The sequence below is a fragment of the Macrosteles quadrilineatus genome, unplaced genomic scaffold, assembly GCF_028750875.1.
Source record: "Macrosteles quadrilineatus isolate MER2022 unplaced genomic scaffold, UCM_ALF_1.0 Scaffold_193__1_contigs__length_202579, whole genome shotgun sequence".
Classification (NCBI taxonomy): domain Eukaryota; kingdom Metazoa; phylum Arthropoda; class Insecta; order Hemiptera; family Cicadellidae; genus Macrosteles; species Macrosteles quadrilineatus.
Window position 1 is genome coordinate 66,108 of NW_026542786.1, and position 63,306 is coordinate 129,413.

Sequence of the window (63,306 nt, forward strand, 5' to 3'; positions counted from 1 at the left end):
TCCAGTTTGTCTATAAATAATATTATATAAAATAACTGGTCATAAAAAATTTATTATAGATAATAATAGCTTACAAACTCTAAGTTTCCAAACCCAGTAACATCGTTAAAACCTTGTATTTGTGCTTAAACGTTGACATTTACTTTTAGTGATGCAAAAATATCTGATATAATTTATCGGATAACTTAAAATGTTGGTAACCGTTTGGACATGTAAAATACTGTGTAGGTAAACCATAATAATCCGAATTTCAATAGTTAAAAATCTATAGAAAAAATCTGTTCATACATATTAAGAATTCTGAGTAGGCCTACTGGTGTGCAGTTTTTTGATACAACATTTAATTAGTGAAAAGTTATAAAAACAATAAAAAAATTTGTGGTATACTCATTGCCCCTAAATATATTCATAATTAATTCAATTAGTTAAAATTAGTGTAGTCGATTTTTTTATAGCATTCATAAACGTAATACTGTACAAATTGATAATGTGATACTTTTTCTTTTACTTTAAGTTTTTTTCTTTTACTTTAAGCAATATTTAAGGAATTCCTGTTTTGAAAGGTGGCAAGATCACACACACACACACACGCACACACACACACACAGACATCACTTCAAAAACCATTTTTTTGGGTCCAGGGGGACCCAAAACGAATATATCCACTCAAAACTCAAACTCGAAAATTTTGACGAAAACAATACTTTCTCCATATACCGTACTATGGTATAGGGGGAGAAAGTAAACAAATTGTAAATTTCAAATTCTAATGTTATTATTATGGAGAATATTGTAAAATGTTGTAGTTTGCCTGTTTAAGGATATATTTTTATCTATCAAATTTTTTTATACCAAGCTATTAATATTTTACTAAAAACCCACACTTTATTAGTTTTCTTGTAGCAGCAAACCTAGGTACTCGTCAAACCTAATGTTATTTTAATAGATTTGATTGATAACCAATTCGGACGAATGGAAATTCGCTTAGTCGGCAGGTTTGCTGTGGTGGGGGTATTTTCTCCTTTTTTATTTAATAAAATTATACAACATGTTTCGACTATATAATGTCATCTTCAAGTGTTAACCTAATTCAATTAAAAATATTATGTTATGTTTAAATACAGCTGTTAATTTTGTTTGCATGTGTTTGAATGTTTAGTTGTTGGTTTTTGTAACACTAATAATTTTATATAGGATTAGTGGTTTGTGTGTGTAATCTTGTCTCTATCTTATTAGTAGTGTGTATATATGTGGACACTTTATTTTATGTTCATTTTGGTCCCTTTGTTAATAATGTATATTATGTTAATGTTTTTGTTATAATTTTTTATATGTATGGTCTGTAGAAAGTATGTGTTCTACAAATGTAGAGTTTTGTGTTGTTCTGTTGTTTGATTTAATTGCTTGAATATGTTCTTTGTACCTGATTTGAAAATTTCGTCCTGTTTGGTCTGTATAGAATTAGACAAGGAACTGCAGTTTAATTTGTATATGCCAGATTTGTCTTTTATGTCTGATGTGTTATTGTTTGACTGTAAAAAATTGCTAATTAAGTCAAATGAACTGTTTCTTGTTCTGTATAATAATTTATCATTTTTTTGTTAAATGTTTTCCTATATGCTTCAAGTTTTAATAACACCTTTTACTGGAATTAGAGGAGAGCCTGCAACTGTTTAGGCCTCTGGGGGTTATAAGTACCATAATAAAACATCATGCACGGTGTTTATGTAACTTATATTTGTATATAACTTTTCAATACAGTTTTGGTGGAACTAACTGTAGCCTACTATTTAAAAATTATGTTTAAACGTTTTACACGTTTCCTAAGTTATACATCTGGAATAGTATTCTAGCAACAAACATGATTTTAAGATATTTTCAAAGTGATCAGTCCGATGATCCTGGTGGTTAATTCTTCCTTAGTTCCCTTCAGTAATCGTCCGTCACACATTAATAACCAATTTTGTTGAATAAATGAGTAGATTTAATACAAATTTGGCCTCTGAGAACATAAAATCGAAAAAGTTAACCTGTTTAGGGTTTAGGTTTTACCGTGCTACCTACGATAATAGCTTATCCCGAGTTATTATTTGCTTGAAATTAATTGTTGCATTTGTATGAGTAAACAACTACAGTACACTAACGATAACCAGACAGTAGAATAAAAAAACAGCAGTAGAGTTCAAAGGTCTATTTCTAACCTTTATACAGCACGGTGGATTCAGATCGGACCGACGAATTTGCTTGCGACGCACAAATATGAGGGAGCTTAAATTTCCCGTTCTCCCTGTGAGCTGCCACCCTGACCTGACAGCAGTCGTGGCTTACGGCCCCAGGATTAAAACCTTTTCGACCCTTCACTAATTGTCGTGGCTTTCGTTCCCCAGCTTATAGCCATAAACATTCGTGGCTTTCGAGACGCAGCCCATTTTTTAACTAGGGTAGGACAGGACTAGGCCGACTAGGGGCATCGTAAATAAGTAGGCCTACCGGACTGGGTAATTTTATTTGTATGAGTACAAACATTCAATGTTTACGTATGAGAAGGCCTTCGCCGAAGTCTACATTTTTAGATAACTACAATTACATCTATAGTCCATACGCTTGTGCTTGTGTGGTAGTGCGAGTGTGTTACATGAGTAACTGAGGCCTACCTCATCTGGAAAACATTATTTGTATATGTTCACTAAATTACTACTAGGCCTACCTAATTTTGTCTTTACACAAGTTGGTTATTACGATACGGTGTTGTTTCCGTCGCCGCCAGTTCCTAGTCCACCTTTGGATTTGAGCGTATTTAAGTTGGCCCGTGTTTTTTTTTGTGCGAAAATTAAAAAATATATATACTCAGTATAATAACACTGGTTTAAATAAAAAAACGTTATTTTTTAAAAATCTTTGTCAGGTTTATTTGTTTGGAAAAGGTTCGACGGTGGGTTAAAACTGGAAATTCGAAATTCAACTCTGGAGACAATCACATCAGTTAGACGACCTGTTGCGAACGTCAATGTGTGCGACACCCATCACTGACTGAGCTATAATAATAACTGAAACTGACACTTGCCAGTGTTGCTTCTTTTAGGTTAGTTTCCTTTTTTAGGGTAATTTAGTCTTAGGGTAACGTTTAGAGTAATGGTAGATTTAGGGTAAAACTAAAAGTTAGATAGCAAAACAATAGAAATTTAACTAGAAACATGAAAAACTTCAAAATTTGAGAAAAAATATACATTACATATCATAGCAAACCCGTGATATGCGACTCAACCGGTTTAAATCGATTTGCTATGATTTTCATAATCATTGATCTCATCGTTATCAAAACTGTATTGTGAATTATCTATTTTAGATTGTATTGTGTTCGATTCCATAACACGATATAATAAAATAAAATATTCATTACTTCTTTCTTGCTATTTAATTATGTGATTGAGTTGAATTACACACGAGGATTATTTTACCGATTGTGTCTAAAAATTACTGTATGTATAGATTAACGCTTTAATAGTTCCGTGCTGTATCATGAAGTGATTATCGTAAAAAGTAGTAATTGGTTAATACAATAATTAATAATTCATGGTTCGATATTTTTCATATACATAGAGCTGAATATGAACATTTTGTACTTTATTCGTGTAGTTTTTGAGAATCGAGTATATTAGCGAATTTCCCTATAGGGAAGTAGCTATTACCGTAGGTGGCACGGTAAGACCTAGACCCGGGACCGATTTACTTTTTCATTTTGATGTCCCCAGAGGCCAAAAACACCATTCGTTCAAATTTTTATATATGTATATACATATAGACTTATATATATATACGTCCGTGAACGCGATAACTTGAGTAATTTTTGTCCGATTTTGATGCAATTTGGTTTAAAGGTGTAAAGCGGGATAAACTTGAATGAGTTCGTGAACCAGCACGATCGGACCATGGGAACGGGGCTTTACGGGGGGTTTTATGGGGTAAAAACTGGGTTTTCTCACTTTTGACCGTCAAAACACAAAATTTCCCTATTTCTCTTTAGACCTTTTTAAAGAGCTTAAAAAAACAAATAATTTAGTATATAAAAGTATTTTTGTTCGATTATTAGTAACGGAGAAAATTAAAAAAGTTGTAAATTTAAAATTCCCATGTTATTCTTATGGAGAATATTGTCAAATGTTGTAGTTTGCTTGTTTATGGATATATTTTGATCAAACTTGGCAAATTTATTTATTTTGTACTAAGCTATCAATATTTTACTCAAAAACACACTTTATTAGTTTCCTTGTAGCAGCAAACCTAGGTACATCGTTAAACCTAATGTTATTAAAATATATTTAACTGGAAATCAATTCAGACAAATGGAAATTCGCTTAGTCGGCAGGTTTGCTGCGGCGGGGGTATTTAGGGTAGTTACCCTTTTCAGGGTAATTTACTAGTCTTAGGGTAAGTGCTAGTAAGTTTAGGGTAGGTAATGGTGGATTTAGTGTAAAACAAAAAGTTAGCATAAAAATGGAAATTGAACTACATACATGGAAAAAACTTCAAAATTTTGCAAAAAACATACGTTACATATCATGGCAAAACCGTAGAACTGGTTGAATCTATTGCTATTGCTATGATAAATTTTCCTTAATAATCGATCTTATCAATAGGGTTGAATTATCTGTTTTAGAAAATATTTATTCTCGACATAATTCAAAAAAATCTCAACAAAGATGCTGGATAAGGCGAACCCATGGACAATCTATCATTCTGTGAAAATTTGTCATCTTCATATTTAAAATAGTTCTTTTTAAGATCTGGTCAAAATAATCAGTTTATCAATTGTAGCATTAAGAGAAAAATTATTACACAGGTCATCTTTCAATATTTCTGTTTCATCAACTAGGATGTTTGTGTATAGATTCACCACATCAAAAGAAGCTAGCTAGTAATTGCCTTTTAACTGTGTATTGGCAATTTTATTGACTAAGTTGGAGCTGTTTACAAATTGATACCACGCATTTCTTGGAAATACTAAAAAAGCAGCCAAAAGTTGCGTACAAATATAGTTATTTGTGCAACTAGTGAGAAAAGTGAGCAATTGACTCACTCGAGAGAAATCCTTACTCACGAGCCGTAGGCGAGAATATGAGTGAGGCAATTGTACTTTGAACTCGAGTTGCACATTATACTTTTCCTACAGTTACCATAAAACAAATAAATTGGTGAAGAAACATAACCTATTTTTACACAGAAGTGAACTTTTAATATAACATTTAATGTGAAGTGACAAATACAACAGTACAACAGCTGACCAGCTGATTTACAGCCAGTGCTGCCAACGTATTTCGCGCGCATACGGCGTTGCCTGCATGTTACGTGCTCACTATTTCGTGCCTTCACGTTGAAAATCTGGAGTGAGACAAAGTAATTAGAGTGAGACAATGTTAACATTGTCTCACTGATGAGCGAATTGGCCACTTTGCTTTTTCAAATCAGTGAGAGAACAGAGAACATGTACATTGTTAGGTAACTGTAGGAAAAAAATTTGAAAAGCCCTGTTTTCAATCTATTTCTTATGGAACACATATATGTAGAAACGTAAAAACTTGGATAATGGTTATCAGCAAATCAATAATCTAAACTAGCACATTACATATACAGAGCTAAAGGGAAGAAAAATCAGATTAATACCGTTGAGTATAATTAAGTACAACATTAATAACCATTTAGGCGTATATGCACCATTAAAACTTAAGAGTCTGCAAATATGCATTCCAATTAAGTGAAACAAATATGCCATTGACTTTTGCTATGCAATGAAACATCTCGTTTATGTGAACCAGATCAGCATTGATACTGCAGGTAGACCTCCCGTTTGATGTATACCGGATACACCATTGCCTATGGATACTGCAAATAGACATCCCATTTATGTAAACCAAATAATGGACGATTGAGTTTAGGTACTACAAGTAGACTTCCCATTTTCGTAAAACCAATGTAAAACGGACTTTGGAAAAATATGTTTGCAGTCATAAGCAGACAACTGCATTGTACACCTAGTTTAAGCTGATTATTATAGCAAGGGTAAATCAAATCAAATCAAATCAAATCATTTATTCAGCCAGAATTAACAATATAAATGGTAAAAGATCTGTTTTTTTAACATATCCGGTCAAAAAGATATACTTTATGGGGAATTCAGGTATAAGAGAAAATTCATGTAAAATTTAACAGGAATTTTCATCATGCTAAGCGGTTTTGGTTAACGGAACATGGTGGATGGGATATTCAAATAAAAAAAACTATTCGTTATTCGATAGCAGCTAGAGTCATTTGAATATTTTTTTTGTTAGATTTTGATATTGGTTTAAAGAGTTTGTATACGTAAAGTACCTATCATTGTCAACTATTAGTGTGTTTTGTTCAAATATTTTTATTTAAACACTATTTTGAATTGATTTTAACGACAACTAGTTTAAAGAATTATTAAGTAAGCAAACTACCTATCTAACCCATCATCACAGCCAGCTATTTGTTTGTTTTGTTTGAATGAATTTTATTTAATCACTTCTTTGAACGGATTTTTCTTCTCGGTTTTTAAAAAAGATTCTGTAGGCATAAACTTAGACTGTCTGTAATTTATTTTTTAAATACATTCTTTGAATATACTTCATTAGTTATTTTGTTTTAATCAACTACAAGCCTGCAATTGCCTTGTTCTGTATTTAAAAATAAATAAATGTGATCATGTAAGAAATTCAGTTAGATTTTCATTCCGTAACACCATTGATAGGTACAATTCCTCTTAATATACAGTATTATTTTTATATTTAACCTTAGTGTAATAGTAACTTTTTTAGTGTATTTATTTCTATGAATATCAATTCTATTTTTTTTTAGTGTTGAAAATATTGGATACACAATAATCCTAGTAACATCATTAAAAGGAACCACTGCTAGAAGCCTAGCACGCGGGAATACTGTTATTAGGAACAGGGGAGAATAGGTTGTAGGGATTGCCTTCATTATTAAAGATTATAAGATATTATAAGCCAATCATCGACCTCAGGTAAGAGGCACGACTCTCGGCTTTACAAACAATATAAGTATCATCATTTGACGATACCAAAAAGTCATTCTAGTTGAAGATTTTCACTTTCTATTAGCCACAAACTACACCCTAACCCAGAAAGGTAATGAAAATCACGACGAGAATCATCTGATGTGCAGTTGGAATTCTTCTTACCAAGATGTAATTAAGGAAAACATTTATCAAATAAAAGTTATTCTATATTTCTTAGTTATAATTATGAAGTTATTCAGGATAATGATAATTAGAAATAACAATATAGTAAAATCTTTCATAATAATACAGCAAACTACAGTGGTGGCAAAGCGAACTGCTAGCGCTACGTAGCGGCAAATAAACAAACTAATAGGGCAGTTGTCTCTCATCGTCGCAGAAGCGCTAGCAGTTTCGTTCTTCTCCTGAGTTGAGATAAAGATAGACTACTGTACTACGATTTAGTAACAAGTAAAATTAATCTGATGAAATGATTTAATTAATAAACTAGCAGCCAGTGTCACTTCGTGACTTCAAAAACCGTAACATTTTTGAATTAATTTACAATAATTGTGTATTGAAAATCGTATCAAAACACAAAATCTAACGAAAGTAATTTTCTTCTTTAATACAAATACCCTTCCATAATTGTACTTGAATTCACTAAAACATCACCAAATGTAACGATAACCCCATTATTGTATGGATGTAAACCAAAATTAATTGTATCGTGACCATATGTTTTAATGTAAACAAAAACTTGAAAAAAAGTTTACACGATTGAAAACAGTATTCAGCCCAAACTGAAATTTTTAAAGCCTATGACGAAGAGCTTTCACGGGATATCATCCAAACCTACAAAAGGTACATTTTGAGGATAAGATCTTTAAATTGATATCCAATTTGAATATGAAAATAAATATTTAGAGGTAAAATAGCTGATGAACAAATATTAAAAAATAGATATTTTGCATAGAGTTGATTTCATAAAAAGAAAGTTTCTCAGAAACACTAGATTTTTAAGTAATCTCTAGAAATAATTCAATCACTAGGGAGTAAAGCCCTTAAGGAAATCGACTTTTTCGTTATCATTTGGAAGAGCGATGGATCTTAGCTAAGTATAGTATAAAGATCATATCGTGCTCATTTAGGTAACAACATAGGCCAAGAAAAATTCTTTTTGTCCATGATAACAATAAGAGCTACGTCAGCAACGTTCCGAAGACGTAATAAGACGTTGGAGTGAATATTCCTTTATTGTTCCAAGCATACAAAATTAGTTTATTGACCATAGAAACTGATTTGCCACATAATTAATGTAGGTACTTTATCCGTTAGCACTCAGTAATTTCAGTGAACATTGAACATTGTTTATTCAGAGGAGGGGCAAATCGTGGGGTTTCTCATTCTTGGACATTAAAACATAAAATTTCGCAATTTCTCACCAAACCATTTTAAAGAGTTTCAAACCAAAAATTAGTACTAAACCTCGTTTATCCGGTATTCTGTTTCCATGATTCTGGTTTATCTACTAGAGTTTAGAGAAAAATAATCAAAAATTTCACGATAAAAGCAAAAGTTTACACATGTAAAGAATTCATGAAATATGAAAGCCTTCGAAATAGTTGTGTAAGTTTAGGTCCATAGTTATATTGCACATTTAACGTAAGATTCTATAAAGCATAAGCAAATACTTCCGATGTAATAACCTCTCTCATTATGTAGATACTACACTTTACAAGTTGGCAATATGTAGACCGAAAAACCAAAATTTACCTTAGTAACATACAAAATTCCATCAAAATCACACAAATACAAATAAATGTCAAATAATCGTTTTTGGATTTCACTAACAATTTAAAAACTGTTTTCAATTAAGGGGTTTGTTTTGAAATCTGCCGTATTGGATATATCGTATTTGGATAGTAACATTTTTCTTAGACAACGATGGACTTTTGTATATCTTCAAAAAATCAAAATAAACGAGGTGTAGTGTAAAAGGGTTTATGAGGAAAGTAGGCAAAGCAATTGATTCATAACAGGGTGTCCACAAAAGATTAGTTGAATTTCATATCCAAGGTATATTGCTGGTTTTTACGTACGATGTTCTACCTGTGTTAGTTTCGGCCACACACCACAATTTCGTTTTACACGCAATCTTTGGCAAGTTTGCTCATCAATAGATATTGCGATCTTAAGGTTAAATTGTTAACTATCAATAAAATAGACGACGTTGGCAAACAAACTAACTTCCTTCATTTCCTGAAATAACCCCTTATAATAGGGTTAACCCTTACGTATGCTAAATAAGGGACATATTCTACGAGGCAAAACAACTTAGTTGATGAATTACGCAAGAAAATATTAAACACATTTCTCTCAAATTAAAACAAAATGCAAAAACTTGAGTTTAAATAGAAATGACGTTATTTGGAATCCTGGAGGGAAACATTCTTAATTTTCCCTCTAAGTTCGTTAACTGAGATGTTTTTGACAAGTAGGCAATGTCCTTTATTCGCTGAATAAGGTTAAATAATACCGAGTGATGAAAACTAGGAAGCCAGTATGTCAACCTCTTCCATTAAATCTGCTAGTTACCTATTATTTTATAATTATCCTATTTAATGCCCTAAGAATCGGTGTACCGAATTTAAGCCTCCTAGGTTAATAGGAAGTGGGAGAATTAGTGATGAGTGAGGGCTTTGCCTTTTATTTTTAAGTTATATTTTTGAAAATTAACTTAAGGCGATTACATAATCTCCCATCATCATGTACATTGAGCGTTTATAAGCCAATCGTCAACCTTCTACTCAGAGGTTCATCTTTCGGCTTTTCAAATAATGGTTAAAACCCTTTCAGAAATCAACAATACAACACATGGTGAAGTAAGGACCTTATATGTGCAAGCTACACAAAGACCACTGCGAGTGTCAATAAGTAAAACATCTTATTTATGGTACTACTACAGTTTTATACCAGAATGTTTTTAATTGGTATAAAATAAATAACTTTATTATTTGATTTAGATGAGGTCAAATTTGTTTAGTGTACTTAATACAATTTAAATTCTTGATAATATTACGCTACATTAAAAGAGCTTGTTTTAGTGACATCTAGCGGCATTTAGACGAACTGTTGCCGACGACGATGTATGTGCATCTAGCGGCGAATACACGAACTGTTTCAAACGTCGATCTAGAATAAAGGGGTTTTATTGGTAACTGTTTTATTTGTAAGCTGTATATAATTCTCTATATAATTCTCATATTTGCCCTTGTCGGATTTAATTTGAAACCCAAGCATAAACGGTCATTCACTGGTTCTCTCAACCTATACATCGCACAGCGAAATGTCTCTGTGTTTTGAAACTAGCTAGACGTATGAAGTTTGGACAGTTTTAATTAGCCTAAGTTATAAATACATTACCTATTGCAAATATTGTATTTTATTCAAAACTTAGCCAGCTTCGTATAAGCTCTATGTTTGTGCAGAGTAATCTTCATTTTAGTTTAGGTTTGTCTGTGATGCTGAAATAATACTTATAAACGGCATCAGTAATATTACAATACATTTCTCCCATAAGCTTGTCAACTACCTATTAGGCCTTAGGCAACGTAGGTATTTATCGTTTTATTACCTACCTTTCAAAAATTGCCAATGTAAATATTTCATGGGTAAGCAGTGGGAGTGTCATTATAATATAAGGTAAATTACAAAGGTTGCAATAACTTTTGAATATTTGCTTTTACACCAATTGGGCTGGGTTTGTCAAGTGTTAGTTTATAAAAGCAACCAAGATATTAAAAAATGAACTTAGCTTTTACATGTTTTGCGGAAATGGGGGTTGTACCATTACGGTTAAAATTTCACAACATACTATGTTTTAAACATGTCTAGCCTCTAGATCACGTTATTTACTCATAAAAGGATAAATACCTGCTGTGCCGTCGGTGTTCCGTTTGTTCAGTTTCAGGTTTTGAATAGAAAGCTTCATTCTCAAGCTAAAATGCCATGTAGTTGGAAAAAACCTCTTTTTGGTATTTTAGCTTGAGAATGAACCTCTATGTTCGAAACCTTGGTCGCAGACTGAAACACGAATCACCGACGGTAAATCAGGTATTTAACCTTATATTACTATACAAGGGTGGAACGAACTTACTTTACAAAACTTGTATATGTTAAACTACTTAGTATTCGTGACAAAATGGCATCAAGTTAGATTTACATACCCTCACAGGTAGGGAATGACAGACAAATAAAGATATGTTTCAAAATATTTGTATTTGTTTCTGTTTATATAAAACGGCCATAAGTGTTCTGAGCATTGTTTATATTTCGAATTTAGCGTCAATAGAACAGAGCCATTGATATAAAACATTTGTGTAAGTCCTTATTCTGCAATAGAAGTTTGAATTTGTGGCTTTTAAAAAAGATTTTTTAACATTTGCCAAAGTTTTTTTATACTAAACTGGGCTGTCAAATGCTACTAAAAAAGTTTCAGTTTTTATCCTCTAAAATTATGTATTAACACCTACTATGCCTATTTTCTTTTATTTGTTCTTAAATTTTAGAGTCTTTCTTAAAAATCACATAATGGCCATAATCGCATCCCCTTATAATATAACATAGTATTTGCTTTAATATAGCAAGAGCTGCTTTAAAAATTATGTTTGAATAGGATATATTGTAATTTTTAGAGTCCTAGTGAGATTTATTGAATATTAAGGATCTATGGTATAAACATGTAAACGTATGTTTTGTGATCAAAGTTTAAACTTGTGTTTTAATTTTTTAAATACATTGAATTTTGTGTAAGGTGTTAGTAATATGGCACATTTAACGTACGATTTTTTAAACCATAAGCAATACTTCCAATGGAATAAGCTCTTAGATGATGTAGATACTACATTTTAAAAGTTTGGCAATATGTAGACCGAAAACCAAAATAAACCTAAGTAAAGTTTACCAAGTGATTGTAATGCTTAAAAAACGCATGCTAATGGAAAATAGATCAGCCAAGCGATCTATCCTTACTAAAATAATTGTTAACCTATCAGAAATACTTAGTTTTAGTTATTTACACAAAAAATAAAAGTTAATTGCAAAACCCACAATACCAAACAAAAATTAAATAACATACCAAATTTCATCAAAATCACACACATAGAAAGACATTTCAAATTATCGTTTTTGGATTTCACAAACAATACCCCTTTTTCCAGTTAGGAGGTTTCTATCAAAAATTGCCGTATGTAGGCAAAGCAATGATTCATAACAGGGTGTCCAAAACAAAATATTACAGTAGCAGAATTTAATATCCAAGCTACATTGCTGTTTTTACGTACGATCTCAAGAGTAATAATTACGATACTTTACCTGTGTTAGTTTCGGCCACATACCATAATTTCGTTTTACACACAGTCTTTGCCATGTTTGATCATCAATAGAGATATTGTGATCTTAAATTAAAATTGTTGACTATAAACAAAATATACGACGTTGGCAAACAAACTAACTTCCTTCATTCCCTGAAATAATCCCTTATAATAGGGTTAACCCTTTTCGTAGGATAAATAAGGGACATATTTTACGAGACAAAACCACTCAGATGATGAATTAAGGAAGAAAATAATAAGAACATTTCTCTAAAATTAAAACAAAATGCAAAAACTTGATTTTAAATAGAAATTGCGTTATTTGTAATCACAACACATCAATACAATATATGCCTATATTTAACCATAAATTCATGATATCCGTTTAAATACATCTGCAGTAGGGTTTATTAAAACTGATCAAAACGTTTATACTACATTGAAATGACGAATATACAATTTAACGTACCGCATTTAATTACAAAATGTCAAGCAACGTCGGGCGTGGTCAGTGTTTGGATGGGTGACCGCCTGGCGACAGTCCCGTGTAGCGCTCTAGCGGGCGCCCACAGAACTAACACTTTCCACATACAGGGCACAAACGGGGAACGGGCTCGATTGATCAAAACGTTTATACTACACTGTAATAACGAATTTAAAATCAATTTTTAAGTAAAATTGTTGTTTATCTGCATTTAAACTTTATATTTAACTTGCAACACTTGAGTAATCTGATTATATGAACGTTAAATGACGGTTAGTAACTGTTGGTTCTCGCATCGGTTCGGTGACTGCTGTAATATGACTTGGAAGTTGAGTGCATTATGTCTGCACTATCTGGTGTTACGTATTTAACATTCATTTATTCTTTACAAAGCCGAGAGTTGTGCCTCTTACCTGAGGCCGATGATTGGCTTATAACTCTCACGAGACGTTCCCTTCCCTACCACGTTATAGCCACGTCGTTTAGCGCTAGTGTCACGTTTTTAATGACAGTGTACGTGGACGCTGAGGTACACTGGCACCGACCACGTGACGTGGTCCACGCCGCTTACCTCGAACGGGAGACGGACAGCGTCCCAGATCTTTGATTGGGTTAATCCCCTGAGTTATGGCCTGAGGGTAGTGGCATAGATTAAACATACTCCCTTAGGGAGTATGTTTAATCTATGGTAGTGGTCACCAGTAGAGGGGTGGGGAATCGAGAATTCTGAATCCCACCGGAGGTGTTAACTTTTTGTCAAAGATTTCGCTTAGAATGCGATTACTTCTTAACTGTACATCTTTTGTTTTAATTTATAACTTTATGACCAAAACTATTTTCGATTATTAACCATTATTCGATTTTTTTTATTATCAGCAAGTTTGGTTGGTTTGGTTAGGTTATGATATAAAGTACTTACCCCTTATGTTTTCCACAATTTTTTTATGGAGTGATTTTTAATTATGGGATTGGTTGCGTAATTACATACGCTTACTTTTGTAATAATTTCAAATTTGGGGGTTACCTTGGGTCTAAAAAGTAGGTGTCAACTTCAGAATTCCCTATGAGAAGCTAGTCATGCGACATTACAAATTAAACATATTTTCCATTTTAAAAACAGTGGTACAATTGAAATTCATAAGGGTTGTATGGTTTTCAAAATATACGTATCTCCGAGATATATTGCCAAATATTGTAATTAGAAGTGCATATTTATTTATTCTTCCAACAATACATGCCGAATTAATATATTTTTACTAGACCTATAAATATATTTAAAACAGTACAACCCAGTTGGATTTCGATCGCACCACTGTTTTTAAGATGGAAAGTAGGTGTTTTAACATGTTGCATGACTAGTATATTATTTAAACTTTTTAGTCAACTCACACATAAAATATACCACATAAAATATTAAAACTATACAACCTGTTTGAGTTTTGATCACAATCCTAAAACAGCCTCAGTAGCAATTTCTGGTCTATGTAAGTGATTGTTTCGTTGTCGTCTGTTTTTGTGTGCAACTTTTTTAAAATGTCAGTTGACATCAGTGAACTCAAATGTCACCAACATGATACACTGATCAAACAGACTTCAAACGAAACAATAAACTCATCTTGTTGTTTATTTTTGTTGTTTCATCTTGTGTGTTTTCGGTTTGCAGGTTTTCGGATTTGATGCCGAGGTATCATTTTTGTCTCTTTTTTACATTGTTTAAAACTACCTATCGTCATGGGAAGTGTTTCAATAACCTAATTAAGTTCTACAATATAATGAGTGATCCAATTTCAGAGTCCTATTTTGGCAATACTGACAATTTCACATTTACAAAATGGACCTATACAAACGAACGACACATACGAAAAATGTTTCAGTTGGAGTTCTGTTGATCACTTACTACCAGCAGTGTATCCATTCCACACGACCAAAACAAAAATCCCACTTTTCACGTCGAGAAAATCCCGTTTTATGCAACACGGATTTTGTAAAAATCTCAATCCTTCCTTTATTCTGTCGAGTAATCTTTTTTACGTATCAAGTTAAAATAATTCTTTAAACCTTGATACAATACTGCAATCATTCAATAAATTGGAGATAGTTTTATCTAAAAAACAATAGAAAATTATAGGTCAGATCTTTAATTCAGCTTATGGTGTGGAAGGAAGACCGGGTTTCGGTGTTTCGGATAAATAGCCGCGAATGGAAACACTACAAGTAGTGAGGTGCGGATGCGCAGTACTATTACTGTATTCACATTAATGATCATGTTTATAAGCCACTCGTCATTGTACACCTACTTACGAAGTGTACGACTCAAGGATTTTTAAATATTCTGCATATGTCAACGAAGAACGGGATATCAGTGAAATATAATATCGGGGAAGTCAAATAACAACTACTCTAAAATCACTGCGAGTGTCTGCAAGGAAAAACGACTTTTCAGTATACTAACACAGATTTAAATTGATAAATCGTACTTTGTTTTGAATCTATGCCGGGTTTTTTGTTTATGAAATGTTCAGTTTTTAATTTAAACGTATAGAATTAATAATATAGTTAAATAAATAAACTACGATGGGCTAAAACTGAAAGTTCAGCTCGAGAGACACCTAGCGGCGAATATACGAACTATTGCGGAGATGGACACCAAGCGCACCTAGCGGCAATTAGACGAACTGTTGCAAAATGTAGCTGTAATTAATTATTATTTAGGATTAAAATTTAAAAAAAATAATGACACTGGTTAGATTCCCACTAAAACATTTCCATTAACAAGACATATTTATTCCCCATTTAAATTACATAACATAGATAAGTACCAAGGTTAGCTTCTACGGGAAAGGTAAAAAGTGGGATTTTGACCAAATTGTAGTTGTGTAGTATGAAATAAGTAAAGTTGTCAAGTTCGATCAACATACTGTACATCCATAAGCTATCATAATACAACAGTTTTCTTTTTCTCTATAATGATAACATGGGAATCTTAAATGTCCTGTTTTTAGCGAATTTCCCATATAGGGAATAAGCTATTACCGTAGGTCTCATGGTAAGACCTGGACCCGGGACCGATTTACTTTTTCGTTTTGAGGTCCCCAGAGGCCAAAAACACCACCCGTTCAAGTATTTCCTGTAGCAGCAAACCTAAGCACTCGTTAAATATAATGTTATTGAAATTTGGAATAAATATGTCTTATTTATGGAAATATTTTAGAAAATATGTAATATATGTGTCCGTTAGCATGATAACTCGAACAAAAATCATCCGATTTTGATGAAATTTTGTATAAACGTGTAAACCTACATTTATTCGAATGAGTTCCCGAACCAGCATGATCGGGCCATGGGAACGAGGATTTATGGGGGGTTTTATGGGGTAAAAATGGAATTTTCCATTTTTGACCCAAAAAACATAACATTTTGGAATTCCATTCCCAACTATTTTGTACAGCTTAGTAAAGAAATAATTTAGTATATTGAAACATTGTTGTATGCTTAATGGTTACGGAGAAAATTAAAAAAAGTGCATATTTAAAATTTTCATGTTACTTATGGAGAAAATGAAAAGAGTTGTAATTTACTTGTTTACATGCTAGCGATTGTCATTTTGTTGTAGGCATATGTTGATCAAATTTGGCAAATCTATTTATTTCATCCTATACTATTGACATTTTGTCAAAAAACATTGTTTACCTTTCCCGTAACAGCAAACCTAAGCACTCGTTAAATATAATGTTATTTAAATTGGGAGAAAATATGTCTTATTTATGGAAATATTTTAGTAAATATGTAATCAGACAAGTTGAAATTCGCTTAGTCTGCAGGTTTGCTGCGGCGGGGGTATTTTTACATATTGATTGATATTTAAACCTTATTAAGTATAATAACAACCTTTTTGAAGATTTATATTATTTTAACAAGGTTATATAGCATTTAACACAACCATTTACATTAATGAGGGTAACTTTTGCCCCCTTTAGTGTATAAACGCCTCAACAACGAGGTGAAATCTCTACTAGAGGGTTGAGACTATTGATAATTATAAGCCAATCATCGGTCTCAGGTAAGAGACACGACTTTCGGCTTTTTAAAAATTGGTTTTTTAGTGTTTCCACATCACCAAAGAAATTCGATCAGGGTTGAAGCAAATTGGTAAGGTCATGTATCAGCTACTCTAAGTTCGCCGCGAGTGTCTGCAAGTAAAAACGCGTTTCCAGCATACTAACACTGGTTTAAATTGAAAAAAACGTGATTTTTTTAAATCTATGTTGGGTTTATTTGTTTGGGAAATGTTCAGTTTTTTATTGCCCCTTATAGAATTAATAATATAGATATATAAATTAAACGACGGTATGGTTTTAACTGGAAATTCAACTCCCGACACCTAGTGGCAATTAGACGAACTGTTGCGAACGTCAAAGCGAAAGCGCACCTAGTGGCGATGGCAGGCGACTGGGGACTGACTCTGCTGCTGTCTGCTCACTGCTGACTAGTTAGTACTATAACTAACTACTATACTATACTATAGTGCTGCTATACTATAGCAGTAGCAGCTAGTCTGGCTCTGGCTAGTTGAACTTTGAACTGTTACTGTTCAGTGTTCAACTTCAAACTTCAACTGACTGTTCCCTTGGCAATCGCAGTTCGCACTGTACTTCACCTTTCACCTCCACCCTAGCACTAACACAAACAAACACACTTTAACAGCACAGAGCGCACCTAACCTATTGGCGAAGGGTACATGAAAAAGGTTTTCGTTTTCAGTCATAAAAGTTCCTTTTTCATAGGCCTAGCCTACTTGTTGAATTAAGATGAACAAAGCATCTAAAGCATTGAGAAGGTAAGTTATGATTTAAAATAATCAAAAAATGGTTAAAAATTCTCGTAGGCCTAACTTTATTTAATTTTTTTCAATAGACCTAGTTAAGTTAATTGCTTAGAAAAATAACCTTTAACCTAAGTTAAGTTAACTTAGGCAATCCATCACTTAGTCACACCACAATCCGATTGCAAAGCATTCATAACTTTGGTTATTGCCTTAAACGAGAAGCCTACATTGTATAGGTAGGGTAAATTAGCCTATCAAATTCCAATTTTAGCTTAAGGTAAGTTAACTTACTTAGGCCTATTTAAAATTGTGCTGAGTTTAACGCTGAATGTGAATAGGCATAGGCCTATGTAATTATTTTTTCAATGCAATAAATTAAAAAATTAAGTTACTTAAGTTATTGTTACCGTAGCCTATAAGTTACTCTTCCTTGTACTAATTTTTTGTTTCCTCAGGAGCAGTGTACGTCTGAAATCATTAAGTTGTGGCCACAGTGAATTAAACTTGATTGTGTCAGATTTAAAAGAATTCCGATCAGCTGCAAAGCACTTTACTGATGCTCAAGAAACTGTTTGGAAAGATTTATTTAAATGGGCAAGTAGAGAAAGGAATGAGGCGATCAGAGAATCTTTTTCATATCTTTTTGAACTAAATCAACTATGGACTGAAATACAGTGTGATTTTGTGGGTAAGCAAGAATTTCAGTTGTTCTTTACGTTTTAAGAATTAGTAGGCCTACCTATGGTAACCCTCCGAGTGTCCATAGTTTAGGCCTTAATGTCAGCCTATTTTTGGCGCATTTGCAAGGTTTTATTAAAACGGATCTGAAAAGCTTAAAACAATGTTAATTCTACTGTTCTAAGTTATATACCGTTTTGTTTGGAAAATCGTGGGCTTCAATATCATACATAAAACCTAAGGAATATTTGTTTCAAAAAAATTTTTTTAGGTAAAAATAAAAATTATTTTGGAAAAATTGAAAAAAAAAATAAGTTCGCGCTCAATGAAATTGTATAAATTATAGGCCTATAAATATTTGAAAATAGCCACTTTGTTCTAGATTTTATGAGGATTACAAATATATAATAATATAAGGAAGTAGATTTGCAAATAAATAAGTTATGGGCAAAAAACAGATTTCAGTACATAGCGTTTAGCTAAGAATGCATAGCCTAACCATAGCTAGGAATCTGGCTGATAATTTACATCAATATCACTACCTACTTCTTCAGGATCATCAACCAGCCCTTCAAAATCACTTAAATCTTCTTATAATGCACCACGTGTATCACTACTTTTGATTTTTAACACTAAAACAATGATAAACATAATAAAACACATCAGTCATCGGTCCGAGGTTAACTAACCAGTTTACAAATACGCACGTCAGCTGTCTGCTACAATTACGATCGGCTCGGAGAACATAAAGCGCTTAGAGACAGACCTCTGGAGAAAGCTTAGAATATAATGAAAAGAACGATACCAAACTCGATCCAGTTCAATCCGATTTTGTCAGTCATAGAGCCTTCGCCGTAAACAGTGTTCATGAGTCGCTGCAGCGACGCATGACACTCGGAGGGTAAGCTATTTTTAAAACTAAGTTATTTGGTTTGTACAAGGGTTTTTCGTAAATTAAGGCCTCCAACAAAACTTGTGTTTGACGGAGGGAGTATTTAGTTCAAATCTAAGATCTCCCCATGTCGCAACACAAGTTTGTTGGTGAACCTAGTTTACTGACAACTAATTTACTCGGGGAAAAAGTTTAAACATTCGAGTTTAGAGCTCTACAGAAAAGTAATTAGGCCCTAGTATGGTTAGAAAAACACGGAGTAACAAGGGCGGTCCCCAAAATATTTTTTTGTATAGATAAAAAACTATTAAGTTATACTTACCAGGGGAACTTAAAAATGTTTATTGCAAATCGTTATACCAAATTCATTGTAGTCTTTACACTTGTGGCGAACGAAAGGTCTAATTACAAACTCTAACCTAAAACTTGGGATCGTTCGAGTCTGACTATTTTTTGTACTTACGTAATGAAAAGTAGGGAAGATTGGCAGACGACGGACGCTTTTAGCAACATACGGCAACGACAGCGTCCGATGCTGGCGTTCGACGTTCGGCCGCAATCTTCTTCTTTATTGAATTTTTCGGCATTTAATGTTATCATTCATTTTAACATTGATGATTGAAAACTTGAATTTAGGTACCGTATTGGGTAAAGAAGAAGTTGTATCAATAGTCAAAGCTTGAAAGGTAGTTGAATATTAATTTAAATCTGAGTTCAGTGTTAGGAATTCACAATTACAGTACACGGTAATGTAATTCAATGATAACCATTGCAAATTTTAAAACTTTCAATATTAAATAGAATACATATTTAGAGCACCTAATAATATCACATTTAAGAATAACCCATTTGGTGTGTTGCTAGCCACGAAAAACAACAAAATGTTAGTGTCTCAGACTTAGATGCGGAAGGGACGGATTTAATTCCCGGCACAGCCGCAAAAACGTTGCACATAAACTTTGTCCTCACGTTGACCCCTTGTGACTGCCACTGGCGTAGAAAAAAAATGAGAACACTGAGAACAATTCTTCAGACGGTAGCAGTGACGGGACCAGGCCCGTTTTTGACCCTGTTAGCGCCCTAGGCACAACTAATAGTAGCGCCCCTTTGCAATATATATATAAGGGTGTCCACCGACCGGGAAATCCGGGAATCATGCGGGAATTTTATGAACCGGGAATTATGTGTAAATTTTGTATTTCTACCTGGAGTGTTCAAATTACCGAGATCGCGCATGACAACAGTTTCCGTGACCGCGGGAGACGATAATAAGTTATGTCTACACTCGGCCGCGAGATATTCAGAATATTGCCACGATCACGGAAGACGATGATAATGTCCACACGACCGCGCGAAACAGCAAGAATTTTACCGCGATCGCGGAAGACGATGATGATCTCCACACAACTGCGGAACATGATTAACATTTTGTTGCAATCGCGGGAGACGATTACCATGTATACACGACCGTGGGTGACGGTTACGATGTCTACAGGACCGCGGGAGATACAATAATGATTTACTCGGCCGCGAGGGACGATCCACAGCCACCTCTAATACATGTATTAGAGGTGGCTGTGGATGATCGGAATTATGCCACGATCGCACAAGACAATGATAATGTCCACATGACCGCAGGAAAAAATCAGAATTTTGCCTCATTCACGAAAGACGATGATCTCCATATGTCCACAGTGGATGATTAAAATTTTTCCACAATCGCAGGAGACGATTGCGATGTCTACAGGACCGCGGGAGATACAATCATGATTTATACTCGGCCGCGAGGGATGATCAGAATATTGCCGCGATCACGGAAGACGATGATAATGGCCACACGACACGAAACACGATCGCGGGAAAAGTTCAGTACTTTGCCTAATTTGCGGAAGAGGATGATGATCTCCACAAGACCGAGGGAGATGATTACCATTTTGTCACAATCATGGGAGGCGATTAATATGTTCACACGACTACGGGGGACGATATAATGATGTCTTCACGGCCGCGAGGGGTGGTCAGTATTTGACCGCGATCGAGCAAGACGAAGATAATGTCCTTACGACCGCGGGAAAAGATCAGAATTTTGCCCTATTCGCGGTAGACGATGATAATCTCCTCACGACCGCGGGATATGCTCATATATTGCTTCGATCATGGAAGACGATAATTATGTCTAAACGACCTGACCGCTGAAAATAGTAAGAATCTCGCCGCAAACGCGGGAGACGATTACGATGTCTACACGGCCGCGAGGGATTATCAGAAGTTTACCGCAATCGCATGCAAACAACCACCATTTTTTTTATTTGCCAAACTTTTGGCGCCCCCCAAAAAAACCAATTGCCTCGCGCCCTAGGCACGTGCCTACCGTGCCTATTCGGTAAATCGGCCCTGGACGGGACGGCAACGGGTAACGTTAGTTGGGTAGTGTACTTAGGTAGGTTAACTGTTGCTTACTGGGCAGGTAAAATAGCCTACAGTCAGTCATTTTGGGTGCTAGTTCTTAAACGCTTCTTAGATAAAATAAGTTCTCTGGTTCAAAATCTTGGTCTGATTTTGGATATTTTCTGTTTAGCATGCATATCGGCACCAGTTGAAAGGGCATTTTCGTAAATCAATAATGCTTTAATGTGTTGTAATGCTGCGGTATTCCTTCGTTATTAAAACCACAAGTCTCAATAATGCAAAAACATTACCATTATACAGTACAAGTTTATTTTTAAACATTTCTTTGACCTTTAAATAAACTGGGCCTATTAGCCTATTACTAATGTTCAATATTTATTTGTTTCTCAATATAAAAAAATATATATATACGTCACCTATATTACAATCACTTTCAAACAAACACATTTACGTTTTATATTATTATATTTTACATATGAGGGCATCCCAAATCCTATAATAGACAGTTGTTCCCCCAAATTTAGTTTTTTATACAAATTACTGATACATAAGAGATAATCATAAATCTTTGAAAAGAACAGTAATCTTGTCATAGTTGTCTCAACGGTTGACTGAGCAGGTGACTGGGGCTAGGCCAATGCAATTTTTTAATAACTGTGATGATGACGGCGACGGCGACTTCCATTGTCTTGAGCTACATTCCACAGATCAATACATTAACTTTGTTAATTCTCATTTAAAGAGCCTGAAAATATTTCACAATAACATTCGTAGCTTTTCCAAAAATTTTGATGAGTTTTTAGTTTACTTAGATTCCTTTAATACCAGTCTAGACGTTATAATTTTTTCTGAGTGCTGGCTTGGCAGGGGAGAGGTGGGGGCGTACATCGACAGGTTTGACACTCACTCGGCTACCACTCAACGTAACCGCAATGATGGTATCATTGTGTTTACTAACAAACCTCTATCAGCGACTGCACGACAAATCACTCTGGGGGACGTTCATGGATTATTACTGGAGACTTTGTGTACTGCAACAAGAACTTCAATTTACTTGCACTTTACAGAACATTAGACAGCAATCCAGTACAATTCACTAGTGAACTTGAGACTTATTATCAGAACATAGATAAAAACAAAATGTGCATTTTTATGGGTGACATGAATTTAAATTTAAATCTTTTGAGTAAGGATATACTAATTGACCTCTACTTAAACAGTTTACTTGGCTCCGGCCTTGTACAGTGTGTGGACAGACCGACTAGAGTTACACAGGACACTGCCTCCTGCATTGATCACATATTTGTACGGTACTGTGACATGACTGCTGTGTGCGCTGCTGTACTGCACACTAGCCTCACCGACCACTATGCCACCGCCCTCACTATACATGACACTGCATACACTCACACACATACATTTAACATTCACACTGCAACCGGACCTTCTCAAACTTACCTTGATCACACCCTACTCACTCAAAATCTCTCTCAGACCGACTGGGGACCTGTCCTAAACTGTCTACATGTCAATCTGTGCTCCGAACTCTTTTACAAAAACCTTGAATTTGCGATAAAAAAAACCCCAATAACTACAAGATCATCTAGACGTAAGAGAATTAAACCGTGGATTACAGACAGTTTGGTCAAATCAATACGTACTAGAGACAAATTAAGTTAAGCTGCACGCCGTCAACCATTTAATGATAATCTACAAACTTATTACCGGAATTACAGACAAAACCTAAGCAGTCCATTAAAAAGAGCCAAAAGAGATTTTTACAGGGAAAGACTCAACCAGTAGGCCTACAGTCAAAATTCCAAATTATTTTGGGGACTGATCAATAATCTTGCTGGCAGATCATGTACCTAATAAAAACTCATTTCCAATTGAAAAGTTCATTCCTAACAAGTCTGATCATACGCAAGCCACAAAACATGTGAATGCAGATGATTTTAACAACTTCTTTGCTTCTGTTGGAGAAAATTGATCAAATCAGATAGATGCGGGCGGGACCCCTGTGGTTGTTGACTCTGACTACAGACTGGACTCTACTTTCACATTGAAAACTGTTTCTGCACAAGATGTACTACGACATATCTCTGGGCTGCGTGGTGGCTTAGCTCCCGGTCTGGACGAGGTCTCGGCTGATTTACTCAAACAAAACGCACTCATAATTTACATTCCGCTGCTACACCTTATCAATTTATCTCTACTGACTGGTATATTCCCGGCTCAATTTAAAACAGTAAAAGTTATTCCTTTATTCAAATCAGGTGATCCAAAAGATAAAAACAATTTGAGGCTAATCTCATTGTTAAGCTTATTTTCCAAGGTTTTGGAGCGTATTGTTAAGGAATATCTACTGGAGTACCTTCAAAGTAACAATATACTATCTAATTCACAATTTGGGTTCAGAAAAGATTAAAACATCTCTGATGCACTTTTTCAAGTTTGTAAATCTATAAATAATTCAATGATTAATAACAATCGATCTATCTTAATGTTTGTAGATCTAAAAAAAACATTTGACTCAATTGACATAAATTTATTGCTAACAAAATTGGAACAGATCGGTGTCAGAGGCACTGCTCTCACGTGGTTCAAAAACTATTCATCTGACAGACATCAAGTGGTTTCCATCAGTGGTGTGAATTGTGATGCAAATTCAATTGAGTATGGGGTTATTCAAGGAAGAACTCTGGGACCTATACTTTTTCTAATCCATATAAACAACATTTCTAAACTCAACCTAAATGGTGAACTGTTTTTATTTGCCGACGACACTTTAGTTTTGATTAAGGGTTGTTCATGGGAGGATGTCTGGTCTAAAGCTCTTGGTGACCTCTAAATTCTAAAGAAATGGTTAGATCAAAATGTGCTCTCACTTAATGTAACCAAGACTAAATTCCTTCCGATATCACTCAGTATCAGCACTGATTATAGTCTAGACAATTTGAAGGTTCATTGCTGCGGCAACCATAACAGTTTATCATGTAATTGTGAGTACATTGAAAGGGTAGATTATTATAAATATTTCGGTGTTTATTTTGACTACCGAATGAAATGGTACAGAGCATGTAGATTTCTTGAAGAAAAAGATTCGTAAATATATCCATGCTTTTAACCAATTTAGTGAAAATTTAGACGAGGATGACGTAAAGCGAGCTTATTTTGCTTATGTGCAATCCTTGATTTCATTTGGAATTATTTGCTGGGGATAGTGATGTGGGCCGGGTAAATACCCAGTGGGTAGGTAAATATAAATTGGGTATTTACCCGGGCCTGGGGTAAATACCCAAAAACTGGGTATTTATCATTTGTATTAAAATTAGAGAAGTGGTTGTGTTGCTAGCCTAGCGGTTAGCGTCTCGGACTTCGGTGCGGGAGGGACGGGTTCAATCCCCGGCATACCCACAAAACATTTATCTCGTAACTCTCACGTGAAATGCCACTGGCGTTAAAAAAAAGAAAAGAAGATTGAGGTGTTTTTTGCAATTATTACCCTGTATTAAAAGTTAAGAGAAGATCGAGATGTTTTTTTGCAATTATTACCCTGTAAGGATAGTAAAATGATAATAAAATGTGTTAAACAAAATTTCATATGGACACTACTAGCATTTTACTTCTCGGTATAATCACCATAAATACCCAGGTCTGAGCATAAAGCATAAATATCCTGGTTGCATGGTTGCACTGGTCCTGACTAGTGGCCTATGTGTAAACAACTTAAGAAAATAATTAAAATTCAATCTGTAGGATGGCAGGATTTAATAATATTTTTGTTCTAGATCTTTTGTTGGTATCAATGGTATAAAAAAAACTAATTTCATAAACTTGTGATACAAATTTTTGGGGACATCGGTTTAACCGGAAAACCCGTTATCCGGACTAGCCTCGGTCCCGAGGAGTACGGATGAGAGGGAGTCACAAGACGTAAGACATAAGACATTTTATTTACACAAAACGTTCTTAAAGTACATTTCATACATAAGAACAGGTGCTTCGTCATAGTGATGTATTTTATAGTAAAATTAATAGTTAAAATAATTAAAATAAACTCATGTAGGATATCAGAGAATTTTTATCTACATTATAGGGTTCTCCAAAAATTTGTCAAGTGAATAGTAGGCTTTCTCAATTATTTTATCTTTGAATTGAGTAGCATTTAAATTTTTTAGATACAGGGGTAATTCATTGTACAATCTAAGTCCCATATATTGAGGGCTGTTCCTAAAAGTCGTCAATTTGTGATGTGGTAATCTGAAATTATATTTATTCCTTGTATTATAATTATGTGTAAATTTGACTACATCTGACAAATTTTCCTTAGTGTTATGTATCCAATTTAGAATTTCATTTATGTATAATCCAAAAATGGTGTGAATTCTAAGATTTTTAAACAGGTTTTTACATGATTTTCTCCTTCTTGATTTGGTTAAGATTCTAATAATTTTTTTTCTGTAAAATTAGTAGGGATTTGACTTCTGTTGACACTCCCCACAGTATGATTCCATACCTCAAGATGGATTCAACGTATCCATAGTAAACTGTGATACATGTATCCTGGGGTACACAGTTTATCAGGTGGAAGAAAGCAAAAGAAATAGATCTTAGTTTGCCTTTCATCTTATCTATGCGAATCTTCCAATTATATGAGTATCAACCAGTACACCCAAAAATCTATGAGGTTCTACTAAATTTTGAATTTTATCAAGAATTACATTGTTTTTTAAAGAAAATCTACTACTATTTTGTTACTATCTTGTTAGAGAGTCTACTGTACTTTCAGTATTCTGCCATTCTGCCTGTGTCAATCAGACTTTGGGTCTGTCTAGCCTTCCAAGCCATTTACACAGTACAAATTTTAACAATCATAATTGAATAGCAGTAGAAGTAGGTTTAGGTTCACTATTTCTCTGATAGGTGTTGTCTTGATTTCATAACAAAAAAGTGCTAAATCATTCAATAAAAGGTACTAGCAAAGCTTCAAGTTACTGTAAAAGGTGTTATAGACTATCCTAATTTATCATGTAATGATAACAATAACATATTTAGGGGTAAATATGAATTAATTTCAATCGATTTCATAAATACCCAAAATACCCGGGTATTTCTGGATTATGGGTATTTACCCGGGTAAATAACCCAGGGTATTTACCCCTAGTTTTAAATACCCAGGTATTTTACATCACTAGGTGGGGAGCATGTTATCACACCACCTTGGAACCCTTGAATCTAATTCAAAAATCAATTTTGAAAGTTGCTTTTAGAAAAAAATAAAAGGTACTCCACTGATGCTCTATTCTGTGAGACGGGAATACTACCGGTCAGACATCTTTTCATCCAGTTCCTTCTTAATCACACATTCAAAAACTCATACACGATTCTTACAGCAGTCAGATATCAGCACTTCACAAGATACTCCCACAATGTTAGAATATCTGTTCCTCAGCTACATGAATCAGTTCTAACTACCAACTGTTTTTATGTTGCTCAGATCCTCTGTCGAAATTTAATTAAAAAATATGATATTCAACACGTTTTTAGTTTAACCCTATTACAGAAATTCAAGAGTCATATTCTTGTTTTACTGCACTCCATTGCCAAAGAAGAGGCTGAGACTTTGTTTAGATCAAACCATACTTGACTCTGACTAAAAATCCTTGACCCTTAGACCCCCTCACCCTCCAAATGTTTTTTTTTATTGAACTGGCTTTAATTGTCGTCGCCGACATTCTCAACTGCATTTCAGTTTTCTTTTAAATAATTAAGAAAAAAAAATCTCCCATATTCAGTTTTTGCCCTTAAAATTTCGCAGAGTGATAACAACCAGGCTACCGCACCCCCATAACCCCCATGGGCACCTGCCCATGTAGGTCTAACCATCGATCTCTATTATTACTACAGCTGGATCGCGCGCTGCACTGCTCAGAGATACACACGTATCGGTCCGCCGCTCCCCCCACCACGCAAGGGTGTTACTGTCTCTCTCTTACTCATTACGTCTTATGGCGTTTCCGCGTTTGCGCTCACAAAATAAGCTATATCTCTGTTCATAGTGGCTCGATTGTCAATTTGTTTACATAGTTGTAATCTGTATGAAATTGCGGAGATTATGGTATATTTTTTATATCAAAATAATTCTTTTTTAGATTATATTTAATATTTATACTTTAATCTACTAAATACGGTTTGTTGATGCCACTTTTTAAATTAATTATGAAGCTGTTATCATTGTTAATGATTAATTAACTTAATTTAGCATACACACTTATGTTTTTAATGTTTAATCTTGTGTTTTTTATGCATTTAACATGTAGGAGAGGACTCATGCTGATCCGCAGCTTTAAAATAAATATATTATCCAAGAAAATCAAATTTATGATTTTTGAATGAGTACTTCAGTACTTGAGCTTAACTGATTCAAACGATCATTAAATCAAATTAAAGCCTATACGTTACTGATTATTTTGAGTCCAGAACATATAAAAATCATGAACAATACTGGAGCTATTGATTTTTAATCATAGAAATGTAGCGTGTCTACATCTTCACCCTAAATCAAGAGTACCGTAATATTTATATTTTTTTTCCTTTTGTATTTAGGTCAAGTTGACATCGATGGTTGTAACAGTTTCCTTAGTTCTTTTCGGCCTTTTGGGCTTATCTAACGGCGAATCACGTGATTTCAATGCAAATGTAAGAACAAAGAGACGCGTTGAAGTTCCTATGATCCCGCATTGGAAAAGGGAAGGGGCACACGGGCATTGTCATCTAGGTATTAATCGCACTTCACCCATCGTACTGTCGACATCATGGCTCTTGCTCATAATTACTATATAGGCCTACTCACACATTCGCATCTAATAGTTCAAATAAGCCTTAAGTATTCAGCATCAAAATGATTATTATTATTTTACCTTTCCAATCTCATTAGGGCCTACTCTCTATTAAATTAGAGTAGTGTCGGCAGCGATACCTCTTGAAGACCCTTGACTTTTCTCGAGACCGGGACAGAAAAACCTCATGAAAATAGTTTTTATGTTGGTTCTTCACCTTGCGTTTGCTTGAAACTCGTCCGATTTGAATAACTAAAAGCTTATGTGAAAGCCGGTATTTCACTAAAGGTTCTTAGGCCAAAATATAGGATTATAAAATTATAGATTGTGAAATACATCTTAAATTGATAAGAGAATTAAAAAATGAATGAAATAATGCTTTTTAGTAAAAAAAAGAAGAAATACTTTATGGCAAATCTGTACGTGCATACTTTTTAATTTTAGACCTCAATCATTGAAATCGGTCGGGTAAAAGGGTTAAATGAACTCGGAAAAGAAAATCCTATTTTTTTTATAATATGAGATTTTTCATATTAGTACAAAATTATGCTTCATGCAGCGAACTTAACCAAAGTCATATATTTGTTCAGTTGGGGTGCCAAATGAAACGAGCCCCAAATGAACTCGGAAAAGAAAATCCTATTTTTTTTTTAATAATATGAGATTTTTCATATTAGTACAAAACTATGCTTCATGCAGCGAACTTAACCAAAGTCATATATTTGATCAGTTTGAGTGCCAAATGAAACGAGCCCCAAAAGGTTAAGAATAGGTAATGAGAAAAACATGTTATTTACGAAACAAACCATTTGTGTATGACAATTATATTTCAATACAATACAATTGTAAAGACATTTACAATTTTACAATTTACAATTTCCTATGTGTTTTTGAACCGTATTAATTTGTGCAGTTTTTGCCGAAGACCAAATTCTCTTATGTTCTTAAATGTCCGTAAATATATTCCTCGACTTACAATTAATTGTATAATTTTATAAACTTTAAAACTATGAAAAAAATATGACAACTTCTCTAATCCCTGATGCTTTTGTCATTAAATTAACTTTTCTAGGGTTCAAAGTTATTTGTTTATAAGTACAAAGTAGTATGCATTTAGTTAATAAGATATCCTCTGTATTTTAAGAGGCTTAATAATAATAATTTACTAAAAAAATACTAAGCCAGACACATTTCTTGTTTTAATATTGGTACAACGGGTGAAGTGCGATTAATGCCTAGATGACAATACCCGTGTGCCCCCTTCCTATTCCAATACATAGGGGATCATAGTAACTAAAACGCGTCTTTTTGTTCTTACATTTGCATTAAAATCACGTGATTCGCCGTTAGGTAAGCCTAAAAGGCCGAAAAGAACTAAGGAAACTGTTACAACTTGACCTAAATACAAAAGCAAAAAACAACTAGCCTGAATATTACACATGATTTAGGGACGGTGACACGCTACGTTTCCATGATTAAAAATCAATAGCTCCAGTATTGTTCATGATTTTTATATGTTTGGACTCAAAATAATCAGTAACGTATAGGCTTTAATTTGATTTAATGATCGTTTGAATCAGTTAAGCTCAAGATACTGTATTACTCAATCAAAAATCATAAATTTGATTTTATTGGACAATATATATTTATTTTAAAGCTGCGGATCAGCATGGGTCCTCTCCTACATGTTAAATGCATAAAAAACATAAGATTAAACTTTAAAAAAACATAAGTGTGTATGCTAAATTAATTTAGTTAATCATTAGCAATGATAACAGCTTTATAATTAATTTAAAAAGTGGCAATAACAAACCGTATTTAGTAAATTTAAGAATTCATATATTCTAAAAAAGAATTATTTTGATATAAATCATATACCATAATCTCCGCAATTTCATGCAGATTACAACTGTGTAAACAAATTGACAATCAAGCCACTATGTACAGAGATATAGCGTATTTTGTGAGCGCAAACGCGGAAACGCCATAAGACGTAATGAGTAAGAGAGAGACAGTAACACCCTTGCGTGGTGGGGGGAGCGGCGAGCGGTCGGACCGAAAACCCAGCACACAGCGCGCGATCCAGCTGTAATAATAATAGAGATCGATGGGCCTAACCCATAAGTACGGCAGATTCATCTGACAATTATAGTTGTACTACTGTAGTTAATCTTGCTCTCTGTTTTTATTTATCTTTATCTTTCTGTATAATATTGGGATGAATAAACTTATTTCATTTCACATATTTCATTTCATTTATGAAATATTTGAAATGTTAAAAACTGCAAACGTGATAAGTAAATATTTGAACATAATTGGTGATCTAAATTTATTTCGCAAACATTACAAAGATTTGTTTTAATAAATTTTATTAAAAACATGATTGTATTTTCCCGATTCAATGACATGTCAGTGAAAAATGTTATTCATTTCATAATTCAATGACTAAGCCAGTAATTTTAAACTTTAGTATAAAATGAATTTAAGTGCAAGTTCACAACCTTTCATACAATAGCAGTAAACACCCTGTATGTATAATTATGATAATTAATCATGTCATCCTATTGTTTTGGTACTCGTCAACCGCGAGCAGCTTAGGCAACTTAGGCCCGGCAGGTAGCCCATGTGGCTGCCAACCTTATAACGAAAGTTCCCCGTAAAATCCCTGCACTTGAGCGACGGCTTTGGTCTCAGCTAAGCTTGATCTCGGCTAACGCTCCATATGTCATGAACCCATTTTTTGGCTGTCTGTTAAAATTGGCCGAGATCAACGATAACCGCAGGACACGAAACCCCGTACTCGTGAATTGTCTCTTAGTGTCTTTGGTCTGTGAGACCGTTATATTAGATATTTTTTGAAATTTTTTGTATGTATTTAACTACATATAATCATAAAAGATAAAACTGTGTTACATTATTACTCCTATATCATATATGTTTGTTTACATGTTTATGGGAAACCCCCTCTGAGTGTTGGTAAAATATTTTTGAAAAAACGAATACATCTATCAAAAGTTGATAAAGTAAACCTTTTTTTTAATTACTGTTTTTAAATTAATAAGGCCTTCACTGATATATTATGAAAGTTTATGGACTAGTTTATGTAAACAAACACAAACCATCAGAATTCTGTCTATTTTTTAAGTGTGACTGAGACTTCAAATAATGCCTAATTTTACTCATAGAGTAATGACGATTTTGATTAGCCTACACCTTTGGTGTCTTCGGACGGTGAGACTGTTTTTGTATTTTATAAATAGCCTAGTTTTTGAATATTAGGTAACTATGGAAATACAAGATATAAACTGTGTAAAAGGATACAATTATATAATTTTGCATTATAAAAGTAAAAGTATTACATTACATTATTGTACATAGGTAGTATTACATTATATATAGTACCTACTATTATTCATTTTAGGTGTCTTTGGTCTGTTGGACCAATCATGCCCTAGGTGTCTTCGGTGTAGGGGACCGAATTACCGGTATACAAAATTGTAAACGAATCTGTAACCTTAAAATTACACCCTCGCGTCTGGTGGTATACTGAGTTGAGGTAGGAAGGTAGCAGGAGACAAGTCCTGCAACCTAGAGGGGGGAGCAGGAACTTAAAAATATTACGTTATCGGACTCACATACCGAAGACACCAATCTAGGGTTTAAAAATTCGCACAATATAAACTGAACATCAGAACTTCGTCAAACTTTAATACAATTTAGAGATACATATACACAAGGTGATAAACTGAAGGAGGCCACCATTGGGATATACCATTGAATGTATCCTCTAGCTGTTTCTTACATCTCTGTGAAGATACTTAGGAAATCATATGAGTCTTCTATCTTGATGAAAGTGAAGTAGCAACATAAATACATTTTCAGTCATATTTAGTTTGTAGTTATTATATAACTACAATATGCGATACTCCCTGGTGTAGATTAACGTCCGCACGAGTGAGTACTAGGACTATCCACAGTACTATCCTGATAATTAGACCAATTCGTATATACCAAGGCAAAATTGTGGTTCCGATTCCACTATAAACTGTAGGTCCCTTAGTTGCCATTAGCTGGATGGGCTATTCATTAACAGCTGTGTCTAAGGAATGTTGGCCTTAGTCACTAACAAGACTAGCCTACAAGATCGCGCCACTCATCCTACATTAATCTCCAATCATACTTTTCTTAAAATACCTAGTTTGTATGGTCGCCATTTAATAAGAAAGTATTAAAAGAAAGAAAGAAAGAAAAGTAAAGTATATGATTGAGTATTTTCCATATCCATTTAAAATATGACTTGGTGTAGTATTTTAAAACAAGACACTCAAATATGCTAGATTTATATCTTTAGGCTTGTGTTTGTGACATAGACAGGAATAGTACATGGATTTTGATGACTGGAGAAGATTTGTGAATTATATTTAGGACTGTGATATTAAGTTTTTAAATATTCGCTACCTATGGTTGGCCTATGGTTTGGCTTCCGTTCATAAATTACTTTCAAGTATTTTTAATCCATAAAAATTGACATTGCATATATGAAGTTGAGCTCCATAGCACCTTATTGCATTATGGAGTAAAACTTTACTTTATTAATTCACTAAAACAGTGATTCTTTGGTTTTAATTTTACACCACCGTGTCAAGTTAAAAACTCATAATCACACAGAAAATGATGACAGTATGTCAGAAAAGTAATCTGGCACCCAGGCACAGATTTATGTATCTACCACCTCTTCTTTTTCTGCCTCAATCCCCATTCTCAATTGTCACTCCCGCTTTTTTCCCACTGCCTGGATGAAAAACCCCATTGTCAGGCTTTTTGTAAGTCTGTGAAAATCTTAAAGTTGGTTCTCGGACCTCGGTACCAATACATTTGCCATGAACCAGTAGTATCGAGAATCGCCTTAAAGTACAGACACGTCACTAGTATGCACATCATGGTTAAATTTTGTTACAAATAAATCTAAGTTAAGCTTAAGTTTAAACTTGTACAGTTTTTCCTTTGTCATGCATTTTTTGTTTGTTCCTCCTACTGTACCTTTTTCAATTTTTCGTTAATAGAATGCTAGAAACAATTTTTTAAATCATACATCACCTACAAACAATTATTTGTACCTATTTTTGTTTCACAATGTTTGTTGCTGTAACATATCAATACGCTTGAAATTGTTTAAGTAACTAACTTTTACTTTTTATGCTTTCTAGAACAATTAAATAAGTTTAAACACTCGTTTGAAATGATCTTGGAAGGTGAAGTGGGCGTGGACAAGTTAAGAGATCATCTTGGAGCATGTGAAACTAGAGAGAACAAACTAAAGAAAAACTTAGTTAAAGCCACAAAAAAAGACAATGCAAATGAAGTGAGGCAAATAGAAGAAAAGATTGTTGATAATCGATCATCAATAAAGGCAACCCAGCTGGAGAGTAAGTTTGATCTATTCTTATTTTGTATTTACATTTCAAAAGTTGGATTTGTTATATGGCAGAGTATTAGACTTAAATTTAACAGATTTGGTTGCACTGTCACTGTTACTTTAAACATCAAGGATTAGGATGTTTTGAATTCTTAAAATATAGACTACTTCTTAAATAGAGCTATTTAAAATATAGCTTTGTAACTCGTAGTGTATGGCTTTTGTGAACTATATACGAGGTCAGTTTGGAAACTAACCTCCGTTTTTCTATAAATTAAACACAGAAATAGAAACAACATTTTTGTTACATACATCTTAAAACTAAGTCTTTCCTCTACTTTTCAACATAGTTTCCTTGGACATATAAACACTTATCATAATACAGGGTGTTTTTTTAAAAACTTGCATCTTTATTTATGTAAAAACCGCAATAGATAGAAATATGCAGTTTGCGGGAATCATCTATTGACGTAGGGGGCCCAATTGTTTTGAATTCAACGTTACATTCACATTCCCCCCCTTTCCCCCCTGCCCCCAACTTAATTTTTTTAAATAGCAAGGTACCCCTTGTGACATATTAAATGAAAGATCATAAAAAAAGAAAATGTTTGATGAAAAAAAATTAAAAATCGGTTCATAAATTTGCGAGATATTTTCACCCCCCCCCCCTCCCCGGAACTTATTTTTTTTTTATAGCAAGGTACCCCTTGTGACATATCAAATGAAAGAGCATGAAAAAAGAAAACTTTTGGTGAAAAAGATTTTTAAATCGGCTCATGAATCTGTGAGATAATCCCCCCCCTTTTCTCCTACCCATAACATGTTTTTTAATAGCAAGGTTCCCGCCCTTGTGACATATCAAATGAAAAATAAATTTCACCAAACATTTTCTTTTTTCATGCTCTTTCATTTGATATGTCACAAGGGGTACTTTGCTATTAAAAAAAAATTAAGTTCCGGGGAGGGGGGTGGAAATATCTCGCAAATTTATGAACCGATTTTTAATTTTTTTTCATCAAACATTTTCTTTTTTTATGCTCTTTCATTTGATATGTCACAAGAGGTACCTTGCTATTTAAAAAAATTAAGTTGGGGGCAGGGGGGGAAAGGGGGGGAATGTGAATGTAACGTTGAATTCAAAACGATTGGGCCCCCTACGTCAATAGATGATTACCGCAAACTGCATATTTCTATCTATTGCGGTTTTTACATAAATAAAGATGCAAGTTTTTAAAAAAACACCCTGTATATATGGAGAGTGTTGGGAAGTAGCGACGCTACATTGGCGCGCTACTTTTTTTGTAGCGTTAGCTGTAGCTACGCTACTTTTAAGATTTTGTAGCTTTAGCTGTAGCTAGCTACATTTTTAATTAGTTGTAGCGGAATTTTAGCTACTTTTCTCGCTACATTAACATTGATTGAGATAGTGATGATTTTTATCACAACCTTACGTGAAACAACCTCTTTCCTCTTTCAAACTTAAATTTTCAAGAAAATTAGGCTTAACTACTTTTTTGGCTTCATACAGCTGGTCGCAGCTGTTTCATTACATATTACAACGTTGCATGGACATGGAGGCCATTATCTGAGTGTTATCCACATTTTTGGCTCTCATTTCCTTCATTTGCTACTCTATGATTACTGTCAGATAAAATAAAATCGCTAGATGCAGACAACGTTTAACATTACCGGTGACAAGAGAAGCTATTGAATTTTAGCAAGTAATTGATAGGAAAATTAGTAATCAATTTAGATTTTTTATTTTATAGATAGTTTCAACTTGGGTTTTAATGGAAACTAACACTAAACCTTAAAATAATGAGAAAGCTGGTCTATCAACCTTATTTGCTTCAGCTGTTGATTGTGTTTTATCATCACAAGCCCTTCCTTGGTTGAATTACGAAGATTTTTCAAAGGTTTACTAAATTAGCGAAGAGGAAATTACCTGAAATTTAAGATATGTCTAGGCTACTAGTTGTAACGAAGAAATCTCCATACAACATGAAACTTGCATTGAAAAAATAGCAGAGTTTGCTCCTGCTAACATGTCTTGTCTTGAAAATATTCTCATACAAGAAATGTTTGTACTTTACAGTTACAGAAAGAACTCACGAGAATGAAGCAGTAAAGTTAATAAGGCTGAAAGAGAGTTTGTTGAAACTAACTGCAGCTTATATGGAGCAAGCTCACAAGTCGATCATGATTTTTGATGGTCAGAAGAATGTGGTAACTGATATACCAGAGATGGATAGCTCCAGAAACATGCATAGCGTTCGATATAGAGGTCAGTTAATTTTGAAACTTCAAAAAGTTACTCTTTCAACTAAATGTTATTTAATTTTTTTTTGCTTAACTCAATTCAACGGGAGCGTAGCACGACGTCCAAGTGCCACGACCAATGATATAAGTCAGTGTCACAACGTCCAAAATATAGTTTTTGAGCTGTTTCACAACATCCAATATAAAATATTTCACTGTTGCACAACGTCCAAAGCTCACCATGTCCAAAAGTACAGTAACTGCAATGAACATAGTCTTTCTACAAGCTCTGGACGTCATGAGATTGGTCGTAATGAACAGCGCATTTTACACTCTTAAAAAAGGTAGCAGTTGCACTATGTCCAAAGCTGCTGAGTTGCAAGATGCCCGGAGCACCTGCACACTGTTTTACCGACTTTAGTGCTACATTTTGCATCACAGGTAACTAGACGTATTATACCAATTTTGTTTCAATTTGTCAACAGCTTAATCTTATGTTTAAAATTATTCTATATGGTTAGAATTAGAACTAATTATCGCAAAATCTCAAAATTTACTATATATGAAAACTAAGTACTATGTACAATGAAGCAATATTTATTTTGGTATGTTTGCATAGTTGATTTCTAAAAAAATAAGTTACTTCATAAATCAAAATAAATACATACATTTTACATACATTTTATCATCATTTAGAGTTAAGATCAAAGAATTGTGCACTGATGGTTAATTATTGTTACTCATATTGTCTTGTTTCTGTTTTGTTATTGCTCTATTTATTTGTTGTTAGTTTTATATTGTTTTTGACGAAAGTTGTTCTGAGAAGCAGTATTTGTACTGAGAATCGCTTAATAAATAAAGGCATTTTTATTTATTTATTTATTTATTACATTATTCCACTTTATGAATTACAAAAACATTGACGTAATTTGATATGTTAAATTGAAATTTTTGATTTTAATCATTTATCTGAATTAATATTAATATAATTATAATAATAAAAATGTTTTAAATCTACTTAAATAAGCAAATTAAAATTACAGTATTATATTGCATATTTTCATTGGTTTAATTGTTTAATTTGAGGGTCACTGGAAGACTGCCCCCCGAACAACTACCCCTCAAGCTGGTTCCTACGTCATGTTGACGTCAAGAGATCGAGGGGGCAGTTTTCCAGTCGTGGACGCTCAAGTTTTGTTGTCATGCCTAAACTAACCTAACCTAACCAACCAAACTTGCTGTAACATTTCAAAATTCTGTTTGACATTCCCCAAATGCCTTATCTGTTATCGAACGGAATTACTTGAACTAAAATTACAATTACATACAGTAGCATCACATTTTGCAAGGGGGGGTAGTATTCCAGTTGCGGTATTCCACAGCTACCATATTGGTTAGTTGGCAGATTTAGTAATGCCACGTTTCACCTGGGGGGTGGTTTTCCGGGGTATAGTATTCCGCATCCCCTAATTTGTTAAGCAGTGTAGTAAAACACAAACACAACATTTATTGAAATAAAATAAATTCAATGTTAAGTGCAAACTATTTTAAGGTAAAATAACAGTACCTATTTCCAACATAAGGACATTCAATTGCACAGTTCAAAAAAGGAATTCTACTCTGTATACTGTTAAAATATGATATAAAAAATTGTTCTCTTGGATTTTTAATAAATGTACCATGTATTTGAAAGCCTAATCCAAACATAATTATTTTTTGTTGTTAATTGTTAGTTTTTAATTTGTTAATTAATATAAATATCAAAATATTTTAATACATGTAAACCTTGTAGTTTCCCCACTGTTGCCTTAAAAATGTCTCAAAAGACCCACTACACTTTAAAAAATCAAGGAAAAAGCATGATTGATATAGAAACGGTTTGGAATCTTACTTAAATCCACAATCAGTGACACAATCTAGAATAAATAAACCAAACCTAAGACATAGGTGGGCAAAATATGATATTTAATTTGTTCGGATCAGCTGTCTGAAATATGGTGAAATAAGAATTTTGCCGTTCTGCTTGTTTACATTAAGAATGTCATCACAAGGTAATACAGTAGTATACTTCATAACAAGAGTAGGAAGTGAGATATTACATATTGAGACCATATGTTTAAAGTGTGATTTATCGAGCACTTTTAATGGTCAAGAATATGAATAGACCCACTTTCACTCGTGTTTTGAATGATACTTTTCACTACACTACAAATACTATAGTATATTACGTTACTAGTCCTGGATTTAGGTGGATACCGGACGAGTGTGGTCATTCCCGTGCGAGACGAAGTCGAGTGCGGGATTACCAAAGAGTCAGGTAAACACATTTTGGACGAGTGACGTACGATATTTTACGGCCTACTACTCTAAGATAACTTAACAATAAAACATCTGTACAAACCCTCATTTCCACAGACAAATAGTCAACAATCACTACTCATAACCTGTAGGTTATATTTTTGTTTATAACCACTCATTGCCAAATATAATCAGCTGGTTTGTGTCCGTAAAAACTCATTACAGTACAGTAGTACGTAATGAAGCCCCATTTGATTAAGCTGGCAGCAAACAGCTGTTTTCTGGACTAAATCCTTGCGTGGGAAGTTAGTTAGTAAGTTAAAACAATGTAGTGTTGTGTAAAATATTTTTCTCAATTAAAACAGACATTGGATATTTATTACAGTTAGGAACAATAAAAAACTCATAGCATTTTTTAGGTCGATGACTTCAATTTAAAGTTAATATTTCCTTTGGTTGTACAGTTTTGGTTATTTGAAATTGAAATAGTTGACGAAACAATAACAAATCTTTGTTTGTTTATGTCGGCAAAATCCAAAAAAGATAGTAAACATTACTTTTGCATAGTTAATATTCTTTTCCCTAGTAAACAATGTAATGATGAATTTTTGCAGGTGATAAACATGTATCGAAAACAGGTCATTTCACAGTAATGTAGAAAAAACATTGTGAGTTCTCTCATCCTGCTATTTAAACCAATCAATATTTACTTTTGAAAACCTCACCTCTGGACTTCAAAGCTAGTAATTGTACAAATACAAATTGTTATATCAACCAATGCAATATGCCACAAATTGCCGTTTGTTATCTTTTTACATTGTATCACGTAAATCGCGTTGGTGGTAAATGACCATCATGTATCCGTGATCATGAGAGATGATAACGACGTTGCCATTGTCGCGGTAGATGATCTCGACCCAGCGTTCGTCTTGGTGATGGGATATAGTCTAACACAGATGTTTTTGATACTATATACTAAAGAGAATTTTACTTCTTTACACTGCCATCTAGTAAAAGCAAATGATCGACACCTGTTTTCATTTTTTATGGTTTTTAGGAATGGCCCATTATAGTTCACAATATATAATATATTCAAGTGAAACTTTAAACAATAATGTAAGTGACATCTGCAAAGGCGCTATTCTGAGTTCACTAAACAAATATTGTTTCAACAATACGGTACTTGAAAAAGGTGCCAGGCGAAGAAGGAGATTGGTGTATAGATTGTGACGGTGCAATTTCGTCCTGGGACAAAATTGTACTGTCGGCCTCGGATAGCTAATTTAATTGAGTTAGTCCAGGGTTAGTAGTAATAATAATAGTATTAAGTTTTAAAATATGAGCTCAGATATGGTCGTTAAAGCATCAGCTTTCAGTAAATGACACATTCATCACTGCCCGGGTTAGGCCCTAATTTAAACAAATTAATAATTAGGCGTTAATTCCGTGAGTGAAACACTGGTCGTAATTAACTAAAATCTTAACTTCGAAAATAAAATAAAACCTCTACTTAATGGATATACCGTGTTTTACTTTTGGAATTAAAACCAATTATACTTAGAATTAACCGATTCGATTGTCGCGGGTCCACGAGCTATTTCGCCCTGGCCTAACACCTACTATTCGACGACACCAGAGTTATTTAACCACTGGCTAATTACCGGGCTATTCCGCCCTCGACCTACGGTTTCGCGATGTATATGCGCGGATCCGAGAGCTATTCCGCCCTCGGCCTAACACCTAGTATTCGACGCTACCAGGGTTATTTCACCACTGGCTTATTTACCGGGCTATTCCGCCCTCGACCTATCGTCTCGCAATATACGCGGTCCGAGAGCTATTCCGCCCTCAGCCTAACCCTAGTATTCGACGCTTCCAGGGTTATTCAACCACTGGTTATTACCGGGCTATTCCGCCCTCGACCTAAGGTTTCGCGATGTACTCCACTCCACTTACCAGGGAGAGATGTTGCTAGCTATTCGCTCAGCGCTCAAGTGATTAGCCCTTGTCCCGTGCTCCTTATATAGGGGTCGCGACGCTGGTGCAGTGCGTGGCCGCTCGGTGAACTACAACCCCGCGCTATTTGAATTGCGAACGGCAACGGTCCTACTCTCAATATTTGACCGTTACACCCCCTTCTTAGTTCGGGGTGAAAAAAAACCAACAAAAAAAATTCTCTTACTTCAGGAACAAAATTCTTTAATGCAACATCCCTGCATAAACAAACTTAGATCTTCCTATAAGTAATGTCACTCACGACATTAAAAAGAACGAAAACTCTTCTTGAAACTAAAAATTTTTTCTCTGAACACAAAAAAAAATCCTCAATCATCCTGCCTCCGAAACTGAGGCTTCAAGACTTTTTCGCGGTACCATGTTCCGTCTTCTCTCCAGCGTCGGACTTTGTAATGTTTGGATTTTCGTCGTCGTCGTTAGCCAATAGTCTCAGATGCCTTGTCGTTTTGGGATTGCCCCCTCGCGTACGTTTCTCGTTCTATTCCGGGCGATTTGTCACACTGTTGCAATGGTTTAGGGGATGGGGGAAGAGGTGATATTGGATCCGGTGGTGGCTCGATAATGGAAGGGTCGTTCACCACCCGAAGATCATCATCATCAACCATAAGTGTCAGGACGGGGGACACCGATACTTCTCTCTTAGGATTCGTTTTAACAAATTTTGGGGCTTCTTTGAATTGTTTGTAATGACTGAAACTCACGTTGTCTTCCATTTGGAAGACGACTTCCTTCCCGGCCGGACCTGTGACCCCCAAGCGCGTCATTTGTGCCTGTTCCGTTCCCACAAATCTTAATTCGATTTCCCTAGCTGTCGATGGTTCTATTATCTCAAAATTTTCATCGCTGAGACGTCCCCTTCGGATGGCCGCGCCTATCCCCTTTCGGAGAGTCTTGACATCTCCGAGTACGTCCCCTATTAACCCATTATTTTTCGATATTTGTTCCGCCACAGCACAAACGTATACACCACATGACACCGAGTCTTGCTGTTTCGGTGCTTGTGGTGGGGTCTGAAGCATCTTCCAGTCGCCGGGATCAAAACTCGCGTACTGGAGCCGGGCAACTTCTCGAAGGAATACGAAGATTTCCTTCATTTCGTCTAACCTAGGAAGGTGGAGAGGATCATATGCCTGGATAGTCTTGTCCCTGATGCGAACGTAGACCAGGGCCCAATGTCCGTTCTGACCAATGTTCGGTAAGTGTAGCGGAAACAACAAAATTTCTTCTTGAAAAATTTTTATTTCCCGAATTCGCCCTTTGGTCTTCTCAATGCCCCCGTTCTTCCAGTCTCTCAGGAATACGGTGTCAAAAGGTAGTAGGTATCGTGTGATAGTACCTGCTACGGCGTTCGATTAGCCGAAAATATGAACTTAGGGTCACTCCATCTACTAATCCATCGCCTATTAAGCCCTGCAATTCGGAATCCCGCATTTTAATTTGTGGCCGAATGGTTGCCATCTTAAGGTCGTCGCCCAAACCGCAAGGATGGATGGAGCAGCGTGGTGAAATGCGCAATGCGTCAAGTGAAAGCCAGATGAAACCCTGCAAATGTAAAAAAAAAAGCATTAGAACTCGGCAGTAGAGCATGTAAATGATCCCAAGAACCCAGTTGTTAGTACATATTAGTTACAGGATACTTGATCTAACCCCTCTTGATCGTTAATTATTTTCACTCCTATCAAGGAAAAGCTTCAGATCCTTAACATGGACAATTTGTTTGCGACGACTATTTGGATCTTTTACTTCGTACAAATTGTACCCTGATCGACGTGTGATAACCCAGGGCCCCTCATACTTTGGCGACAATTTACTCGCGATAGCTTCAGCTTTCGACGAAAGTACGTGAGTTCGTTTTAGGACGGACTGACCTACGTCATACCGCACATCTCTCCTCCGCAAGTTATAATGTCTAGCCTGTACGTTAAAAGCAGTTTGTAGGTTCCGTTGTGTGGTATCGTACAACCTTTTAAACCGTTGCATCCGTTGGGCGTGTTGTTCCACACGCTCTGCCTCGCCTAACTCCGAAGTCCGTTCAAATGAAGGTCCGTGTAACGCCCTAGGCGTTCGAAGCTCGCGGCCGAAACATAGCATTGCCGGCGTGAACTGTGTCGAGTCATGGGTAGCTGTATTTATCGCGAACGAAATCTCGCGAAGGTGTTCGTCCCACGTCCTGTGATCACCCCTAACACTCTGTGCTACGAGGGTTTTAATCACTCTATTTCGCCGTTCAATCGGGTTGCCTTGAGGACTATAGGGGGCCGTGTGTTGACAGGAAACGTTCCAATCCCTAGCCATCTCTTGGAAGAGTTTCGCACAAAACTGGGTACCATTACCAACTATTAATGTCTCGGGTGCCCCATATCGTAGTAGTACCAACTCCTTAAATTTGTCCGTCACGTTTTTGGCCGTGGCACATCTCAGAGGTGCCATCTCTACCCATTTGCTGTATTGATCTTGGAAAGCGATTATGAATGTATTTCCTTTTCTAGATCTCGGTAACGGTCCTAGCAAGTCTGCGGACACCGTATGCCACGGTACACCCGGTGGACGGTAGTGCATTTGACCCCCTGGTTTTACTTGTTCGACTTTAAATCGTTGACAGCTTGAACAAGTCTTTACATATTGCCTAACTTCTTTTCTCCAACCCGGCCAAAAATAATTCTCAGCGACTCGGGACGCCGTTTTCTTGAACCCAAAATGACCGGCAGTAAGTGAGTCATGGGTCTCGTGTAGTACTTTCATTCGGTCTGACGCATGAACACAAAGTTTCCAGCTTTCCGTCATCACGCCCGATTTTCCGGTTCTTCGGACAAGCTTATACAACTTGCCTTCCCGGATTGTAAATTTCTCATACGAAGACGGATTTTTGTTTACTTTTTTAAACAAAGTGTCGTACCAATGATCTGGTTCCGACTGCTCGATAATTTCGTCTGTTTGCGCAATTATTGGGCAAACCATTGTTCGAACATCTTCACACGGGTGCTCAATGGGATTTCGTGATAGTGCATCAGCGACCCTATTAGCCGTTCCCTTAGGATACTCGACCTCGAATTCGTATTGTTGGATTTCTAATACCCAACGAGCCAAGCGGCCGGACGGTTCCTTGAGTCGCAGTAACCATTTGAGGGCGATGTGATCCGTTACAGCTACGAATTTGTACCCTTCTAGGTATGGTCGGAACTTTTTAACGGCCCACACTAAAGCGAGACATTCCTTTTCTGTAACGGTATATTTTCGTTCAGTATTGGACAGAAGTCTACTAGCATACGCGATCACAACTTTGGCATTATTTCTCTTTTGAGTTAAGGAAGCCCCGAGGCCCTCATCTGACGCGTCAACCTGCAGTTTAAATGTTTGACTGAAATCTGGACACAATAAAATAGGTGCCGAAACGAGACGATTTTTCAACTCGCAAAAGGCTTTCTCTTGTTTCTCACTCCAATTCCACTTCACACCTTTCTTTAAGAGGCCAGTGAGAGGAGCGACGATCTTTGAAAATTTATCTATAAATCGCCGGTACCATGACGCAAGGCCTAAGAATGAACGAAGACGTGTTACCGTCGTTGGGCGCGGATACTCGACGATAGCTCTAACTTTGTCGGGGTCGGTTCCTATACCCTCTGAATTTATCATGTGTCCTAGATATTTCAGCTCTGTCTGACAAAACTTACACTTCTCATTGTTAAGTTTAAGACTAGCAGTACGTAGCCGTTGGAAAACGTCTTTTAAGAGCTCTAAGTGTTCTTCAAATGTTTGAGAAACTAAGATCAAATCGTCCAAATAAGCGAAAGCTCGTGGTTCTAATTCCGGTCCTATTATTTGGTCTAAGAGCCGTTGAAAAGTGGCCGGCGCAGAGTGAAGACCAAATGGCATAACTGTAAACTGATACAACCCTAAGCCTTGAATACTTAACGCTGTTAGGGGCTTACTTTCCTCTGCTAATGGAACCTGCCAGTAACCATTTGCGAGATCTAATGTAGTAATAAAATTGGCAGACCTAAGTTTCTCTAGGATAGAGTTGATACGAGGTAGGTTATAGGCATCAAGCTCTGACACCTGATTTAATGATCGGAAATCGATACAAAATTGATAACGTCCTGAGGGTTTTCGGATTAATACAACGGGTGAGGACCAACTACTATTCAACCTCTCAATTACTCCGTCTCTAAGCATTTGAGATATTTCCTCCTTAATAACCTGCTGCATTGCAGGATACGTGGGTAATCTCGCTTTTTAATGGGAGTTACGCCTTTATTTAATTTAATTCTGTGTTCTATGAGGTTAGTTCTTCCCGATACCTGATCAAACAATGGTAATTCATCCTTTAGAAACGACTGAAATCGATTTTCTTGATCCTCAGTAAGAGTTTTAATAGAACCTATCTTTGACTTGCCCAGTTCTACGTCTGTGGAGCCATCTTGTTTCAAATGGCACGTTTCGACATTATACGTGATTAATCCTAGCTTATGTAGTGTTTCTATTCCCAATATAACGTCGCTAGTAAGTGAAGGTAGATGGACTGCCTGTAATAAACTTTCCTTATTGTCAATCGATGCTTCAAACTCAAAAAGTTCCGTTTGTTCGGTTTTTGTACCGTCCACTAACTGAATTACGATCGAAATTGGTTTAGGCCTAATTACGCTACTTACCAAGTGTTCTGCCACTTTTGAACTGATCAAGCTTATAGTTGCCCCAGAATCTAACAGAGCTAAATACTGTAGTGTTCACCATAAATAGGCATAATGGCCTTCGACATTATCAAGGTGGCTAATTAATTAGCAAAGCCTTTTTTTCTATAGACGATTTTTAAAACACAAATAATTACTCTGAACTCTTAACACTATTGGCCACTAGTAGGCAGCCTGCATGACTAAAAATCTTTTTACAAATTGTTTAGTTTTTATAGATTTGGGTAAGAGCATTCCATCTTAGAATTTTAAATTTAAATAATATTCCTATATGTACAGTTTATGCAATAAAATGTTCAATGTGCTTCATAAGATGATATAGATTTAAGCATGATGTCATATTTGTGTCCTGACTTTAGACGTTGTCTATTGTAATTTTATGGTGCTGAATGACAATAAAGATTATTATTATTATGTTTCTTGCAGTTACTGTACTTTTGGACATGATGAGATTTGTACGTCGTGCAACAGACAAATATTTTATATAGGACGTCGTGACACTGACTTATATCATTGGTCATGGCACTTGGAAGTCATGCAATGCATCCAATTCAACTAGTACTTTATTTTCAAAATACATTTCACAGTACACTACATATAAGCAATGGTAAAACAAGTGAATAATAGGCATAATTTACACATCGTGGGCAAAGTTTTAACATTTCTGACTCTCATTGTTTGTTTATTTTTAATATTTCAATATTTTTTTTATTCCCTTAAATGGTATAAAGTCTCTTATAAACTGGACCCAGCTATCCATAATCATCCTTTAATAGATTGTACACATGAGCATGCTGATCTTAGTCACTTACTATCATCTCATTCATTCAATCCTCATCTTTCACTTATCTTCCCCTTAAAATATGCACCTTGATGTTTCCTTAATGAATATAATCTAATATATTTTTTTATTCCGTAGGTGGTGAAGCAGCCAAGGTTACTGTGGCAAGGGTAAAAGAATCGGTTAATCTGTACAAACAGTCTTCCCAACATCATCCTCAAGCTCCCCCAACCTGCCCCCCTCCTTATACATCTCCTCCTCCATTGTACCCTTCCACCACTTCCCCTCCTTCTTACCCTACTGCTGCCTTCCCGTATCCTCCCAGCTACCAGAACACTGTCGGATTTATGCCACACCACAATGGATGGACTTCAAGGTAAAATGTGTTTCTTATTGTTTCAATTCAAACAAAAAGTACACTCATTATTTTATTTACAATACGTAACATATTTCATATTTAGTATGGAAGTTTTGTGAACATCAAGCTGTCGGGTCGGTAACAGCACAAGTGAGCTTGTGTTATGCTGTGATTTCTTAATTTCTAAGGCAAAAATAGTTATCTTGGGCTACCGTCTGATCTACAGTTTGCTGAAAACTCAGAATATTTTTAAATGCACCAATGAACAAAATTTACATCATGTTAAAGAGTGAAATGAGAAATCATCTTTCAAAGAGCTTTTAAAATATGTGTTATTTGTCACTAAATCTCGCATTTATGGGCAAAAGGGGTTAAGTCAGTACCTTAACCCAGCGGATCCCAAACTATAGGTCGCCGGTGGAGCAATTTCGGTAGGTCCAAAGATGAAGAGTCCAAAAATTAAAAAAAAAATTTTACCAGGACTCGTAATTTTTCATTACCAGAATAGTACCGAGCAGGTAGCAAGGGGCACGGCTGTACATTAACATATTTTCAGTATATTCATAGTTTAACGTGATTGATGTGTCTCTTAGCTTCAAACTAGAAGTTTTAAACACTAATTGTTTGAAAATGTATTCCCAATCTTTATTTGTGGATTTGAATACCTAATTGGGATATTTTCTGTGTGAATAATGCTCTACCGATAAAAGAAAATGTCTTCAAAGTTTTTGTGACCTATAATTTTCAATATTGCCGAAATAGGCCAACCAAGTCAACTTTTGGGACCAATCTTAACAACGTGAAGATGTTATCTTAATGCTGATTGAGATGTTCCCGCAAACGAGGGAGAAAATTACAAAATGACCATGATCGTTGGAGGCGATGAGGTTAGTGCCGCGATTACGGAATATAGTTTGGATGAATTGGTGATAAAAGAACGATTTACCAAACTTACTTGTATACAAATGAAACATACTTATATACTTCATGTACACTACTTCGTATTTCATGATTGCACATGTACAGGATTGGAACCTGCACATGAAGAAGTATCTCAACGCCACACTCGTCAGTGCAACGCCTTAGCCAACTGAATTACCATGCCGTCAGCTGAACGGGTCAATTGCAACTATTGGGAAGACACAATAACACTAGCGCTCATGCGTCAGATATGGCAAACTACTTGTGCGTCAGTGATTAACAGTACGACTCTATTTCCGCAAACCGGCTACACACAAGAGACTTTGCCCAGTGGTGGTGATAGCGGGCCGGGAGGGCCCGCAAGCCTTGACCAGGATTTTTCAGGAAATTTTACCGGGACACGGACTCGCGAGGGGCCCTACCATACGGCCCTATCATAACAATATTTATATGAGAATATTACTAAACGTTTTTAATGACAAAATTTGGTTAAACCTTGAGAGATCTTCAGATCTAGCACAAAGTAAAAAAATCGAGCTCGATGAAGACTTGTTAGGCTCGTTGTTAGGCTTTTACAATTGTGATAGACCACGTGAATGAAAAATTTACGCTTTTGCTGCGATTGCGGATGTCGAAGAGATCAACATTACCTCGCGGTTGACAATACCGATGTCTCCAAAGATGGGAGATGTTCAATATTTTGTCGCGATTGCGACAATGATGTCCACATGACCGTGGGAGACAGAATTTTGCTATGATAAAAGAAGACGATTTTTTTTTTTTTTTTTGCTTGTATCTACACCAGTGGCATTTTTGTTATGAAGTAATTTCAAACACTTTTAAGGGAAAGCGGTCCAAACCCATTAAAGTTTTGTGGATGTGCCGGGAATTGAAAACCCGTCCCTCACGCACCAAAGTCCGAGGCGCTAACTACTAGGCTAGCAACACAACCAGCCTTATTAATGTTTCCGTGACTGTGCGAGATATTCAAGATTTTGACGCTATCTAAGAAGACGATGCTGTATCTTTTTCGCGGGAGATATTTAGGATTTTGCCACGATTGCGGAAAAAGATTATGTTTCTGTACCCGCGGGAAATATTAAGGATTTGACCGCGATCTGGGGGGAAGGTGATGTTGTCTACACGACCGCAGGAGATGTCCTGGGTTTGGTTGCAATCACATAAATGATGAATGTTTATGTGACTGTGGGAAGGATTCAAGATTTTGCCCTGGGGATCTGACAACGTTGATAAAATTTCCGTGACCTATGAAGGTATTCAGGATTTTACCGCGATCATGGAAGACAATGATGGCGCCTCGGTGCCTCGGGAGATGCCGTGCCAAGCCCAAGTGCAAGCTTGAATCAAAATACCTGTGTTAATGTTTTTAAAGATTATTGGGAGAGGGGGGCCCAGTGAACAAACTTGGTGGGGTGTTCTAATCGCCACCATTGCTTTTGCCCCCATTCAGGAAGGAATATGCTAACCCATCCAGCAAATCCGCCATTCTTTAAGCAATGGACTCAGTTATTGTCATCTTTCGTCCTTTGCTGCCATTGCCACTTAGATTGTGATTATTGACTGTGTTGTCAGTCTGTCATGTGTATTTTGGTACCTCTGTTACTGTTATTCCCCCCACTTCATCCCTTAATTACTCTGTGAGACAATCAGATAAGTAGACCTCACTTCGCCAGTGCTTAAAGGGACTGCATCTGGCACTCACACATACAATTTTAGATGAAAATCTACTTACATAGTTGCCTGGTGTCAAATGCTACTCATGCTGTGTAGTAAAATGTTTCAAGATGTGAAAGCTCATCTTCAGTTGCAGTCATAAATTAAAAATCAATCCCAACAATCAATGTTTGTCGAATATTAACAACCTGCACACACATAGACACTCACTAAATATACATTTAGCACTTGTTATTGTCGGTATTTTAAAGAAATGGCATATACCATTTACAGGCTTTGCCTGTGTAATTAAATGATTTTTAATTTCAAGTCATTCATTTCATTTCATTTTTCATTTCATTTCATTACACCTGTAAATCCATAGAAAAAGGTTGACAACCATAGGCCTACTGAAAAACGTAATACGGGAACGTCACAGACCACAGTGTTAGCTGACTGGTGGTTCTTAGTTCCAGTTTGGTTGTAGAATTTAAATTTACCAAACAGTCGCCGAATATATAACTCCTCCCATACCTAAGTTTTTTTTACAATGATTTGAAAAAAATCTCATATATCATAAATCTCATAAATATCATGTCTTCAGTTTTATCACCTTTACCCCAATTTAATTTAGAAGTGTATTTCTCAGGAGACCATTTATAAGATAATAACAATAATATAACTAAACTAATACTAATCTAGTAGCACTAAACTAGTACTAACTATAATATTTAATATGCAGGATACAAATAGGAGAAAATGTCGGAAGCAGCCGCTGAAGACACTTGTCGTTCAGACAATCTTAAGAATCTATATATTAAATATATGGATTAATAATATATATGGCAATTTTTCAGTATAAGAGTGGTTTTGATTACAGGTATGCTTCCAGTTCAGGTTCAGGTCCAGCACGCTATGATCTACCACCATCTGAGGATTATGAGCAGGATCTCTCTGGGGCTGTTGGGGGTGCCAGGATATAGCAGGGTTCCACCCACATCCAACAAACTTCCATGACACAACTAATCTTTCAATAGAATTAAGAAAACTTATCAGCTCAATTAAACTGCACTAGCTAATAACATAAACATACACACGCTGCATGAATTTGAAATTAGTTTTCTCTTGTGTATTTATCAATGGTACTTGCAGTGCAAGCTTTTACACTGATTTGTTGTCTGTAGCTTTAACTGTTATATGTAGTCTTTCTTGTATTGTACAATCTAGCATATTTTTTTTAACAATTTAATGTAATTTATTATATTAATCTTTTAACTTTTTTACTTTGACCAATCAGTCTATGATAATAGTATTTTTTTTTTTAATATGACTGCAGGATTTGCCTTATCAAATCAAATCTTTCATATACTTTTTAACATATGATGTATTTTAAAATTATTATTTTAATTAATTTTTACAATGAAAACCAGTATAATAGTATTTTTTATAAGAATTTGACTGCAGAATATGTTGTATGACATCAAATATTTAGTATATATTTTTTTAACATTTTAATTGTACATATATATTGAATTAGTTATAATTATGTATATCTATTTTATTATTCTTTTAATTATTTTTATCATCAAGATCAATGTATGGTAACAGTATTTTTGGAAGAATTTTTACTTCAGAATATGTTGTTTCAAATCAAAATTGTAATGTTTATATTTTAACTTAAGGTTAAAATAAATTATTGTAAATTAGTGTACATAGAATAGGTATTTGTCCATTTATAGTTGCAAGATTAGGGTGATAAATGTAAAATATCATATCACAAGTCTCAAAACTTCATTACTGAATCTGATAACAATTTTTAATACTCGGTCGATAGTTCAAGCTTCTTAAGTCTTGATTTGTACACTAGTTGCAAGATTTTACAAATGCTCAAATATGTAAGAACTAAGAAGTTATAGAGATCCTTGCTTTCACCCATGATATGTATTTAAAAGTTAGTTGAAGTCTGACTCAAAAACTGAAAAGGCAATAGGACCAAACTTTCTGTATGGATTCAGCAATGGATTTTACCTAATCGTTTTCCTGGCTGGCGAAAATGCAGCGTATTGTTGTTTAATATTTTTAAATAGTTCTCTGTGCATAACCCCTTAGAATTTCATTTTTGAAAGGTTTTTGATTGCAAATACATTTCAGAAAGCTACAGAAAATAACTGCATCATACACATACAAGCAGTATTAGGGTTGATCTTAAGAACCGACCTGGCATGTGTAACTGCACAAGAGATACCTGGTTTTCATCACACAAATGTAATAATTATTTTAATAGTTATATCTTTAAATACACTCAGTGTTTACATATTATGTTTTATAGAAAATTATTGGCAGTTCAATTTACTAATGACTTTCACTTGGAGAAATGTAAAGGTTAACGTTTCTTGAATAGATTGCCTCAGTAACATCCTATCCCAGCAACATTTTCTTCATATTAAATATACAAACATTATAGTATGTTGATCGAAGATTTGGTACTTCCAGATTCACACAAATTCTTGTTCTAATGGCGAATTTTCCCTATAGGGAAGTAGTTATTTTTGGGAATACCATGGTTTTAATGGATCTCTGTAGTTTAGTGAAGCTGTTTGTTGTATTGATTTTCTTGATGTATCATTTTATTCCATTATATTGTTGATGTCTGAGGTACATTTTTGACCTTTCCATGTTTTACGGATAGTTAAATTTAATTGTTTAGGTTAAAATGTCTTGTGATTTACTGCTAGATCAAATATTATAGTAAAGCCTGATCAATGTTGGATTTTTAATAATTTACAGTTTTTATTAATTTGTGTTATATTTATCTGATGTGCTTGTGAGCTTACTTTTATAATATCATGTCCTGACCTAGCCCTTTTGCTTAAAGATCAAAGTTTGTATTGTTTGCAATTATTGTACCATTAACCAAACAACAAAATCAGCTAGTTATATTTAACTACTCAATTTCAAAAGAGGACACTGATTATGATTACACTATACTAAAAAAGATTAATAATAGACAGAAATCAAATTATATTTTTAATTAAATACTATTTAGATTAGATTACATTTTTTTAATGACACTCCAGGGTAGGGTGCTTATTTTAATGTCTAGAAGAGTAAACAATGATAGTTGAATGAATAAGTTGACAGCTTTGTTCCTGCCGAAGATCAGCTGTTTTTAGTCGGCATAGTTATATTAAAAGCCTAATGAGCAAGGATAGCTGAGTTCCCTTTTTGACTTTAGTCAGGGTTGAACCAGCAACCTTGTGGTGATTTCTAGCTAGTACTATCCACTCAGCTACTCAGGATAATCAAACTATCTGTTAATAAATACTCAGGAAAGGAAAATAATTAATTAGGTTCCATAGATGTTAAACACTATCCACATCTGTTTATGGTGTTATCCTAATTTTGAAAAAAATTTCAGCAAAGGTAAACCTGCTCCTCTGTTCTCAAACAGTGATTATTAATTTTAAATTACATTCATGATTGGGCATATACACATCAATAAACGCTTGGTAGTTTGTATTTTAAGTGGAGCTTATTTCATTTTATCTGCTCTGACACAATGTTGTTATATTGACATCAGTAATGATCCTCTATCTTTAAAAAAAACTTGTGTCTATAAGTTTGTGTTAAAAGTGAAAACTGATTCCATTTTAACTGTCCTATTGTTAACTAGTTGTAATGCTTAATGTAGACTATGTTTCTTTGTTAGGTTTTGTTGTGACCTTCAGTGAAGATAAATATTTTTATATAATATTAATTTGTGATTTTTAATGACAAAGAAGAAACAATCTGTATTGTAAAAGTTGATAAAATATTTGTGATAAGAAGCCTGTAGAAAAGAACAGTTTCCATAATGAACTTGTTAATTAAAAATATAACTTTACTCATGTTGTAAAGTTAAAATTCTTGTTAAACTCAATTCAAAGTAAAAAAATAAATATTTTGTAATCAACCTTAATATTCCTCTTTATTTTTTTACCATACATGTGTCGTTTCTCTTACACTAAACATGTATTGAACCGAAAATAAGAATTTATCTGTTTTTCTCCATTAGCCCAGCAACAAAATGTCACTTGCAATAATAGTATTGTGAAGATATTGTTGTACAGTGTGACCGAAGGAAAAAAAACTTAAGTTTTAAAATGAGCATTACTCATCTGTTTTTGTGTAAATTATTACTTTTATTACATTAAAATGTTTGTAAATTCTTGCCATTTAAGAAAAAAAAACTATGTTCTAATCATGGTTAGCTACACTTGTGAGATGTCCTTTACTTATAGAAAACAATGTCAGTCAGGTGCAATCCATTTCATTCATGCTTGTTTGAATCATTATCTGAAATTCTTCCATTACATTTCCCAGAATTTTTGGCGACCATAAATTGTCATCACCTCCTTTGTGTCCTTATGATCCATCAAGGTTCGGGGTTTGTGAGTGTAGACGCAAAATTTAAGAACGCCCAAAAGAAAAAATTCACACACGCTCAAATCTAGCGGACAAACGACAAAAACTTACCTCACTAGGAAAAATGGCTTTTTACAATCTTAAACCCTTTTATTTGAAATTCTAGTGAATCTTAACTTATTCTGTGATTGGAATTACATTCATCCATGCTGGAGTCTGTTGATCATCTTAGTGGCGCCAACCACATCTTAGTGTTTCTACCTCTACTTGTGTTAATTAATACAGATTAAATTGTAATAACATAAATATTATTAAAAAAGGTTGTTTATAATATATGTAGCCTATATTGCTCCAATTGCCTCTGAGCGTGCTACAATGCTGCTACAATCCAGCCCCTGACCCTTATCAAAGTCACAATTAATATGAAAATGTGACCATGAAGAACAGCGACTAAACTGTGAATATTATTTGCAAGTTTAAGTGGGGCCCTCTAATTGTTATTTATTAAAATGTTTTGTGGCTTTGAATTTGTCAATAGAAAAGCCTGTTTCTATTATACCTTAACCTAGAGTGTTGCGGCATTATCACTCAGATAAAATCCATTGGTAATCTGGTGGGATTTGAACCTGGGACCTCAGGGACACAAGTCCCGCGCTCTAACCACTAGACCAGCTCGCTCCCCATGCATCTAGTGGTAGACGTGTTAAAAGTGCTAAATATATAGAATAAATTAAGAGCTGTAGATTTCTTATTGATACATCTTCTGAATTTTAAAGTTTATTTACTTAATTGCATGCCAATGCTTGACTCTGTTCTAAACTCTAAGATTATATATAAATAAAGGCCTTAAAATGTAATAAAAACAACAACTTTGTTTCTGGTAATTATCAACAAAGGGGCATTTTTAGAGAACGTCAGAACTGTACTTGAACTCGTTATAGGTTTAGTCTTGTTGTTTTTAAGGATGATCAAGGTGTCATGACAAAATTAAAGAAATATAAATACTTGTGTTTAATGTTTTACTGATTTACTCTTGGAACAAATTAAAATTGTCACCCAAAGAAGTTGACTAATGAGAAGATATTTTTCATATGAAAGGTCATGTAAATAAAGTTCTTTTGTGATTTATTTTGCATTTTAATACAGTCTTACATCTTAACTGAAGCCTTTACAATAATAACATAATCTCATATTCCTTGATACTGATTTCTTTTCCGTTGTATGGAATGTAAAGGCATCTATGAGTTGGGTGGACCTGCAAAAACATACTGGTTAATGAATTAATATATACTAAATTTAAAATGCACATATTCAGTTACCGGTAGCTATTATCTAACTAGTCTTAGATTGGCACTTGTAAGTAAATTAATCATAAAATTGAAGAGAATGCAACTCAACAGCTTTGTTTATTGGCACCATCAAGTGGAAACACATACAGAGAATGCACCACTGTATCCCACAGTTCGGGACAACCCGAATAAGCAGTCCCAGGCTAAGGCAGCACCTGGACATGGGGGGTGACTGTGGCAGGCTCCCACCCATAAAGCCACAAAGTGCCATAAAGTGTGTGTCACGGCGAGGAAATGTCACAGGGGTTGGCTGAAGAAAGGCACACGATAGTGGTGATGTAACACCAAGGCCAAATCATAAAGCTGCAGAGTTAAAGCGATTAGCCTAGGAGAAGGAGACTCATTCTGATCACAATCTTCTGGTCATTTGGGGGTCGGGTGTCGAATTGAAGACTCGTCTCATAAAGATCATAGTGTTATGAAACACCAAGAAGAAATGGTCTTGGAAAATGGGAGAATTGTCACTTAAAATGTAAGAACGCTAGCAATAGAAAAACAGATGCTATGGAGGAGTATGTTTTGCAGTAAATGAGAAGTTAGCTGAATCTGTGATACATTCTGAACCATCAATCAATAGTTATCATTTATGCAACAATGGAAGAGGCAGAGGACAAGGAAAAGATAATTTATATACTTTTAAGGTGGGAAGAATACTTCATTGAACTGCTTAATATCAACAGAAAAAGGATAACAACAGTCCAAAACATGGAATCCAACACTACTCTGTCCAATTTAACTTTGAACCACCCAACCACCAATAAAAAAAAAATTAAGAATGCAGTAAAATTACTGATAAATAACAAGGCTCTGGGAAAAGTAATAATAGAAAAACATTATGGAAGTTGATGCTTTAATATGCCCAACTGAATGCCAATTTAAAATTATTCTAAATCGACTATTCTTACTGAAATTAAATAATTGCAGAAAAAATCAGGCAGGTTTCATAAAAGTAATTATAGTAAATTATGTTTGGTGTAATTTTTTTTTATTTAGTCTGACGCTACATCAAGTGGATCTTTTTGTTAGCCTGACGATGGCAGAGCTATATAAATAACCGTCGAAAAAAATGTAAAAAAGTGTAGCAGTTGGATACTGCATTTCAAGGATTGTTAACAAGGTACGTTTAGCCATTTGTCATATAAACGCAATCCTGGGGCTATGAAAATGGATTTTAAGTAAATTAAACCAAAGAGATTTTTTTTCTCTGCATCCTCACTTTCTGTGATGCGCAGGTAACCAACTACATAGTAAATATTGAAAAGCATTGCACACTTAGTATTGGTCTTTACCCTATATTCTAACAAAATAGAATACTTGAGTTTATTTGATATCTTCTCTCGTGTACTAACCTTGCCAGGAGTGATGGTACCTTCGTAAAAGGCTCGGCCCATGTAGAGGTTCTCCCCGCTGGTTGTATGGCCTATAATCATTGCTTGGCTGTTAATTTCACCGTCATGTGAATGTTGCCATGCAATGTGGTGGCTAGCGAGGATCTATAACAATCCACAAGTGAAAAACTAAAAGATTTTTTGTTATTTCTTGAATAAAATGTTACTGTATTACTCTAATAAAGATCACGATAATGAAGTCAGTAAAACATAGCACACTAAGGCAACATTCATTTTTTAAATCAAAATAAGTTATCATAGGAAGTTTCATTGTGTCAACCTGATACAAGACAGGCATTCATAAGTGTGAATGTGTAATTGTTATGTGTCAAAGTAGTCAAACGAAAACGTAACAAGCACACCTTACACTCATACATGTGCAGTGCAATATGGGTAAAAAAGGTGTTAACACTAACACTAGAAAAAAAAGTCTTGTACAGATGGCAATAGTATTTACTTCATCTTTAATCCCGAAATGACACCAAAAACAGCTGATCATCTTTATAGATACCTCCACAAGAATAACCAAGCATAGTACAACTAGGTGGAAAAACTGCTCCAAAGATCTCTCATTCGGTCAATAATAGAAGTTTTAAATACAAAACCTCTAGCTTATGATACATTTTTGAATAGTAACCATTGTTAATTTAGTTTAGTTAGTAAAGTAACTTTAAAAACTGTTGTAAACTGAGACAGAAGATTGAAATATCACTTCTTAAAGTAACAAACAAATAAATTTAATTTAAAAATATATTTATTAACATCACACTAGTCTATTTTTTCTTATTGTTATTATTATTGTATATTATCGTCTACGCCTGAGGTATTATTGAAGGAGGTATAGAGAAGGTACCGCTTTTGGGAAAATAGTCCAAACCCATATGATTTGTGAGTGTGTCAGGGTCAGGAATGGAACTTGTCAATTGATATGATATTAACCCCCTTAATCAACGTATTGTTCTTAATTGATGTGATATATATAATTTCAATTTTGTGAAATAAAATTTGATGTAAATAGTGTAAATATGACTATATATATGTGAAAAATTAATTGACGTGATTATCCAGAGATGGGCTAAAATCAACGATTTGGTAATGGTAAACTTCAAATGAGAAGTAAAATTTTTTTACTCAGGGCTACCTCAAACATTTCACATGTAGGAACCACAGTCTATGTCAAAAAGTTAAATTTTATCCTAAAAGGATGTACCAAATTTTGTTGGTTTGTATTTTAGAACATAAATTACCTACAAGGTATTTTCAAAACCCTGTTTAGTATTCAGTTCCCATCTTAATTGTAAAAGTTTGATTTTTTTTTTTTTTTTTGTCCTAGGACGCTAGGCACGAGCCTGGGATTGTTTTTCACATTACTTCAGGCTAGACCTAGGGGTTGCGGCATTATCACTTAGATAAAATCCATTGGTGACTTGGTGGAGATCGAACCCGGGACCTCAGGGACTGAAGTCCCGCGCTCTAACCACTACGCCAGCTTGCTCCCCCCCCAAAAAAAGTTTGATATTAAAAAAATAACCAACAGAAAAGTTTATTTTCAGTAACTTTTTCTTTTTAAAAATTATTCGATGTATAAAATTAGCATTATATATTGAAAAATAAAAAGGGTAACTTACAATTAATTGTTAAAACATTTAAAACACTTAAATATAAATTGTGGCCATCAAACATAACACTTAACACTGTTCATTATTCTTGTTTTAGTTGCTCACCTCAAACTGATGCACTTCAATCTCCGATCCCCCGTACGGGACATACGCCTTATTGCCATCTGCCCTCACCTTGGCTGGCAAGAGGTCTCCCTGGTGTAGGGCTCTGCCGGCATACAGCTTAGACCCATCCTTGTCTCGGCCTATAGGGAGGGCGCGAGGTGGGATGAATCCCGGAGCGTTCTTGCGCCAAGTGTACTGGCCTCTACATTGCTGGGGGGGCTTCCACTGGAACCATCCGTAGTTTTCTCCTACGATGAAATCTTTTGTTTTAAGTACTGTATATGTATGTTAAAACTATATAGTACACATCTATGTTTTATGAAGATTTAAGACTCTAATTCCCTAAATCAACATGGTTTTGAGTGGATTTTGTATTATAACAACCCTACAAAAAAGGTAGCCAAGCACAAAAAAAATCCAACTTTCACAATAACCTTTCCCAATCTCCTCACGACTATATGAACAAAACCCATCAGCAAAAGTACAAAATTGCTACCAAATATACAAAAAATGTAAATACAAATGAATTGAACAACCTCATAAATAAAAAGGAGAGCTCTACAATTTCAAAATTAATATGCAACATTGAATCGGACAAAACTGGAAACACAAACGGGCAATACTAAAGAAATCAAAGCATCCGCCAAACCATAAACTAGGAAAGTCCAAACTATCCTCAACAGTTGAATGGCTCAAATGCCAACACACCCAGTCCAAGAAATGAAACGGAGGAAGAAAGACCTCAAGCTGTGACTCTGCCGTTGTATCTGTCGTCGTATTGTCCGATCGACCCGACCACGATACTAGTGACCGCCGCCGCGTATGTGTAAATCTATTGTAAATATACACTATATTGTTGGTGATAAGAAAATATATTCACAAGAAGACCTCTGAAGATGCCACACATGGTGAAATGCATAGGACGACACAGACATCTTCTTACCTACAAGAATTCAGGCGGCAATAACAACAAAGGTACTACAAAGGTAATACTTAAATTAAGTTCTTGAAACTAAGATGGTAAAAAATACTTGTGTTTGTATTGAACAGAGACAGTTGATGAATAAGAGACACATTGTACCTAAAATTATTCTTTGTTAATGTGTATTTGTAATGGTAAATATAGATTAACAGTGATATTTGTGTGTGATACCTTTGAAAACATTTTAGTTTCACTCTTATAGTCTAGACTCAATAATGGAAAAAAACAGAGATCTGTACTCTTAGAATATGTACAGACTGAAAAAAGTGAAATAGAAAAAAATGTATGCCTATGTAAAGTTACCTCTAACAAAGTGACGATTTTTTGACAACTAACTTTCATTAAAGATTTTATAAAAAGTAAATAAAATCAAGATACTACCCATATTTCACATTTGTTGTTACAGAAAAGAAATTTAATTGAGGGGAAACATTTAAATTGATTGAACATTTATGTGATTGATAAGTTATATGTTAAGAACATACATCAAAAGAAATTTAATGTTTAAAAAATCTACCTTTGTCATATATTGAACCCATGAATTTATACAAAACCTTTAATCAACTTATTTTTCACCTCAAGTAATTTGATAACAAAAACTAAAAATTCAAAATAGTCGCACTACATACTGTAATATACTGTAACATAACTTTTTTACTAAAATAAGGTGAAGGTTTTACAATAATGGATTTTAAATACTTTTTTCTTATTTTCTCAGAAAATATCAAAAAGCTTATTTAGTTTTGCATTTATCAAAAAATATTTCTTGAAAGTGCCTTATTATCATAATGTGTTTTAAAAGTTCATTGAAAGGTGAAAAACTATGCCCTTTGGTTGGTCACATAGCTAACTATTTTTAAAAGCTTAAAATACAAAACTCCTTGACCGTTGTTTTTGTTATGTTGCATTTCACCTTCCGATTGATAATGTTTTTACATTATATAATATATATTAATTGTTAAACTGTGCTAAGATAACAATAATTCAAATACATTTTGAAAGTTAGAAGTATTAATCTTCTTTTAGTAACCTACTTGTTAAGTTACAGAAAATCTTAAATAAATGATATGCCCTTTTTTAGGTAAAGGAAAATTATAAATAGAAACTTAATACAAGTTATAACATACCCATGGCTTTGAATGATGAAAGTCAGGAAATGAACTCAACTTGTGTAGAATTTGGTATTTATTAACCTTCAGTCTATAGATAAGATAGGTATTGACTTTCTGACAAGGATTATTGATAGGTGATGAGACATACACACTTGACAACAATGAACTAAACACTCAACTTGTTACCAGAAATTTGTCACCAACCTCAAATAAGGTGCAAGTACTGTACTTGCAATACTTATTTCATAGCATGGCATTTTATAACTTTTATTTGCATGCAGTTTTTGAGATTACAAACAATTATCGGTACTTATTAATCTTAACATATTGATCGTCATTTTAAAATACGAAAGCAAGCCAAACATAAAAAAATGTTTTGGATACCAAAGAATCCTTTTTGGTTGATATAATTATGAAAAAATTAAATTTCTTATTTATATTGCTCATTGTGTAGTTAGCTAAACGTTAACATTATATTTGTTTATTAAACCTACATTCAATAGGTATATTTAATCAGGCCTTAAAAGTAGCCTTCAAACGGTCCAATTTTAACTGAAAATAGGTACTTAAAACTTATTTCATACTGGATTGGTTGAAAATATCTCTTGCCCATTCCACACAAAAAGAGAAACACTAAACAAGAATGAAAAAATACCAATAGCTCAAGCTCAGGGGAAATCCTTTTCTGGTTATTTCGGACTGTACCTAGCCTCACGATGCACTGGCTCAATTTTTATGGAATTATCATCTTCAGGAAGCATGGCGAGCTTGATTCCCAAGCAGTCAGAAGTTTCAGAGTGTATGGCGTGTTTCAAGTTCACCTTCCACCAGAGGAGATGTGGAAGAAACTCCTTAAGCCAAAGTTGCTATAGGAGAGATCGGGATTGCTGCTTCAGGAATTTTGCTCTTGAGGAAGAGAGTAAGATCGAAACCCGGCTTCAAAACTCCTGACGTCTAAGGTACCCGAGAGGAAACCGTTTTAGTTGGGTACGCCAATAACCTCTCGGCTCTGATACATAGCTTTGAGCTGGCCCAGCTAAAACTGAACCAAGTAATGCGTACCATCAACACATGGATGGCAGACTAGTCTCTCGCTCGCTCTGAGAAAAACAGAGATTTTGATTCTGGCTAAAAACCGAATAACACCTTCTTGCTGTTATGGGTGGGGACATCAAAATCCGGAACGTTTCTACTGCCAAGTACCTTGTGGTCATGGTGGATAGTAAGCTAAGGTGGTTTCTTCCCTCCGCCCAGTCGTAGATGGCTTTTCATGTATATGGTCCAGTCCGCGTACTCGTGTACGGTGTGGAAGTCATATCAAATCAAATAAAAAAAATCCTTTATTCAAACAGTACACTTGTATCCTTGAATTGTGTCAAGTCAACAATTAAACATAATACATTTGGCATACTTACAATCTCTTATATAAAGAGCGCATTGAATGCTTTGACACACAGTTCCCTTGGGTCAGAGACACCAACACGCTAGACCTTGCCTCTGGGAGCTTAGGCGAGGCCATTGTCACGTCCTTTGACGAGAGCTGCCCGCTAACGGTGAGGAAGCAGGGTAAAGTGAGTTGGTGGACCACAGAGCTCGCCAGCCTGAAAAAGAGAGTCAGGTCTCAGTTCAGGTGGGCGAAGAGGACAAATAATTGGGATGGCTACCATAGATTGCTAACCCAATATAATATGGCTGTAAGGAGGGCCAAAAGGCTCTCCTGGAAACATTTCTGTAGCAAGCTAGAAAGTGTTAGAGATACATCTAGGATATACACTGTCCTAACAAAGGACAACTCCTCCAAGCTAGGCCCCCCCAAGGAGCCTGGGGGAGATATGCTGTATGAACCTAAGGAAGTGCTAAAGCTCATGGCGGCCACCCACTTCCCTGGCTGCATCATCCCAAGCGAGCCATTGGTGCCGGAGGATGAGGAACAAGCTGTCACAAGGGCAAACAACACTCGGTGGAGGGTTGCGTGCCACATTGTGACACACAGTCGTGTGAGATGGGCCATAGGGTCACTCATCCCATACAAATCACCTGGACCTGATCAGGTAAGACCTGTCTGTCTCCAGCAAGGTATCGATATATTACTTCCGGCAATGAGCAAGTTGTTCAGGGCCAGCTTGGCCCTGGGACACATTCCCCCGGCCTGGAGCATCTCAAGGGTGGTTTTCATCCCAAAACCTGGTAAGGCAAGTTACACGGATCCCAAGTCCTTCCGTCCCATCTCTCTGTCCTCATTCCTGTTGAAGACCCTAGAGAAACTGGTGCTGAGGTATGTGGGGGACACAGTCCTCAGAGTCAATCCCCTACATAGAAACCAGCACGCCTATACCCCAGGAAGATCCTGTGACTCTGCCCTACATCACCTGGTAAGCAGAATCGACAAGGCGTTTGTTCAAGGAGATTGCCCTTGGAGCGTTCCTTGACATCCAGGGCGCCTTTGACAACACTGAAACCCAGGCTGTTATCAATGCTGCCAGAGCTCGTGGATTCCATGAGGTGGTGTGCAGGTGGGTAGAGTCTCTACTTAAGAGGAGGAAGGTAAGACTCTCTCTTCACAATGAGGTTCTGGAGGCCAGTACCACACAAGGGTGTCCACAGGGGGGTGCACTCTCTCCTCTTCTCTGGAACCTTGTTGTGGACGACTTAATTAGATCTCTCAGTGATAGTGGTGTATTCGTTCAAGGATACGCGGACGACATTGTGATACTAGATACTAGTTATAAGTAAATTCAATAACACGGTCTCCGACCTCATGACAGCCTTGAGGTCAGTTGGACAATGGTGCACAGAGGTAGGCCTTTCTATCAACCCCTCCAAAGTGGCGGTTATCCCCTTCACGAGGAGGCGCGATCTAAATGGCATAGGACCTCTGAGACTACAAGACACAGTGCTTGAAATGCAGAATCAGGTAAAGTACCTGGGGGTGGTATTGGACCGAAAGCTGCAATGGGGGCCACAACTCCAAAAGGTCATTGATCGAGGTAAGTGGTCCCTCATGGCCTGCAGACGGATGGTGGGAGGAACCTGGGGGCTCAAGCCGGTGCTCATGCACTGGCTATTTGTCTCCGTGGTAAGGCCCGCCATGACATACGGCTCACTCGTGTGGTGGCCCAAGATGGACTCAGTGTCAGCGGTGAGAGATCTGGCTGCCGTCCAAAGACTCGCCTGTCTCATCATCACGGGCGCAATGAGCAGCTGTCCGGGAGCCTCACTGGACTGCCTTCTCAACCTCACTCCAATTGACCTGTATGTCAAGGTCACTGCGAGGAGGACTGCCTACAGACTCCAGTGTGAAAACCTTTGGTTGGATGTTGGAGGATCCCGAGGTCACTCTCGGATCACTCAGCAGGTAAGAGGGGAGGTAATGGACGCCGACTCGATTCTTCTTC

General features: G+C 35.4%; 2 protein-coding genes across 3 annotated transcripts; one reads left to right on the plus strand and one right to left on the minus strand.

The window, feature by feature from the left end:
- The first annotated feature begins 17,498 nt into the window (after positions 1 to 17,498).
- LOC128982210 (uncharacterized) lies at positions 17,499 to 50,249 on the plus strand. Its single transcript, XM_054401272.1, has 6 exons — positions 17,499 to 17,732; positions 18,176 to 18,408; positions 33,749 to 33,967; positions 36,053 to 36,241; positions 46,138 to 46,375; positions 49,833 to 50,249. The coding sequence occupies exons 1-6, from the start codon at positions 17,704 to 17,706 to the stop codon at positions 49,933 to 49,935; spliced, it is 1,011 nt and encodes a 336-aa protein (XP_054257247.1). The 5' UTR covers positions 17,499 to 17,703; the 3' UTR covers positions 49,936 to 50,249.
- Positions 50,250 to 54,469: 4,220 nt separating this feature from the next.
- Positions 54,470 to 59,945, minus strand: LOC128982211 (natterin-3-like). Of its 2 annotated transcripts, none has more exons than XM_054401275.1 (4): positions 59,927 to 59,945; positions 57,818 to 58,065; positions 56,055 to 56,198; positions 54,470 to 54,611 (listed from the first exon to the last, which is right to left on the minus strand). In XM_054401275.1, exons 1-4 carry the CDS (start codon positions 59,928 to 59,930, stop codon positions 54,525 to 54,527), a joined length of 483 nt encoding a protein of 160 aa, XP_054257250.1. In that variant the 5' UTR covers positions 59,931 to 59,945; the 3' UTR covers positions 54,470 to 54,524. The 2 variants fall into 2 exon arrangements, with proteins under 2 accessions (XP_054257250.1, XP_054257249.1); XM_054401274.1 differs by lacking the exon at positions 59,927 to 59,945 and adding an exon at positions 58,169 to 58,173 and having other exon boundaries at positions 57,818 to 58,066.
- Between the last annotated feature and the right edge of the window lie 3,361 nt (positions 59,946 to 63,306).

What these genes read in the sequence shown, in the direction of transcription:
- LOC128982210 (XM_054401272.1), top strand. Translation starts at nt 17,704, where the DNA reads ATGAACAAAGCATCTAAAGCATTGAGAAG. An exon ending in AATACAGTGTGATTTTGTGG is followed by an intron (nt 18,409 to 33,748) that starts GTAAGCAAGAAT and finishes TATGCTTTCTAG; the next exon opens with AACAATTAAATAAGTTTAAA. An exon ending in CACAATGGATGGACTTCAAG is followed by an intron (nt 46,376 to 49,832) that starts GTAAAATGTGTT and finishes TTTTGATTACAG; the next exon opens with GTATGCTTCCAGTTCAGGTT.
- LOC128982211 (XM_054401275.1), bottom strand. An exon ending in TTGAAGTGCATCAGTTTGAG is followed by an intron (nt 56,199 to 57,817) that starts GTGAGCAACTAA and finishes GGATTGTTATAG; the next exon opens with ATCCTCGCTAGCCACCACAT. An exon ending in GTACCATCACTCCTGGCAAG is followed by an intron (nt 54,612 to 56,054) that starts GTTAGTACACGA and finishes ATGTTTTTGCAG; the next exon opens with GTCCACCCAACTCATAGATG.